Here is a 72,089-nt window from a genome sequence, read left to right on the forward strand (position 1 = left end):
ACTCCGGAAGAGGTGCTAACTGCCCTTGAGTGCTTTTTGATCTCGATGTGAAGAGCTCACACGCCTCTGAGTCACCTTCAAGTCTCTGTTTGCGGAGTGAATCACAAAGAAGGACTTTTACCAGAGCTGCAACCGCCTCACTTCCCCACTCGCTCTCCCCTTTTACATTTTCCTGCTCGTCAGTGATTTAAAGAAAACCAAATGGATGCGATGTCATTCTGTAGCCTCTCTGTCGATTCCTCCGTTTCAGTTCCAACATGGCTTAGATCTCGGGGCGCACCTTAATATTAGCGGCGCTATGAAAGCACAAGTTCAAAGGTTCCTCTGAGAGTGTAAATTATTTCATTGCTGTTGCTGATTGAATGAGCCACTAACGTGCGAACTGCCCCAAAATATGATTCAGGAATCTGGTACCAACTCTCGCGCGTTGAATAACGACAGACAGCTTCCAAATGAGGCCTTTCAGAGACGACTTTGGGGTACATTTGACAGACAGACAAGTTCAGGAATCCGTGGTGCGCTGTGACACCAGCGCAGCAGCTTCTTCCCTGCCTTTGAACCGGGCCGCCTGCGCAAGGAATGCAAATGCGGTACTGCTTTTCGTGGAAGGATCAGAACGCGGCAAGGACACTCTCAAACAGAATGGCATATGATCAGAACCAGGTTGGAGAAAAACTTTATAATGCTTTACACAGTAATTAAATGGAGTTGCCTTACATTTCACTACGAGAGCAGATTCTTTCAAGCAAATTCGAAGGCAGGTTTGCAGATGGGAAAGCAAGCAAGAAAGCTCCGTTGTTGTCCATGTAAAAGGCTGCAGTTGACGAACAAAGCAGTTTCTGCCCAGTTTCGAACTAGGGACCTTTCGCGTGTTAGGCGAACGTGATGACCACTACACTACCGAAACCAGCCGCGGCCGCCGTGAGATTGATGACAATATATAGACAATGATTTCGTCAATGTTTGGACCGGAGGGCGAGGTGGAATAAGCTGGGACGACTTTCCCTGCAGCGTAACGGCTGCGATATGATCTTATGGAAGGGTTGTAAACTGAGTATTTCTGTGTTTTACCCAAATTGGGGTGAGTTGAAAACTCGAGAGCATAGGTTTAAGGTGAGTGGGCTGAAATTGACAAACGACCTGAGGCACATTTCCCACACAGAAGGTTGTGCGTGTATGGAATGAGCTCCCAGAGGAAGTGGAGGAGGCTATTACACTCAGACAATTGCAAAGGTAATCGGATGAGTTTCTGGACAGGATGGGTTTAGAGGGATTGGGGCCAAATGCTGGGGAACGGGACTTGTTTAATTTTGGTTATGTGGTGAGCATGGATGAGATACACCTAAATATCTGTTTCCACGCCGTGTACCCCCATAACGTCTTGTTGCTAACACTGGCTTTAAAGGATTACTTTTTAGCGGAGTTTTCCATCGCAGTCTGTGGCACAATCGTTCAGTCTGTTCGACTGCTCACGGGGAAGGTAGTATTGTGAAACACTGCAGAAACGAACGACTTCCTTAATTTTGCCCCGACTGACCATACTCCGTGAAATTTTCCCAGACCTCAATTGAGGAGTTTTGCTGCTCGAAGTTACCTCAGAAACCCCGTTAACTCGTAATGTGCTGAGCGAATCGCAAAACAGAAAGCATTTTTCACGGAACACAAACAAAACTGGCATGCCGAATGCATTTTCAGACAGAGAGATGCATGAATGCTAAATGTGTCACAGTCCGAGGGCATGAGTCATAAAGTAATCTCACAACTAACAACAGGGCAATTTCAAACATACTGCAGCGTTAGTGCACCACCACTTTCCAGACAATGCTGAAAAGAGAGATAGAAAGAACATCATAAGAACGGGCCATAAAAAGTGAATTTCACCAATCACAGTCTCGATTAGATTACCTTTTCCTTCTGATGTCTCCAGGACGGAAATGAAGGAAATGGGAGAAATTCAATAACATATGACACCGAAATTCATTGGAACGATTTTCCCATTGGACAGAAAACCAAATAACGACGAGTCGAGTCACCGCAGGACTTTGTTTCACAACAGCGATGAAATAATAGTCTCCATTCGGTTCCAGTAAAAGCACAAATCGCTTTGGAACAGCAGAGCTGTTTGCGATTTTCCGCGCGGGAGGCGAACGCGATCATGACAGCAGAGACACTTGGACACTTCGGTCAAATAACCATGAGCTGCTAGACATTACTACAATTTCGATTCTTGCTTTGCTAAATGATTTCACACATTGCTCGAAACAGGACGACTTTCACGTTTACACGGAACACGAAACACACCTGACTACAGGGAAAATGCACAAAGCTGAGCAGGCCGTGTTCCACATCAAACCGTGCAGCATTTATTCAGTCACTGTGTCTGTTTTGCAGAAGAAGGGTCCCAAAGAATGTTCTCCACCCTAAAACCGGAGGTCGCATTACAATCCGAGAACGACAGATCACATTGTGAGCATGCTCTGACCTCGGGGCCGGTTCGAGATGCCACTTTCCGTGCCTTTTACTTTAACCGTGCAATTTGCTGCAGAGATGTTCACTCCTGGACATGAGCCACGTGGATACCAACTGAGTCGGAAGCCTGTGCGGGAATCGACGAGAAGCGATTCAATAAATTTTGCTAACTTCCATGGTGCTTATTGGAAATGCAGTTTCTGTTCAAGTCAATCGAAAAGGCAGTTTCTGAACATAGTAACAGAAGTCAAAAGGTAATTACCTCACCCCACCCCCACTCCGGAAGAGGTGCTAACTGCCCTTGAGTGCTTTTTGATCTCGATGTGAAGAGCTCACACGCCTCTGAGTCACCTTCAAGTCTCTGTTTGCGGAGTGAATCACAAAGAAGGACTTTTACCAGAGCTGCAACCGCCTCACTTCCCCACTCGCTCTCCCCTTTTACATTTTCCTGCTCGTCAGTGATTTAAAGAAAACCAAATGGATGCGATGTCATTCTGTAGCCTCTCTGTCGATTCCTCCGTTTCAGTTCCAACATGGCTTAGATCTCGGGGCGCACCTTAATATTAGCGGCGCTATGAAAGCACAAGTTCAAAGGTTCCTCTGAGAGTGTAAATTATTTCATTGCTGTTGCTGATTGAATGAGCCACTAACGTGCGAACTGCCCCAAAATATGATTCAGGAATCTGGTACCAACTCTCGCGCGTTGAATAACGACAGACAGCTTCCAAATGAGGCCTTTCAGAGACGACTTTGGGGTACATTTGACAGACAGACAAGTTCAGGAATCCGTGGTGCGCTGTGACACCAGCGCAGCAGCTTCTTCCCTGCCTTTGAACCGGGCCGCCTGCGCAAGGAATGCAAATGCGGTACTGCTTTTCGTGGAAGGATCAGAAGGGGGTAACTACACTCTCAAACAAAATGGCATATGATCAGAACCAGTTTGGATAAAAACTTTATAATGCTTTACACAGTAATTAAATGGAGTTGCCTTACATTTCCCTACGAGAGCAGATTCTTTCAAGCAAATTCGAAGGCAGGTTTGCAGGTGGGAAAGCAAGCAAGAAAGCTCCGTTCTTGTCCATGTAAAAGGCTGCAGTTGACGAACAAAGCAGTTTCTGCCCAGTTTCGAACTGGGGACCTTTCGCGTGTTAGGCGAACGCGATGACCACTAAGCTACAGAAACCAGCCGATGTCACCGGCCTGCGGCGCAGTGGCATCCAGCACTGAAAGTTGAAGCCATTCTCTGTTTCACCTTTCTGTTTCCAATCGCTCGTTGTTGTCCAGCGTAATTGACATCTTGAAAACGATATAAAAAAGACACGTGAAATTGATGACAATATATAGACAATGATTTCGTCAATGTTTGGACCGTAGGGCGAGGTGGAATAAGCTGGGACGACTTTCCCTGCAGCGTAACGGCTGCGATATGATCTTATGGAAGGGATGTAAACTGAGTATTTCTGTGTTTTACCCAAATTGGGGTGAGTTGAAAACTCGAGAGCATAGGTTTAAGGTGAGTGGGCTGAAATTGACAAACGACCTGAGGCACATTTCCCACACAGAAGGTTGTGCGTGTATGGAATGAGCTCCCAGAGGAAGTGGAGAAGGCTATTACACTCAGAAAATTGCAAAGGTAATCGGATAGTTTCTGGACAGGATGGGTTTAGAGGGATTGGGGCCAAATGCTGGGGAACGGGACTTGTTTAATTTTGGTTATGTGGTGAGCATGGATGAGATACACCTAAATATCTGTTTCCACGCCGTGTACCCCCATAACGTCTTGTTGCTAACACTGGCTGTAAAGGATTACTTTTTAGCGGAGTTTTCCATCGCAGTCTGTGGCACAATCGTTTAGTCTGTTCGACTGCTCACGGGAAAGGTAGTATTGTGAAACACTGCAGATACGAACAACTTCCTTAATTTTGCCCCGACTGACCATACTCCGTGAAATTTTCCCAGACCTCAATTGAGGAGTTTTGCTGCTCGAAGTTACCTCAGAAACCCCGTTAACTCGTAATGTGCTGAGCGAATCGCAAAACAGAAAGCATTTTTCACGGAACACAAACAAAACTGGCATGCCGAATGCATTTTCAGACAGAGAGATGCATGAATGCTAAATGTGTCACAGTCCGAGGGCATGAGTCATAAAGTAATCTCACAACTCCCAACAGGGCAATTTCAAACTACTCTTTCAAACATACTGCAGCGTTAGTGCACCACCACTTTCCAGACAATGCTGAAAAGAGAGATAGAAAGAACATCATAAGAACGGGCCATAAAAAGTGAATTTCACCATTCACAGTCTCGATTAGATTACCTTTTCCTTCTGATGACTCCAGGACGGAAATGAAGGAAATGGGAGAAATTCAATAACATATGACACCGAAATTCATTGGAACGATTTTCCCATTGGACAGAAAACCAAATAACGACGAGTCGAGTCACCGCAGGACTTTGTTTCACAACAGCGATGAAATAATAGTCTCCATTCGGTTCCAGTAAAAGCACAAATCGCTTTGGAACAGCAGAGCTGTTTGCGATTTTCCGCGCGGGAGGCGAACGCGATCATGACAGCAGAGACACTTGGACACTTCGGTCAAATAACCATGAGCTGCTAGACATTACTACAATTTCGATTCTTGCTTTGCTAAATGATTTCACACATTGCTCGAAACAGGACGACTTTCACGTTTACACGGAACACGAAACACACCTGACTACAGGGAAAATGCACAAAGCTGAGCAGGCCGTGTTCCACATCAAACCGTGCAGCATTTATTCAGTCACTGTGTCTGTTTTGCAGAAGAAGGGTCCCAAAGAATGTTCTCCACCCTAAAACCGGAGGTCGCATTACAATCCGAGAACGACAGATCACATTGTGAGCATGCTCTGACCTCGGGGCCGGTTCGAGATGCCACTTTCCGTGCCTTTTACTTTAACCGTGCAATTTGCTGCAGAGATGTTCACTCCTGGACATGAGCCACGTGGATACCAACTGAGTCGGAAACCTGTGCGGGAATCGACGAGAAGCGATTCAATAAATTTGGCTAACTTCCATGGTGCTTATTGGAAATGCAGTTTCTGTTCAAGTCAATCGAAAAGGCAGTTTCTGAACATAGTAACAGAAGTCAAAAGGTAATTACCTCACCCCACCCCCACTCCGGAAGAGGTGCTAACTGCCCTTGAGTGCTTTTTGATCTCGATGTGAAGAGCTCACACGCCTCTGAGTCACCTTCAAGTCTCTGTTTGCGGAGTGAATCACAAAGAAGGACTTTTACCAGAGCTGCAACCGCCTCACTTCCCCACTCGCTCTCCCCTTTTACATTTTCCTGCTCGTCAGTGATTTAAAGAAAACCAAATGGATGCGATGTCATTCTGTAGCCTCTCTGTCGATTCCTCCGTTTCAGTTCCAACATGGCTTAGATCTCGGGGCGCACCTTAATATTAGCGGCGCTATGAAAGCACAAGTTCAAAGGTTCCTCTGAGAGTGTAAATTATTTCATTGCTGTTGCTGATTGAATGAGCCACTAACGTGCGAACTGCCCCAAAATATGATTCAGGAATCTGGTACCAACTCTCGCGCGTTGAATAACGACAGACAGCTTCCAAATGAGGCCTTTCAGAGACGACTCTGGGGTACATTTGACAGACAGACAAGTTCAGGAATCCGTGGTGCGCTGTGACACCAGCGCAGCAGCTTCTTCCCTGCCTTTGAACCGGGCCGCCTGCGCAAGGAATGCAAATGCGGTACTGCTTTTCGTGGAAGGATCAGAACGCGGCAAGGACACTCTCAAACAGAATGGCATATGCATCAGAACCAGGTTGGAGAAAAACTTTATAATGCTTTACACAGTAATTAAATGGAGTTGCCTTACATTTCACTACGAGAGCAGATTCTTTCAAGCAAATTCGAAGGCAGGTTTGCAGATGGGAAAGCAAGCAAGAAAGCTCCGTTCTTGTCCATGTAAAAGGCTGCAGTTGACGAACAAAGCAGTTTCTGCCCAGTTTCGAACTGGGGACCTTTCGCGTGTTAGGCGAACGTGATTACCACTACACTACAGAAACCAGCCGATGTCGCCGTGAGATTGATGACAATATATAGACAATGATTTCGTCAATGTTTGGACCGTAGGGCGAGGTGGCATAAGCTGGGACGACTTTCCCTGCAGCGTAACGGCTGCGATATGATCTTATGGAAGGGTTGTAAACTGAGTATTTCTGTGTTTTACCCAAATTGGGGTGAGTTGAAAACTCGAGAGCATAGGTTTAAGGTGAGTGGGCTGAAATTGACAAACGACCTGAGGCACATTTCCCACACAGAAGGTTGTGCGTGAATGGAATGAGCTCCCAGAGGAAGTGGAGGAGGCTATTACACTCAGAAAATTGCAAAGGTAATCGGATGAGTTTCGGGACAGGATGGGTTTAGAGGGATTGGGGCCAAATGCTGGGGAACGGGACTTGTTTAATTTTGGTTATGTGGTGAGCATGGATGAGATACACCTAAATATCTGTTTCCACGCCGTGTACCCCCATAACGTCTTGTTGCTAACACTGGCTGTAAAGGATTACTTTTTAGCGGAGTTTTCCATCGCAGTCTGTGGCACAATCGTTTAGTCTGTTCGACTGCTCACGGGAAAGGTAGTATTGTGAAACACTGCAGATACGAACAACTTCCTTAATTTTGCCCCGACTGACCATACTCCGTGAAATTTTCCCAGACCTCAATTGAGGAGTTTTGCTGCTCGAAGTTACCTCAGAAACCCTGTTAACTCGTAATGTGCTGAGCGAATCGCAAAACAGAAAGCATTTTTCACGGAACACAAACAAAACTGGCATGCCGAATGCATTTTCAGACAGAGAGATGCATGAATGCTAAATGTGTCACAGTCCGAGGGCATGAGTCATAAAGTAATCTCACAACTAAAAACAGGGCAATTCCAAACTACTCTTTCAAACATACTGCAGCGTTAGTGCACCACCACTTTCCAGACAATGCTGAAAAGAGAGATTGAAAGAACATCATAAGAACGGGCCATAAAAAGTGAATTTCACCAATCACAGTCTCGATTAGATTACCTTTTCCTTCTGATGACTCCAGGACGGAAATGAAGGAAATGGGAGAAATTCAATAACATATGACACCGAAATTCATTGGAACGATTTTCCCATTGGACAGAAAACCAAATAACGACGAGTCGAGTCACCGCAGGACTTTGTTTCACAACAGCGATGAAATAATAGTCTCCATTCGGTTCCAGTAAAAGCACAAATCGCTTTGGAACAGCAGAGCTGTTTGCGATTTTCCGCGCGGGAGGCGAACGCGATCATGACAGCAGAGACACTTGGACACTTCGGTCAAATAACCATGAGCTGCTAGACATTACTACAATTTCGATTCTTGCTTTGCTAAATGATTTCACACATTGCTCGAAACAGGACGACTTTCACGTTTACACGGAACACGAAACACACCTGACTACAGGGAAAATGCACAAAGCTGAGCAGGCCGTGTTCCACATCAAACCGTGCAGCATTTATTCAGTCACTGTGTCTGTTTTGCAGAAGAAGGGTCCCAAAGAATGTTCTCCACCCTAAAACCGGAGGTCGCATTACAATCCGAGAACGACAGATCACATTGTGAGCATGCTCTGACCTCGGGGCCGGTTCGAGATGCCACTTTCCGTGCCTTTTACTTTAACCGTGCAATTTGCTGCAGAGATGTTCACTCCTGGACATGAGCCACGTGGATACCAACTGAGTCGGAAACCTGTGCGGGAATCGACGAGAAGGGATTCAATAAATTTTGCTAACTTCCATGGTGCTTATTGGAAATGCAGTTTCTGTTCAAGTCAATCGAAAAGGCAGTTTCTGAACATAGTAACAGAAGTCAAAAGGTAATTACCTCACCCCACCCCCACTCCGGAAGAGGTGCTAACTGCCCTTGAGTGCTTTTTGATCTCGATGTGAAGAGCTCACACGCCTCTGAGTCACCTTCAAGTCTCTGTTTGCGGAGTGAATCACAAAGAAGGACTTTTACCAGAGCTGCAACCGCCTCACTTCCCCACTCGCTCTCCCCTTTTACATTTTCCTGCTCGTCAGTGATTTAAAGAAAACCAAATGGATGCGATGTCATTCTGTAGCCTCTCTGTCGATTCCTCCGTTTCAGTTCCAACATGGCTTAGATCTCGGGGCGCACCTTAATATTAGCGGCGCTATGAAAGCACAAGTTCAAAGGTTCCTCTGAGAGTGTAAATTATTTCATTGCTGTTGCTGATTGAATGAGCCACTAACGTGCGAACTGCCCCAAAATATGATTCAGGAATCTGGTACCAACTCTCGCGCGTTGAATAACGACAGACAGCTTCCAAATGAGGCCTTTCAGAGACGACTTTGGGGTACATTTGACAGACAGACAAGTTCAGGAATCCGTGGTGCGCTGTGACACCAGCGCAGCAGCTTCTTCCCTGCCTTTGAACCGGGCCGCCTGCGCAAGGAATGCAAATGCGGTACTGCTTTTCGTGGAAGGATCAGAACGCGGCAAGGACACTCTCAAACAGAATGGCATATGATCAGAACCAGGTTGGAGAAAAACTTTATAATGCTTTACACAGTAATTAAATGGAGTTGCCTTACATTTCCCTACGAGAGCAGATTCTTTCAAGCAAATTCGAAGGCAGGTTTGCAGATGGGAAAGCAAGCAAGAAAGCTCCGTTCTTGTCCATGTAAAAGGCTGCAGTTGACGAACAAAGCAGTTTCTGCCCAGTTTCGAACTAGGGACCTTTCGCGTGTTAGGCGAACGTGATGACCACTACACTACCGAAACCAGCCGCGGCCGCCGTGAGATTGATGACAATATATAGACAATGATTTCGTCAATGTTTGGACCGGAGGGCGAGGTGGCATAAGCTGGGACGACTTTCCCTGCAGCGTAACGGCTGCGATATGATCTTATGGAAGGGTTGTAAACTGAGTATTTCTGTGTTTTACCCAAATTGGGGTGAGTTGAAAACTCGAGAGCATAGGTTTAAGGTGAGTGGGCTGAAATTGACAAACGACCTGAGGCACATTTCCCACACAGAAGGTTGTGCGTGAATGGAATGAGCTCCCAGAGGAAGTGGAGGAGGCTATTACACTCAGAAAATTGCAAACGTAATCGGATGAGTTTCTGGACAGGATGGGTTTAGAGGGATTGGGGCCAAATGCTGGGGAACGGGACTTGTTTAATTTTGGTTATGTGGTGAGCATGGATGAGATACACCTAAATATCTGTTTCCACGCCGTGTACCCCCATAACGTCTTGTTGCTAACACTGGCTGTAAAGGATTACTTTTTAGCGGAGTTTTCCATCGCAGTCTGTGGCACAATCGTTTAGTCTGTTCGACTGCTCACGGGAAAGGTAGTATTGTGAAACACTGCAGATACGAACAACTTCCTTAATTTTGCCCCGACTGACCATACTCCGTGAAATTTTCCCAGACCTCAATTGAGGAGTTTTGCTGCTCGAAGTTACCTCAGAAACCCTGTTAACTCGTAATGTGCTGAGCGAATCGCAAAACAGAAAGCATTTTTCACGGAACACAAACAAAACTGGCATGCCGAATGCATTTTCAGACAGAGAGATGCATGAATGCTAAATGTGTCACAGTCCGAGGGCATGAGTCATAAAGTAATCTCACAACTAAAAACAGGGCAATTCCAAACTACTCTTTCAAACATACTGCAGCGTTAGTGCACCACCACTTTCCAGACAATGCTGAAAAGAGAGATAGAAAGAACATCATAAGAACGGGCCATAAAAAGTGAATTTCACCAATCACAGTCTCGGTTAGATTACCTTTTCCTTCTGATGACTCCAGGACGGAAATGAAGGAAATGGGAGAAATTCAATAACATATGACACCGAAATTCATTGGAACGATTTTCCCATTGGACAGAAAACCAAATAACGACGAGTCGAGTCACCGCAGGACTTTGTTTCACAACAGCGATGAAATAATAGTCTCCATTCGGTTCCAGTAAAAGCACAAATCGCTTTGGAACAGCAGAGCTGTTTGCGATTTTCCGCGCGGGAGGCGAACGCGATCATGACAGCAGAGACACTTGGACACTTCGGTCAAATAACCATGAGCTGCTAGACATTACTACAATTTCGATTCTTGCTTTGCTAAATGATTTCACACATTGCTCGAAACAGGACGACTTTCACGTTTACACGGAACACGAAACACACCTGACTACAGGGAAAATGCACAAAGCTGAGCAGGCCGTGTTCCACATCAAACCGTGCAGCATTTATTCAGTCACTGTGTCTGTTTTGCAGAAGAAGGGTCCCAAAGAATGTTCTCCACCCTAAAACCGGAGGTCGCATTACAATCCGAGAACGACAGATCACATTGTGAGCATGCTCTGACCTCGGGGCCGGTTCGAGATGCCACTTTCCGTGCCTTTTACTTTAACCGTGCAATTTGCTGCAGAGATGTTCACTCCTGGACATGAGCCACGTGGATACCAACTGAGTCGGAAACCTGTGCGGGAATCGACGAGAAGGGATTCAATAAATTTTGCTAACTTCCATGGTGCTTATTGGAAATGCAGTTTCTGTTCAAGTCAATCGAAAAGGCAGTTTCTGAACATAGTAACAGAAGTCAAAAGGTAATGACCTCACCCCACCCCCACTCCGGAAGAGGTGCTAACTGCCCTTGAGTGCTTTTTGATCTCGATGTGAAGAGCTCACACGCCTCTGAGTCACCTTCAAGTCTCTGTTTGCGGAGTGAATCACAAAGAAGGACTTTTACCAGAGCTGCAACCGCCTCACTTCCCCACTCGCTCTCCCCTTTTACATTTTCCTGCTCGTCAGTGATTTAAAGAAAACCAAATGGATGCGATGTCATTCTGTAGCCTCTCTGTCGATTCCTCCGTTTCAGTTCCAACATGGCTTAGATCTCGGGGCGCACCTTAATATTAGCGGCGCTATGAAAGCACAAGTTCAAAGGTTCCTCTGAGAGTGTAAATTATTTCATTGCTGTTGCTGATTGAATGAGCCACTAACGTGCGAACTGCCCCAAAATATGATTCAGGAATCTGGTACCAACTCTCGCGCGTTGAATAACGACAGACAGCTTCCAAATGAGGCCTTTCAGAGACGACTTTGGGGTACATTTGACAGACAGACAAGTTCAGGAATCCGTGGTGCGCTGTGACACCAGCGCAGCAGCTTCTTCCCTGCCTTTGAACCGGGCCGCCTGCGCAAGGAATGCAAATGCGGTACTGCTTTTCGTAGAAGGATCAGAACGCGGCAAGGACACTCTCAAACAGAATGGCATATGCATCAGAACCAGGTTGGAGAAAAACTTTATAATGCTTTACACAGTAATTAAATGGAGTTGCCTTACATTTCACTACGAGAGCAGATTCTTTCAAGCAAATTCGAAGGCAGGTTTGCAGGTGGGAAAGCAAGCAAGAAAGCTCCGTTCTTGTCCATGTAAAAGGCTGCAGTTGACGAACAAAGCAGTTTCTGCCCAGTTTCGAACTGGGGACCTTTCGCGTGTTAGGCGAACGCGATGACCACTAAGCTACAGAAACCAGCCGATGTCACCGCCCTGTGGCGCAGTGGCATCCAGCACTGAAAGTTGAAGCCATTCTCTGTTTCACCTTTCTGTTTCCAATCGCTCGTTGTTGTCCAGCGTAATTGACATCTTGAAAACGATAAAAAAAAGACACGTGAAATTGATGACAATATATAGACAATGATTTCGTCAATGTTTGGACCGGAGGGCGAGGTGGAATAAGCTGGGACGACTTTCCCTGCAGCGTAACGGCTGCGATATGATCTTATGGAAGGGTTGTAAACTGAGTATTTCTGTGTTTTACCCAAATTGGGGTGAGTTGAAAACTCGAGAGCATAGGTTTAAGGTGAGTGGGCTGAAATTGACAAACGACCTGAGGCACATTTCCCACACAGAAGGTTGTGCGTGTATGGAATGAGCTCCCAGAGGAAGTGGAGGAGGCTATTACACTCAGACAATTGCAAAGGTAATCGGATGAGTTTCTGGACAGGATGGGTTTAGAGGGATTGGGGCCAAATGCTGGGGAACGGGACTTGTTTAATTTTGGTTATGTGGTGAGCATTGATGAGATACACCTAAATATCTGTTTCCACGCCGTGTACCCCCATAACGTCTTGTTGCTAACACTGGCTTTAAAGGATTACTTTTTAGCGGAGTTTTCCATCGCAGTCTGTGGCACAATCGTTCAGTCTGTTCGACTGCTCACGGGGAAGGTAGTATTGTGAAACACTGCAGAAACGAACGACTTCCTTAATTTTGCCCCGACTGACCATACTCCGTGAAATTTTCCCAGACCTCAATTGAGGAGTTTTGCTGCTCGAAGTTACCTCAGAAACCCCGTTAACTCGTAATGTGCTGAGCGAATCGCAAAACAGAAAGCATTTTTCACGGAACACAAACAAAACTGGCATGCCGAATGCATTTTCAGACAGAGAGATGCATGAATGCTAAATGTGTCACAGTCCGAGGGCATGAGTCATAAAGTAATCTCACAACTAACAACAGGGCAATTTCAAACATACTGCAGCGTTAGTGCACCACCACTTTCCAGACAATGCTGAAAAGAGAGATAGAAAGAACATCATAAGAACGGGCCATAAAAAGTGAATTTCACCAATCACAGTCTCGATTAGATTACCTTTTCCTTCTGATGTCTCCAGGACGGAAATGAAGGAAATGGGAGAAATTCAATAACATATGACACCGAAATTCATTGGAACGATTTTCCCATTGGACAGAAAACCAAATAACGACGAGTCGAGTCACCGCAGGACTTTGTTTCACAACAGCGATGAAATAATAGTCTCCATTCGGTTCCAGTAAAAGCACAAATCGCTTTGGAACAGCAGAGCTGTTTGCGATTTTCCGCGCGGGAGGCGAACGCGATCATGACAGCAGAGACACTTGGACACTTCGGTCAAATAACCATGAGCTGCTAGACATTACTACAATTTCGATTCTTGCTTTGCTAAATGATTTCACACATTGCTCGAAACAGGACGACTTTCACGTTTACACGGAACACGAAACACACCTGACTACAGGGAAAATGCACAAAGCTGAGCAGGCCGTGTTCCACATCAAACCGTGCAGCATTTATTCAGTCACTGTGTCTGTTTTGCAGAAGAAGGGTCCCAAAGAATGTTCTCCACCCTAAAACCGGAGGTCGCATTACAATCCGAGAACGACAGATCACATTGTGAGCATGCTCTGACCTCGGGGCCGGTTCGAGATGCCACTTTCCGTGCCTTTTACTTTAACCGTGCAATTTGCTGCAGAGATGTTCACTCCTGGACATGAGCCACGTGGATACCAACTGAGTCGGAAGCCTGTGCGGGAATCGACGAGAAGCGATTCAATAAATTTTGCTAACTTCCATGGTGCTTATTGGAAATGCAGTTTCTGTTCAAGTCAATCGAAAAGGCAGTTTCTGAACATAGTAACAGAAGTCAAAAGGTAATTACCTCACCCCACCCCCACTCCGGAAGAGGTGCTAACTGCCCTTGAGTGCTTTTTGATCTCGATGTGAAGAGCTCACACGCCTCTGAGTCACCTTCAAGTCTCTGTTTGCGGAGTGAATCACAAAGAAGGACTTTTACCAGAGCTGCAACCGCCTCACTTCCCCACTCGCTCTCCCCTTTTACATTTTCCTGCTCGTCAGTGATTTAAAGAAAACCAAATGGATGCGATGTCATTCTGTAGCCTCTCTGTCGATTCCTCCGTTTCAGTTCCAACATGGCTTAGATCTCGGGGCGCACCTTAATATTAGCGGCGCTATGAAAGCACAAGTTCAAAGGTTCCTCTGAGAGTGTAAATTATTTCATTGCTGTTGCTGATTGAATGAGCCACTAACGTGCGAACTGCCCCAAAATATGATTCAGGAATCTGGTACCAACTCTCGCGCGTTGAATAACGACAGACAGCTTCCAAATGAGGCCTTTCAGAGACGACTTTGGGGTACATTTGACAGACAGACAAGTTCAGGAATCCGTGGTGCGCTGTGACACCAGCGCAGCAGCTTCTTCCCTGCCTTTGAACCGGGCCGCCTGCGCAAGGAATGCAAATGCGGTACTGCTTTTCGTGGAAGGATCAGAAGGGGGTAACTACACTCTCAAACAAAATGGCATATGATCAGAACCAGTTTGGATAAAAACTTTATAATGCTTTACACAGTAATTAAATGGAGTTGCCTTACATTTCCCTACGAGAGCAGATTCTTTCAAGCAAATTCGAAGGCAGGTTTGCAGGTGGGAAAGCAAGCAAGAAAGCTCCGTTCTTGTCCATGTAAAAGGCTGCAGTTGACGAACAAAGCAGTTTCTGCCCAGTTTCGAACTGGGGACTTTTCGCGTGTTAGGCGAACGCGATGACCACTAAGCTACAGAAACCAGCCGATGTCACCGCCCTGCGGCGCAGTGGCATCCAGCACTGAAAGTTGAAGCCATTCTCTGTTTCACCTTTCTGTTTCCAATCGCTCGTTGTTGTCCAGCGTAATTGACATCTTGAAAACGATATAAAAAAGACACGTGAAATTGATGACAATATATAGACAATGATTTCGTCAATGTTTGGACCGTAGGGCGAGGTGGAATAAGCTGGGACGACTTTCCCTGCAGCGTAACGGCTGCGATATGATCTTATGGAAGGGATGTAAACTGAGTATTTCTGTGTTTTACCCAAATTGGGGTGAGTTGAAAACTCGAGAGCATAGGTTTAAGGTGAGTGGGCTGAAATTGACAAACGACCTGAGGCACATTTCCCACACAGAAGGTTGTGCGTGTATGGAATGAGCTCCCAGAGGAAGTGGAGAAGGCTATTACACTCAGAAAATTGCAAAGGTAATCGGATAGTTTCTGGACAGGATGGGTTTAGAGGGATTGGGGCCAAATGCTGGGGAACGGGACTTGTTTAATTTTGGTTATGTGGTGAGCATGGATGAGATACACCTAAATATCTGTTTCCACGCCGTGTACCCCCATAACGTCTTGTTGCTAACACTGGCTGTAAAGGATTACTTTTTAGCGGAGTTTTCCATCGCAGTCTGTGGCACAATCGTTTAGTCTGTTCGACTGCTCACGGGAAAGGTAGTATTGTGAAACACTGCAGATGCGAACAACTTCCTTAATTTTGCCCCGACTGACCATACTCCGTGAAATTTTCCCAGACCTCAATTGAGGAGTTTTGCTGCTCGAAGTTACCTCAGAAACCCCGTTAACTCGTAATGTGCTGAGCGAATCGCAAAACAGAAAGCATTTTTCACGGAACACAAACAAAACTGGCATGCCGAATGCATTTTCAGACAGAGAGATGCATGAATGCTAAATGTGTCACAGTCCGAGGGCATGAGTCATAAAGTAATCTCACAACTCCCAACAGGGCAATTTCAAACTACTCTTTCAAACATACTGCAGCGTTAGTGCACCACCACTTTCCAGACAATGCTGAAAAGAGAGATAGAAAGAACATCATAAGAACGGGCCATAAAAAGTGAATTTCACCATTCACAGTCTCGATTAGATTACCTTTTCCTTCTGATGACTCCAGGACGGAAATGAAGGAAATGGGAGAAATTCAATAACATATGACACCGAAATTCATTGGAACGATTTTCCCATTGGACAGAAAACCAAATAACGACGAGTCGAGTCACCGCAGGACTTTGTTTCACAACAGCGATGAAATAATAGTCTCCATTCGGTTCCAGTAAAAGCACAAATCGCTTTGGAACAGCAGAGCTGTTTGCGATTTTCCGCGCGGGAGGCGAACGCGATCATGACAGCAGAGACACTTGGACACTTCGGTCAAATAACCATGAGCTGCTAGACATTACTACAATTTCGATTCTTGCTTTGCTAAATGATTTCACACATTGCTCGAAACAGGACGACTTTCACGTTTACACGGAACACGAAACACACCTGACTACAGGGAAAATGCACAAAGCTGAGCAGGCCGTGTTCCACATCAAACCGTGCAGCATTTATTCAGTCACTGTGTCTGTTTTGCAGAAGAAGGGTCCCAAAGAATGTTCTCCACCCTAAAACCGGAGGTCGCATTACAATCCGAGAACGACAGATCACATTGTGAGCATGCTCTGACCTCGGGGCCGGTTCGAGATGCCACTTTCCGTGCCTTTTACTTTAACCGTGCAATTTGCTGCAGAGATGTTCACTCCTGGACATGAGCCACGTGGATACCAACTGAGTCGGAAACCTGTGCGGGAATCGACGAGAAGCGATTCAATAAATTTGGCTAACTTCCATGGTGCTTATTGGAAATGCAGTTTCTGTTCAAGTCAATCGAAAAGGCAGTTTCTGAACATAGTAACAGAAGTCAAAAGGTAATGACCTCACCCCACCCCCACTCCGGAAGAGGTGCTAACTGCCCTTGAGTGCTTTTTGATCTCGATGTGAAGAGCTCACACGCCTCTGAGTCACCTTCAAGTCTCTGTTTGCGGAGTGAATCACAAAGAAGGACTTTTACCAGAGCTGCAACCGCCTCACTTCCCCACTCGCTCTCCCCTTTTACATTTTCCTGCTCGTCAGTGATTTAAAGAAAACCAAATGGATGCGATGTCATTCTGTAGCCTCTCTGTCGATTCCTCCGTTTCAGTTCCAACATGGCTTAGATCTCGGGGCGCACCTTAATATTAGCGGCGCTATGAAAGCACAAGTTCAAAGGTTCCTCTGAGAGTGTAAATTATTTCATTGCTGTTGCTGATTGAATGAGCCACTAACGTGCGAACTGCCCCAAAATATGATTCAGGAATCTGGTACCAACTCTCGCGCGTTGAATAACGACAGACAGCTTCCAAATGAGGCCTTTCAGAGACGACTCTGGGGTACATTTGACAGACAGACAAGTTCAGGAATCCGTGGTGCGCTGTGACACCAGCGCAGCAGCTTCTTCCCTGCCTTTGAACCGGGCCGCCTGCGCAAGGAATGCAAATGCGGTACTGCTTTTCGTGGAAGGATCAGAACGCGGCAAGGACACTCTCAAACAGAATGGCATATGCATCAGAACCAGGTTGGAGAAAAACTTTATAATGCTTTACACAGTAATTAAATGGAGTTGCCTTACATTTCACTACGAGAGCAGATTCTTTCAAGCAAATTCGAAGGCAGGTTTGCAGATGGGAAAGCAAGCAAGAAAGCTCCGTTCTTGTCCATGTAAAAGGCTGCAGTTGACGAACAAAGCAGTTTCTGCCCAGTTTCGAACTGGGGACCTTTCGCGTGTTAGGCGAACGTGATGACCACTACACTACAGAAACCAGCCGATGTCGCCGTGAGATTGATGACAATATATAGACAATGATTTCGTCAATGTTTGGACCGTAGGGCGAGGTGGCATAAGCTGGGACGACTTTCCCTGCAGCGTAACGGCTGCGATATGATCTTATGGAAGGGTTGTAAACTGAGTATTTCTGTGTTTTACCCAAATTGGGGTGAGTTGAAAACTCGAGAGCATAGGTTTAAGGTGAGTGGGCTGAAATTGACAAACGACCTGAGGCACATTTCCCACACAGAAGGTTGTGCGTGAATGGAATGAGCTCCCAGAGGAAGTGGAGGAGGCTATTACACTCAGAAAATTGCAAAGGTAATCGGATGAGTTTCTGGACAGGATGGGTTTAGAGGGATTGGGGCCAAATGCTGGGGAACGGGACTTGTTTAATTTTGGTTATGTGGTGAGCATGGATGAGATACACCTAAATATCTGTTTCCACGCCGTGTACCCCCATAACGTCTTGTTGCTAACACTGGCTGTAAAGGATTACTTTTTAGCGGAGTTTTCCATCGCAGTCTGTGGCACAATCGTTTAGTCTGTTCGACTGCTCACGGGAAAGGTAGTATTGTGAAACACTGCAGATACGAACAACTTCCTTAATTTTGCCCCGACTGACCATACTCCGTGAAATTTTCCCAGACCTCAATTGAGGAGTTTTGCTGCTCGAAGTTACCTCAGAAACCCTGTTAACTCGTAATGTGCTGAGCGAATCGCAAAACAGAAAGCATTTTTCACGGAACACAAACAAAACTGGCATGCCGAATGCATTTTCAGACAGAGAGATGCATGAATGCTAAATGTGTCACAGTCCGAGGGCATGAGTCATAAAGTAATCTCACAACTAAAAACAGGGCAATTCCAAACTACTCTTTCAAACATACTGCAGCGTTAGTGCACCACCACTTTCCAGACAATGCTGAAAAGAGAGATAGAAAGAACATCATAAGAACGGGCCATAAAAAGTGAATTTCACCAATCACAGTCTCGGTTAGATTACCTTTTCCTTCTGATGACTCCAGGACGGAAATGAAGGAAATGGGAGAAATTCAATAACATATGACACCGAAATTCATTGGAACGATTTTCCCATTGGACAGAAAACCAAATAACGACGAGTCGAGTCACCGCAGGACTTTGTTTCACAACAGCGATGAAATAATAGTCTCCATTCGGTTCCAGTAAAAGCACAAATCGCTTTGGAACAGCAGAGCTGTTTGCGATTTTCCGCGCGGGAGGCGAACGCGATCATGACAGCAGAGACACTTGGACACTTCGGTCAAATAACCATGAGCTGCTAGACATTACTACAATTTCGATTCTTGCTTTGCTAAATGATTTCACACATTGCTCGAAACAGGACGACTTTCACGTTTACACGGAACACGAAACACACCTGACTACAGGGAAAATGCACAAAGCTGAGCAGGCCGTGTTCCACATCAAACCGTGCAGCATTTATTCAGTCACTGTGTCTGTTTTGCAGAAGAAGGGTCCCAAAGAATGTTCTCCACCCTAAAACCGGAGGTCGCATTACAATCCGAGAACGACAGATCACATTGTGAGCATGCTCTGACCTCGGGGCCGGTTCGAGATGCCACTTTCCGTGCCTTTTACTTTAACCGTGCAATTTGCTGCAGAGATGTTCACTCCTGGACATGAGCCACGTGGATACCAACTGAGTCGGAAACCTGTGCGGGAATCGACGAGAAGGGATTCAATAAATTTTGCTAACTTCCATGGTGCTTATTGGAAATGCAGCTTCTGTTCAAGTCAATCGAAAAGGCAGTTTCTGAACATAGTAACAGAAGTCAAAAGGTAATGACCTCACCCCACCCCCACTCCGGAAGAGGTGCTAACTGCCCTTGAGTGCTTTTTGATCTCGATGTGAAGAGCTCACACGCCTCTGAGTCACCTTCAAGTCTCTGTTTGCGGAGTGAATCACAAAGAAGGACTTTTACCAGAGCTGCAACCGCCTCACTTCCCCACTCGCTCTCCCCTTTTACATTTTCCTGCTCGTCAGTGATTTAAAGAAAACCAAATGGATGCGATGTCATTCTGTAGCCTCTCTGTCGATTCCTCCGTTTCAGTTCCAACATGGCTTAGATCTCGGGGCGCACCTTAATATTAGCGGCGCTATGAAAGCACAAGTTCAAAGGTTCCTCTGAGAGTGTAAATTATTTCATTGCTGTTGCTGATTGAATGAGCCACTAACGTGCGAACTGCCCCAAAATATGATTCAGGAATCTGGTACCAACTCTCGCGCGTTGAATAACGACAGACAGCTTCCAAATGAGGCCTTTCAGAGACGACTTTGGGGTACATTTGACAGACAGACAAGTTCAGGAATCCGTGGTGCGCTGTGACACCAGCGCAGCAGCTTCTTCCCTGCCTTTGAACCGGGCCGCCTGCGCAAGGAATGCAAATGCGGTACTGCTTTTCGTAGAAGGATCAGAACGCGGCAAGGACACTCTCAAACAGAATGGCATATGCATCAGAACCAGGTTGGAGAAAAACTTTATAATGCTTTACACAGTAATTAAATGGAGTTGCCTTACATTTCACTACGAGAGCAGATTCTTTCAAGCAAATTCGAAGGCAGGTTTGCAGGTGGGAAAGCAAGCAAGAAAGCTCCGTTCTTGTCCATGTAAAAGGCTGCAGTTGACGAACAAAGCAGTTTCTGCCCAGTTTCGAACTGGGGACCTTTCGCGTGTTAGGCGAACGCGATGACCACTAAGCTACAGAAACCAGCCGATGTCACCGCCCTGTGGCGCAGTGGCATCCAGCACTGAAAGTTGAAGCCATTCTCTGTTTCACCTTTCTGTTTCCAATCGCTCGTTGTTGTCCAGCGTAATTGACATCTTGAAAACGATAAAAAAAAGACACGTGAAATTGATGACAATATATAGACAATGATTTCGTCAATGTTTGGACCGGAGGGCGAGGTGGAATAAGCTGGGACGACTTTCCCTGCAGCGTAACGGCTGCGATATGATCTTATGGAAGGGTTGTAAACTGAGTATTTCTGTGTTTTACCCAAATTGGGGTGAGTTGAAAACTCGAGAGCATAGGTTTAAGGTGAGTGGGCTGAAATTGACAAACGACCTGAGGCACATTTCCCACACAGAAGGTTGTGCGTGTATGGAATGAGCTCCCAGAGGAAGTGGAGGAGGCTATTACACTCAGACAATTGCAAAGGTAATCGGATGAGTTTCTGGACAGGATGGGTTTAGAGGGATTGGGGCCAAATGCTGGGGAACGGGACTTGTTTAATTTTGGTTATGTGGTGAGCATGGATGAGATACACCTAAATATCTGTTTCCACGCCGTGTACCCCCATAACGTCTTGTTGCTAACACTGGCTTTAAAGGATTACTTTTTAGCGGAGTTTTCCATCGCAGTCTGTGGCACAATCGTTCAGTCTGTTCGACTGCTCACGGGGAAGGTAGTATTGTGAAACACTGCAGAAACGAACGACTTCCTTAATTTTGCCCCGACTGACCATACTCCGTGAAATTTTCCCAGACCTCAATTGAGGAGTTTTGCTGCTCGAAGTTACCTCAGAAACCCCGTTAACTCGTAATGTGCTGAGCGAATCGCAAAACAGAAAGCATTTTTCACAGGAAAACAAACAAAACTGGCATGCCGAATGCATTTTCAGACAGAGAGATGCATGAATGCTAAATGTGTCACAGTCCGAGGGCATGAGTCATAAAGTAATCTCACAACTAACAACAGGGCAATTTCAAACGTACTGCAGCGTTAGTGCACCACCACTTTCCAGACAATGCTGAAAAGAGAGATAGAAAGAACATCATAAGAACGGGCCATAAAAAGTGAATTTCACCAATCACAGTCTCGATTAGATTACCTTTACCTTCTGATGTCTCCAGGACGGAAATGAAGGAAATGGGAGAAATTCAATAACATATGACACCGAAATTCATTGGAACGATTTTCCCATTGGACAGAAAACCAAATAACGACGAGTCGAGTCACCGCAGGACTTTGTTTCACAACAGCGATGAAATAATAGTCTCCATTCGGTTCCAGTAAAAGCACAAATCGCTTTGGAACAGCAGAGCTGTTTGCGATTTTCCGCGCGGGAGGCGAACGCGATCATGACAGCAGAGACACTTGGACACTTCGGTCAAATAACCATGAGCTGCTAGACATTACTCCAATTTCGATTCTTGCTTTGCTAAATGATTTCACACATTGCTCGAAACAGGACGACTTTCACGTTTACACGGAACACGAAACACACCTGACTACAGGGAAAATGCACAAAGCTGAGCAGGCCGTGTTCCACATCAAACCGTGCAGCATTTATTCAGTCACTGTGTCTGTTTTGCAGAAAAAGGGTCCCAAAGAATGTTCTCCACCCTAAAACCGGAGGTCGCATTACAATCCGAGAACGACAGATCACATTGTGAGCATGCTCTGACCTCGGGGCCGGTTCGAGATGCCACTTTCCGTGCCTTTTACTTTAACCGTGCAATTTGCTGCAGAGATGTTCACTCCTGGACATGAGCCACGTGGATACCAACTGAGTCGGAAACCTGTGCGGGAATCGACGAGAAGGGATTCAATAAATTTTGCTAACTTCCATGGTGCTTATTGGAAATGCAGTTTCTGTTCAAGTCAATCGAAAAGGCAGTTTCTGAACATAGTAACAGAAGTCAAAAGGTAATTACCTCACCCCACCCCCACTCCGGAAGAGGTGCTAACTGCCCTTGAGTGCTTTTTGATCTCGATGTGAAGAGCTCACACGCCTCTGAGTCACCTTCAAGTCTCTGTTTGCGGAGTGAATCACAAAGAAGGACTTTTACCAGAGCTGCAACCGCCTCACTTCCCCACTCGCTCTCCCCTTTTACATTTTCCTGCTCGTCAGTGATTTAAAGAAAACCAAATGGATGCGATGTCATTCTGTAGCCTCTCTGTCGATTCCTCCGTTTCAGTTCCAACATGGCTTAGATCTCGGGGCGCACCTTAATATTAGCGGCGCTATGAAAGCACAAGTTCAAAGGTTCCTCTGAGAGTGTAAATTATTTCATTGCTGTTGCTGATTGAATGAGCCACTAACGTGCGAACTGCCCCAAAATATGATTCAGGAATCTGGTACCAACTCTCGCGCGTTGAATAACGACAGACAGCTTCCAAATGAGGCCTTTCAGAGACGACTTTGGGGTACATTTGACAGACAGACAAGTTCAGGAATCCGTGGTGCGCTGTGACACCAGCGCAGCAGCTTCTTCCCTGCCTTTGAACCGGGCCGCCTGCGCAAGGAATGCAAATGCGGTACTGCTTTTCGTGGAAGGATCAGAAGGGGGTAACTACACTCTCAAACAAAATGGCATATGATCAGAACCAGTTTGGATAAAAACTTTATAATGCTTTACACAGTAATTAAATGGAGTTGCCTTACATTTCCCTACGAGAGCAGATTCTTTCAAGCAAATTCGAAGGCAGGTTTGCAGGTGGGAAAGCAAGCAAGAAAGCTCCGTTCTTGTCCATGTAAAAGGCTGCAGTTGACGAACAAAGCAGTTTCTGCCCAGTTTCGAACTGGGGACCTTTCGCGTGCTAGGCGAACGCGATGACCACTAAGCTACAGAAACCAGCCGATGTCACCGCCCTGCGGCGCAGTGGCATCCAGCACTGAAAGTTGAAGCCATTCTCTGTTTCACCTTTCTGTTTCCAATCGCTCGTTGTTGTCCAGCGTAATTGACATCTTGAAAACGATATAAAAAAGACACGTGAAATTGATGACAATATATAGACAATGATTTCGTCAATGTTTGGACCGTAGGGCGAGGTGGAATAAGCTGGGACGACTTTCCCTGCAGCGTAACGGCTGCGATATGATCTTATGGAAGGGTTGTAAACTGAGTATTTCTGTGTTTTACCCAAATTGGGGTGAGTTGAAAACTCGAGAGCATAGGTTTAAGGTGAGTGGGCTGAAATTGACAAACGACCTGAGGCACATTTCCCACACAGAAGGTTGTGCGTGTATGGAATGAGCTCCCAGAGGAAGTGGAGGAGGCTATTACACTCAGACAATTGCAAAGGTAATCGGATGAGTTTCTGGACAGGATGGGTTTAGAGGGATTGGGGCCAAATGCTGGGGAACGGGACTTGTTTAATTTTGGTTATGTGGTGAGCATGGATTAGATACACCTAAATATCTGTTTCCACGCCGTGTACCCCCATAACGTCTTGTTGCTTACACTGGCTTTAAAGAATTACTTTTTAGCGGAGTTTTCCATCGCAGTCTGTGGCACAATCGTTCAGTCTGTTCGACTGCTCACGGGAAAGGTAGTATTGTGAAACACTGCAGATACGAACGACTTCCTTAATTTTGCCCCGACTGACCATACTCCGTGAAATTTTCCCAGACCTCAATTGAGGAGTTTTGCTGCTCGAAGTTACCTCAGAAACCCCGTTAACTCGTAATGTGCTGAGCGAATCGCAAAACAGAAAGCATTTTTCACGGAACACAAACAAAACTGGCATGCCGAATGCATTTTCAGACAGAGAGATGCATGAATGCTAAATGTGTCACAGTCCGAGGGCATGAGTCATAAAGTAATCTCACAACTAACAACAGGGCAATTCCAAACTACTCTTTCAAACATACTGCAGCGTTAGTGCACCACCACTTTCCAGACAATGCTGAAAAGAGAGATAGAAAGAACATCATAAGAACGGGCCATAAAAAGTGAATTTCACCAATCACAGTCTCGGTTAGATTACCTTTTCCTTCTGATGTCTCCAGGACGGAAATGATGGAAATGGGAGAAATTCAATAACATATGACACCGAAATTCATTGGAACGATTTTCCCATTGGACAGAAAACCAAATAACGACGAGTCGAGTCACCGCAGGACTTTGTTTCACAACAGCGATGAAATAATAGTCTCCATTCGGTTCCAGTAAAAGCACAAATCGCTTTGGAACAGCAGAGCTGTTTGCGATTTTCCGCGCGGGAGGCGAACGCGATCATGACAGCAGAGACACTTGGACACTTCGGTCAAATAACCATGAGCTGCTAGACATTACTACAATTTCGATTCTTGCTTTGCTAAATGATTTCACACATTGCTCGAAACAGGACGACTTTCACGTTTACACGGAACACGAAACACACCTGACTACAGGGAAAATGCACAAAGCTGAGCAGGCCGTGTTCCACATCAAACCGTGCAGCATTTATTCAGTCACTGTGTCTGTTTTGCAGAAGAAGGGTCCCAAAGAATGTTCTCCACCCTAAAACCGGAGGTCGCATTACAATCCGAGAACGACAGATCACATTGTGAGCATGCTCTGACCTCGGGGCCGGTTCGAGATGCCACTTTCCGTGCCTTTTACTTTAACCGTGCAATTTGCTGCAGAGATGTTCACTCCTGGACATGAGCCACGTGGATACCAACTGAGTCGGAAACCTGTGCGGGAATCGACGAGAAGCGATTCAATAAATTTGGCTAACTTCCATGGTGCTTATTGGAAATGCAGTTTCTGTTCAAGTCAATCGAAAAGGCAGTTTCTGAACATAGTAACAGAAGTCAAAAGGTAATTACCTCACCCCACCCCCACTCCGGAAGAGGTGCTAACTGCCCTTGAGTGCTTTTTGATCTCGATGTGAAGAGCTCACACGCCTCTGAGTCACCTTCAAGTCTCTGTTTGCGGAGTGAATCACAAAGAAGGACTTTTACCAGAGCTGCAACCGCCTCACTTCCCCACTCGCTCTCCCCTTTTACATTTTCCTGCTCGTCAGTGATTTAAAGAAAACCAAATGGATGCGATGTCATTCTGTAGCCTCTCTGTCGATTCCTCCGTTTCAGTTCCAACATGGCTTAGATCTCGGGGCGCACCTTAATATTAGCGGCGCTATGAAAGCACAAGTTCAAAGGTTCCTCTGAGAGTGTAAATTATTTCATTGCTGTTGCTGATTGAATGAGCCACTAACGTGCGAACTGCCCCAAAATATGATTCAGGAATCTGGTACCAACTCTCGCGCGTTGAATAACGACAGACAGCTTCCAAATGAGGCCTTTCAGAGACGACTTTGGGGTACATTTGACAGACAGACAAGTTCAGGAATCCGTGGTGCGCTGTGACACCAGCGCAGCAGCTTCTTCCCTGCCTTTGAACCGGGCCACCTGCGCAAGGAATGCAAATGCGGTACTGCTTTTCGTGGAAGGATCAGAACGCGGCAAGGACACTCTCAAACAGAATGGCATATGCATCAGAACCAGGTTGGAGAAAAACTTTATAATGCTTTACACAGTAATTAAATGGAGTTGCCTTACATTTCACTACGAGAGCAGATTCTTTCAAGCAAATTCGAAGGCAGGTTTGCAGATGGGAAAGCAAGCAAGAAAGCTCCGTTCTTGTCCATGTAAAAGGCTGCAGTTGACGAACAAAGCAGTTTCTGCCCAGTTTCGAACTGGGGACCTTTCGCGTGTTAGGCGAACGTGATGACCACTACACTACAGAAACCAGCCGATGTCGCCGTGAGATTGATGACAATATATAGACAATGATTTCGTCAATGTTTGGACCGTAGGGCGAGGTGGCATAAGCTGGGACGACTTTCCCTGCAGCGTAACGGCTGCGATATGATCTTATGGAAGGGTTGTAAACTGAGTATTTCTGTGTTTTACCCAAATTGGGGTGAGTTGAAAACTCGAGAGCATAGGTTTAAGGTGAGTGGGCTGAAATTGACAAACGACCTGAGGCACATTTCCCACACAGAAGGTTGTGCGTGAATGGAATGAGCTCCCAGAGGAAGTGGAGGAGGCTATTACACTCAGAAAATTGCAAAGGTAATCGGATGAGTTTCTGGACAGGATGGGTTTAGAGGGATTGGGGCCAAATGCTGGGGAACGGGACTTGTTTAATTTTGGTTATGTGGTGAGCATGGATGAGATACACCTAAATATCTGTTTCCACGCCGTGTACCCCCATAACGTCTTGTTGCTAACACTGGCTGTAAAGGATTACTTTTTAGCGGAGTTTTCCATCGCAGTCTGTGGCACAATCGTTTAGTCTGTTCGACTGCTCACGGGAAAGGTAGTATTGTGAAACACTGCAGATACGAACAACTTCCTTAATTTTGCCCCGACTGACCATACTCCGTGAAATTTTCCCAGACCTCAATTGAGGAGTTTTGCTGCTCGAAGTTACCTCAGAAACCCTGTTAACTCGTAATGTGCTGAGCGAATCGCAAAACAGAAAGCATTTTTCACGGAACACAAACAAAACTGGCATGCCGAATGCATTTTCAGACAGAGAGATGCATGAATGCTAAATGTGTCACAGTCCGAGGGCATGAGTCATAAAGTAATCTCACAACTAAAAACAGGGCAATTCCAAACTACTCTTTCAAACATACTGCAGCGTTAGTGCACCACCACTTTCCAGACAATGCTGAAAAGAGAGATAGAAAGAACATCATAAGAACGGGCCATAAAAAGTGAATTTCACCAATCACAGTCTCGATTAGATTACCTTTTCCTTCTGATGACTCCAGGACGGAAATGAAGGAAATGGGAGAAATTCAATAACATATGACACCGAAATTCATTGGAACGATTTTCCCATTGGACAGAAAACCAAATAACGACGAGTCGAGTCACCGCAGGACTTTGTTTCACAACAGCGATGAAATAATAGTCTCCATTCGGTTCCAGTAAAAGCACAAATCGCTTTGGAACAGCAGAGCTGTTTGCGATTTTCCGCGCGGGAGGCGAACGCGATCATGACAGCAGAGACACTTGGACACTTCGGTCAAATAACCATGAGCTGCTAGACATTACTACAATTTCGATTCTTGCTTTGCTAAATGATTTCACACATTGCTCGAAACAGGACGACTTTCACGTTTACACGGAACACGAAACACACCTGACTACAGGGAAAATGCACAAAGCTGAGCAGGCCGTGTTCCACATCAAACCGTGCAGCATTTATTCAGTCACTGTGTCTGTTTTGCAGAAAAAGGGTCCCAAAGAATGTTCTCCACCCTAAAACCGGAGGTCGCATTACAATCCGAGAACGACAGATCACATTGTGAGCATGCTCTGACCTCGGGGCCGGTTCGAGATGCCACTTTCCGTGCCTTTTACTTTAACCGTGCAATTTGCTGCAGAGATGTTCACTCCTGGACATGAGCCACGTGGATACCAACTGAGTCGGAAACCTGTGCGGGAATCGACGAGAAGGGATTCAATAAATTTTGCTAACTTCCATGGTGCTTATTGGAAATGCAGTTTCTGTTCAAGTCAATCGAAAAGGCAGTTTCTGAACATAGTAACAGAAGTCAAAAGGTAATTACCTCACCCCACCCCCACTCCGCAAGAGGTGCTAACTGCCCTTGAGTGCTTTTTGATCTCGATGTGAAGAGCTCACACGCCTCTGAGTCACCTTCAAGTCTCTGTTTGCGGAGTGAATCACAAAGAAGGACTTTTACCAGAGCTGCAACCGCCTCACTTCCCCACTCGCTCTCCCCTTTTACATTTTCCTGCTCGTCAGTGATTTAAAGAAAACCAAATGGATGCGATGTCATTCTGTAGCCTCTCTGTCGATTCCTCCGTTTCAGTTCCAACATGGCTTAGATCTCGGGGCGCACCTTAATATTAGCGGCGCTATGAAAGCACAAGTTCAAAGGTTCCTCTGAGAGTGTAAATTATTTCATTGCTGTTGCTGATTGAATGAGCCACTAACGTGCGAACTGCCCCAAAATATGATTCAGGAATCTGGTACCAACTCTCGCGCGTTGAATAACGACAGACAGCTTCCAAATGAGGCCTTTCAGAGACGACTTTGGGGTACATTTGACAGACAGACAAGTTCAGGAATCCGTGGTGCGCTGTGACACCAGCGCAGCAGCTTCTTCCCTGCCTTTGAACCGGGCCGCCTGCGCAAGGAATGCAAATGCGGTACTGCTTTTCGTGGAAGGATCAGAAGGGGGTAACTACACTCTCAAACAAAATGGCATATGATCAGAACCAGTTTGGATAAAAACTTTATAATGCTTTACACAGTAATTAAATGGAGTTGCCTTACATTTCCCTACGAGAGCAGATTCTTTCAAGCAAATTCGAAGGCAGGTTTGCAGGTGGGAAAGCAAGCAAGAAAGCTCCGTTCTTGTCCATGTAAAAGGCTGCAGTTGACGAACAAAGCAGTTTCTGCCCAGTTTCGAACTGGGGACCTTTCGCGTGTTAGGCGAACGCGATGACCACTAAGCTACAGAAACCAGCCGATGTCACCGCCCTGCGGCGCAGTGGCATCCAGCACTGAAAGTTGAAGCCATTCTCTGTTTCACCTTTCTGTTTCCAATCGCTCGTTGTTGTCCAGCGTAATTGACATCTTGAAAACGATATAAAAAAGACACGTGAAATTGATGACAATATATAGACAATGATTTCGTCAATGTTTGGACCGTAGGGCGAGGTGGAATAAGCTGGGACGACTTTCCCTGCAGCGTAACGGCTGCGATATGATCTTATGGAAGGGTTGTAAACTGAGTATTTCTGTGTTTTACCCAAATTGGGGTGAGTTGAAAACTCGAGAGCATAGGTTTAAGGTGAGTGGGCTGAAATTGACAAACGACCTGAGGCACATTTCCCACACAGAAGGTTGTGCGTGTATGGAATGAGCTCCCAGAGGAAGTGGAGGAGGCTATTACACTCAGACAATTGCAAAGGTAATCGGATGAGTTTCTGGACAGGATGGGTTTAGAGGGATTGGGGCCAAATGCTGGGGAACGGGACTTGTTTAATTTTGGTTATGTGGTGAGCATGGATTAGATACACCTAAATATCTGTTTCCACGCCGTGTACCCCCATAACGTCTTGTTGCTTACACTGGCTTTAAAGAATTACTTTTTAGCGGAGTTTTCCATCGCAGTCTGTGGCACAATCGTTCAGTCTGTTCGACTGCTCACGGGAAAGGTAGTATTGTGAAACACTGCAGATACGAACGACTTCCTTAATTTTGCCCCGACTGACCATACTCCGTGAAATTTTCCCAGACCTCAATTGAGGAGTTTTGCTGCTCGAAGTTACCTCAGAAACCCCGTTAACTCGTAATGTGCTGAGCGAATCGCAAAACAGAAAGCATTTTTCACGGAACACAAACAAAACTGGCATGCCGAATGCATTTTCAGACAGAGAGATGCATGAATGCTAAATGTGTCACAGTCCGAGGGCATGAGTCATAAAGTAATCTCACAACTAACAACAGGGCAATTCCAAACTACTCTTTCAAACATACTGCAGCGTTAGTGCACCACCACTTTCCAGACAATGCTGAAAAGAGAGATAGAAAGAACATCATAAGAACGGGCCATAAAAAGTGATTACCTTTTCCTTCTGATGTCTCCAGGACGGAAATGATGGAAATGGGAGAAATTCAATAACATATGACACCGAAATTCATTGGAACGATTTTCCCATTGGACAGAAAACCAAATAACGACGAGTCGAGTCACCGCAGGACTTTGTTTCACAACAGCGATGAAATAATAGTCTCCATTCGGTTCCAGTAAAAGCACAAATCGCTTTGGAACAGCAGAGCTGTTTGCGATTTTCCGCGCGGGAGGCGAACGCGATCATGACAGCAGAGACACTTGGACACTTCGGTCAAATAACCATGAGCTGCTAGACATTACTACAATTTCGATTCTTGCTTTGCTAAATGATTTCACACATTGCTCGAAACAGGACGACTTTCACGTTTACACGGAACACGAAACACACCTGACTACAGGGAAAATGCAGAAAGCTGAGCAGGCCGTGTTCCACATCAAACCGTGCAGCATTTATTCAGTCACTGTGTCTGTTTTGCAGAAGAAGGGTCCCAAAGAATGTTCTCCACCCTAAAACCGGAGGTCGCATTACAATCCGAGAACGACAGATCACATTGTGAGCATGCTCTGACCTCGGGGCCGGTTCGAGATGCCACTTTCCGTGCCTTTTACTTTAACCGTGCAATTTGCTGCAGAGATGTTCACTCCTGGACATGAGCCACGTGGATACCAACTGAGTCGGAAACCTGTGCGGGAATCGACGAGAAGCGATTCAATAAATTTGGCTAACTTCCATGGTGCTTATTGGAAATGCAGTTTCTGTTCAAGTCAATCGAAAAGGCAGTTTCTGAACATAGTAACAGAAGTCAAAAGGTAATTACCTCACCCCACCCCCACTCCGGAAGAGGTGCTAACTGCCCTTGAGTGCTTTTTGATCTCGATGTGAAGAGCTCACACGCCTCTGAGTCACCTTCAAGTCTCTGTTTGCGGAGTGAATCACAAAGAAGGACTTTTACCAGAGCTGCAACCGCCTCACTTCCCCACTCGCTCTCCCCGTTTACATTTTCCTGCTCGTCAGTGATTTAAAGAAAACCAAATGGATGCGATGTCATTCTGTAGCCTCTCTGTCGATTCCTCCGTTTCAGTTCCAACATGGCTTAGATCTCGGGGCGCACCTTAATATTAGCGGCGCTATGAAAGCACAAGTTCAAAGGTTCCTCTGAGAGTGTAAATTATTTCATTGCTGTTGCTGATTGAATGAGCCACTAACGTGCGAACTGCCCCAAAATATGATTCAGGAATCTGGTACCAACTCTCGCGCGTTGAATAACGACAGACAGCTTCCAAATGAGGCCTTTCAGAGACGACTTTGGGGTACATTTGACAGACAGACAAGTTCAGGAATCCGTGGTGCGCTGTGACACCAGCGCAGCAGCTTCTTCCCTGCCTTTGAACCGGGCCGCCTGCGCAAGGAATGCAAATGCGGTACTGCTTTTCGTGGAAGGATCAGAACGCGGCAAGGACACTCTCAAACAGAATGGCATATGCATCAGAACCAGGTTGGAGAAAAACTTTATAATGCTTTACACAGTAATTAAATGGAGTTGCCTTACATTTCACTACGAGAGCAGATTCTTTCAAGCAAATTCGAAGGCAGGTTTGCAGATGGGAAAGCAAGCAAGAAAGCTCCGTTCTTGTCCATGTAAAAGGCTGCAGTTGACGAACAAAGCAGTTTCTGCCCAGTTTCGAACTGGGGACCTTTCGCGTGTTAGGCGAACGTGATGACCACTACACTACAGAAACCAGCCGATGTCGCCGTGAGATTGATGACAATATATAGACAATGATTTCGTCAATGTTTGGACCGTAGGACGAGGTGGCATAAGCTGGGACGACTTTCCCTGCAGCGTAACGGCTGCGATATGATCTTATGGAAGGGTTGTAAACTGAGTATTTCTGTGTTTTACCCAAATTGGGGTGAGTTGAAAACTCGAGAGCATAGGTTTAAGGTGAGTGGGCTGAAATTGACAAACGACCTGAGGCACATTTCCCACACAGAAGGTTGTGCGTGAATGGAATGAGCTCCCAGAGGAAGTGGAGGAGGCTATTACACTCAGAAAATTGCAAAGGTAATCGGATGAGTTTCTGGACAGGATGGGTTTAGAGGGATTGGGGCCAAATGCTGGGGAACGGGACTTGTTTAATTTTGGTTATGTGGTGAGCATGGATGAGATACACCTAAATATCTGTTTCCACGCCGTGTACCCCCATAACGTCTTGTTGCTAACACTGGCTGTAAAGGATTACTTTTTAGCGGAGTTTTCCATCGCAGTCTGTGGCACAATCGTTTAGTCTGTTCGACTGCTCACGGGAAAGGTAGTATTGTGAAACACTGCAGATACGAATAACTTCCTTAATTTTGCCCCGACTGACCATACTCCGTGAAATTTTCCCAGACCTCAATTGAGGAGTTTTGCTGCTCGAAGTTACCTCAGAAACCCTGTTAACTCGTAATGTGCTGAGCGAATCGCAAAACAGAAAGCATTTTTCACGGAACACAAACAAAACTGGCATGCCGAATGCATTTTCAGACAGAGAGATGCATGAATGCTAAATGTGTCACAGTCCGAGGGCATGAGTCATAAAGTAATCTCACAACTAAAAACAGGGCAATTCCAAACTACTCTTTCAAACATACTGCAGCGTTAGTGCACCACCACTTTCCAGACAATGCTGAAAAGAGAGATAGAAAGAACATCATAAGAACGGGCCATAAAAAGTGAATTTCACCAATCACAGTCTCGATTAGATTACCTTTTCCTTCTGATGACTCCAGGACGGAAATGAAGGAAATGGGAGAAATTCAATAACATATGACACCGAAATTCATTGGAACGATTTTCCCATTGGACAGAAAACCAAATAACGACGAGTCGAGTCACCGCAGGACTTTGTTTCACAACAGCGATGAAATAATAGTCTCCATTCGGTTCCAGTAAAAGCACAAATCGCTTTGGAACAGCAGAGCTGTTTGCGATTTTCCGCGCGGGAGGCGAACGCGATCATGACAGCAGAGACACTTGGACACTTCGGTCAAATAACCATGAGCTGCTAGACATTACTACAATTTCGATTCTTGCTTTGCTAAATGATTTCACACATTGCTCGAAACAGGACGACTTTCACGTTTACACGGAACACGAAACACACCTGACTACAGGGAAAATGCACAAAGCTGAGCAGGCCGTGTTCCACATCAAACCGTGCAGCATTTATTCAGTCACTGTGTCTGTTTTGCAGAAGAAGGGTCCCAAAGAATGTTCTCCACCCTAAAACCGGAGGTCGCATTACAATCCGAGAACGACAGATCACATTGTGAGCATGCTCTGACCTCGGGGCCGGTTCGAGATGCCACTTTCCGTGCCTTTTACTTTAACCGTGCAATTTGCTGCAGAGATGTTCACTCCTGGACATGAGCCACGTGGATACCAACTGAGTCGGAAACCTGTGCGGGAATCGACGAGAAGGGATTCAATAAATTTTGCTAACTTCCATGGTGCTTATTGGAAATGCAGTTTCTGTTCAAGTCAATCGAAAAGGCAGTTTCTGAACATAGTAACAGAAGTCAAAAGGTAATGACCTCACCCCACCCCCACTCCGGAAGAGGTGCTAACTGCCCTTGAGTGCTTTTTGATCTCGATGTGAAGAGCTCACACGCCTCTGAGTCACCTTCAAGTCTCTGTTTGCGGAGTGAATCACAAAGAAGGACTTTTACCAGAGCTGCAACCGCCTCACTTCCCCACTCGCTCTCCCCTTTTACATTTTCCTGCTCGTCAGTGATTTAAAGAAAACCAAATGGATGCGATGTCATTCTGTAGCCTCTCTGTCGATTCCTCCGTTTCAGTTCCAACATGGCTTAGATCTCGGGGCGCACCTTAATATTAGCGGCGCTATGAAAGCACAAGTTCAAAGGTTCCTCTGAGAGTGTAAATTATTTCATTGCTGTTGCTGATTGAATGAGCCACTAACGTGCGACTGCCCCAAAATATGATTCAGGAATCTGGTACCAACTCTCGCGCGTTGAATAACGACAGACAGCTTCCAAATGAGGCCTTTCAGAGACGACTTTGGGGTACATTTGACAGACAGACAAGTTCAGGAATCCGTGGTGCGCTGTGACACCAGCGCAGCAGCTTCTTCCCTGCCTTTGAACCGGGCCCCCTGCGCAAGGAATGCAAATGCGGTACTGCTTTTCGTGGAAGGATCAGAACGCGGCAAGGACACTCTCAAACAGAAAGGCATATGCATCAGAACCAGGTTGGAGAAAAACTTTATAATGCTTTACACAGTAATTAAATGGAGTTGCCTTACATTTCACTACGAGAGCAGATTCTTTCAAGCAAATTCGAAGGCAGGTTTGCAGATGGGAAAGCAAGCAAGAAAGCTCCGTTCTTGTCCATGTAAAAGGCTGCAGTTGACGAACAAAGCAGTTTCTGGCCAGTTTCGAACTAGGGACCTTTCGCGTGTTAGGCGAACGTGATGACCACTAAGCTACAGAAACCAGCCGATGTCGCCGTGAAATTGATGACAATATATAGACAATGATTTCGTCAATGTTTGGACCGTAGGGCGAGGTGGAATAAGCTGGGACGACTTTCCCTGCAGCGTAACGGCTGCGATATGATCTTATGGAAGGGATGTAAACTGAGTATTTCTGTGTTTTACCCAAATTGGGGTGAGTTGAAAACTCGAGAGCATAGGTTTAAGGTGAGTGGGCTGAAATTGACAAACGACCTGAGGCACATTTCCCACACAGAAGGTTGTGCGTGTATGGAATGAGCTCCCAGAGGAAGTGGAGAAGGCTATTACACTCAGAAAATTGCAAAGGTAATCGGATAGTTTCTGGACAGGATGGGTTTAGAGGGATTGGGGCCAAATGCTGGGGAACGGGACTTGTTTAATTTTGCTTATGTGGTGAGCATGGATGAGATACACCTAAATATCTGTTTCCACGCCGTGTACCCCCATAACGTCTTGTTGCTAACACTGGCTGTAAAGGATTACTTTTTAGCGGAGTTTTCCATCGCAGTCTGTGGCACAATCGTTTAGTCTGTTCGACTGCTCACTGGAAAGGTAGTATTGTGAAACACTGCAGATACGAACAACTTCCTTAATTTTGCCCCGACTGACCATACTCCGTGAAATTTTCCCAGACCTCAATTGAGGAGTTTTGCTGCTCGAAGTTACCTCAGAAACCCCGTTAACTCGTAATGTGCTGAGCGAATCGCAAAACAGAAAGCATTTTTCACGTAACACAAACAAAACTGGCATGCCGAATGCATTTTCAGACAGAGAGATGCATGAATGCTAAATGTGTCACAGTCCGAGGGCATGAGTCATAAAGTAATCTCACAACTAAAAACAGGGCAATTCCAAACTACTCTTTCAAACATACTGCAGCGTTAGTGCACCACCACTTTCCAGACAATGCTGAAAAGAGAGATAGAAAGAACATCATAAGAACGGGCCATAAAAAGTGAATTTCACCAATCACAGTCTCGATTAGATTACCTTTTCCTTCTGATGACTCCAGGACGGAAATGAAGGAAATGGGAGAAATTCAATAACATATGACACCGAAATTCATTGGAACGATTTTCCCATTGGACAGAAAACCAAATAACGACGAGTCGAGTCACCGCAGGACTTTGTTTCACAACAGCGATGAAATAATAGTCTCCATTCGGTTCCAGTAAAAGCACAAATCGCTTTGGAACAGCAGAGCTGTTTGCGATTTTCCGCGCGGGAGGCGAACGCGATCATGACAGCAGAGACACTTGGACACTTCGGTCAAATAACCATGAGCTGCTAGACATTACTACAATTTCGATTCTTGCTTTGCTAAATGATTTCACACATTGCTCGAAACAGGACGACTTTCACGTTTACACGGAACACGAAACACACCTGACTACAGGGAAAATGCACAAAGCTGAGCAGGCCGTGTTCCACATCAAACCGTGCAGCATTTATTCAGTCACTGTGTCTGTTTTGCAGAAGAAGGGTCCCAAAGAATGTTCTCCACCCTAAAACCGGAGGTCGCATTACAATCCGAGAACGACAGATCACATTGTGAGCATGCTCTGACCTCGGGGCCGGTTCGAGATGCCACTTTCCGTGCCTTTTACTTTAACCGTGCAATTTGCTGCAGAGATGTTCACTCCTGGACATGAGCCACGTGGATACCAACTGAGTCGGAAACCTGTGCGGGAATCGACGAGAAGCGATTCAATAAATTTGGCTAACTTCCATGGTGCTTATTGGAAATGCAGTTTCTGTTCAAGTCAATCGAAAAGGCAGTTTCTGAACATAGTAACAGAAGTCAAAAGGTAATTACCTCACCCCACCCCCACTCCGGAAGAGGTGCTAACTGCCCTTGAGTGCTTTTTGATCTCGATGTGAAGAGCTCACACGCCTCTGAGTCACCTTCAAGTCTCTGTTTGCGGAGTGAATCACAAAGAAGGACTTTTACCAGAGCTGCAACCGCCTCACTTCCCCACTCGCTCTCCCCTTTTACATTTTCCTGCTCGTCAGTGATTTAAAGAAAACCAAATGGATGCGATGTCATTCTGTAGCCTCTCTGTCGATTCCTCCGTTTCAGTTCCAACATGGCTTAGATCTCGGGGCGCACCTTAATATTAGCGGCGCTATGAAAGCACAAGTTCAAAGGTTCCTCTGAGAGTGTAAATTATTTCATTGCTGTTGCTGATTGAATGAGCCACTAACGTGCGAACTGCCCCAAAATATGATTCAGGAATCTGGTACCAACTCTCGCGCGTTGAATAACGACAGACAGCTTCCAAATGAGGCCTTTCAGAGACGACTTTGGGGTACATTTGACAGACAGACAAGTTCAGGAATCCGTGGTGCGCTGTGACACCAGCGCAGCAGCTTCTTCCCTGCCTTTGAACCGGGCCGCCTGCGCAAGGAATGCAAATGCGGTACTGCTTTTCGTGGAAGGATCAGAACGCGGCAAGGACACTCTCAAACAGAATGGCATATGCATCAGAACCAGGTTGGAGAAAAACTTTATAATGCTTTACACAGTAATTAAATGGAGTTGCCTTACATTTCACTACGAGAGCAGATTCTTTCAAGCAAATTCGAAGGCAGGTTTGCAGATGGGAAAGCAAGCAAGAAAGCTCCGTTCTTGTCCATGTAAAAGGCTGCAGTTGACGAACAAAGCAGTTTCTGCCCAGTTTCGAACTGGGGACCTTTCGCGTGTTAGGCGAACGTGATGACCACTACACTACAGAAACCAGCCGATGTCGCCGTGAGATTGATGACAATATATAGACAATGATTTCGTCAATGTTTGGACCGTAGGGCGAGGTGGCATAAGCTGGGACGACTTTCCCTGCAGCGTAACGGCTGCGATATGATCTTATGGAAGGGTTGTAAACTGAGTATTTCTGTGTTTTACCCAAATTGGGGTGAGTTGAAAACTCGAGAGCATAGGTTTAAGGTGAGTGGGCTGAAATTGACAAACGACCTGAGGCACATTTCCCACACAGAAGGTTGTGCGTGAATGGAATGAGCTCCCAGAGGAAGTGGAGGAGGCTATTACACTCAGAAAATTGCAAAGGTAATCGGATGAGTTTCTGGACAGGATGGGTTTAGAGGGATTGGGGCCAAATGCTGGGGAACGGGACTTGTTTAATTTTGGTTATGTGGTGAGCATGGATGAGATACACCTAAATATCTGTTTCCACGCCGTGTACCCCCATAACGTCTTGTTGCTAACACTGGCTGTAAAGGATTACTTTTTAGCGGAGTTTTCCATCGCAGTCTGTGGCACAATCGTTTAGTCTGTTCGACTGCTCACGGGAAAGGTAGTATTGTGAAACACTGCAGATACGAACAACTTCCTTAATTTTGCCCCGACTGACCATACTCCGTGAAATTTTCCCAGACCTCAATTGAGGAGTTTTGCTGCTCGAAGTTACCTCAGAAACCCTGTTAACTCGTAATGTGCTGAGCGAATCGCAAAACAGAAAGCATTTTTCACGGAACACAAACAAAACTGGCATGCCGAATGCATTTTCAGACAGAGAGATGCATGAATGCTAAATGTGTCACAGTCCGAGGGCATGAGTCATAAAGTAATCTCACAACTAAAAACAGGGCAATTCCAAACTACTCTTTCAAACATACTGCAGCGTTAGTGCACCACCACTTTCCAGACAATGCTGAAAAGAGAGATAGAAAGAACATCATAAGAACGGGCCATAAAAAGTGAATTTCACCAATCACAGTCTCGGTTAGATTACCTTTTCCTTCTGATGTCTCCAGGACGGAAATGATGGAAATGGGAGAAATTCAATAACATATGACACCGAAATTCATTGGAACGATTTTCCCATTGGACAGAAAACCAAATAACGACGAGTCGAGTCACCGCAGGACTTTGTTTCACAACAGCGATGAAATAATAGTCTCCATTCGGTTCCAGTAAAAGCACAAATCGCTTTGGAACAGCAGAGCTGTTTGCGATTTTCCGCGCGGGAGGCGAACGCGATCATGACAGCAGAGACACTTGGACACTTCGGTCAAATAACCATGAGCTGCTAGACATTACTACAATTTCGATTCTTGCTTTGCTAAATGATTTCACACATTGCTCGAAACAGGACGACTTTCACGTTTACACGGAACACGAAACACACCTGACTACAGGGAAAATGCACAAAGCTGAGCAGGCCGTGTTCCACATCAAACCGTGCAGCATTTATTCAGTCACTGTGTCTGTTTTGCAGAAGAAGGGTCCCAAAGAATGTTCTCCACCCTAAAACCGGAGGTCGCATTACAATCCGAGAACGACAGATCACATTGTGAGCATGCTCTGACCTCGGGGCCGGTTCGAGATGCCACTTTCCGTGCCTTTTACTTTAACCGTGCAATTTGCTGCAGAGATGTTCACTCCTGGACATGAGCCACGTGGATACCAACTGAGTCGGAAACCTGTGCGGGAATCGACGAGAAGGGATTCAATAAATTTTGCTAACTTCCATGGTGCTTATTGGAAATGCAGTTTCTGTTCAAGTCAATCGAAAAGGCAGTTTCTGAACATAGTAACAGAAGTCAAAAGGTAATGACCTCACCCCACCCCCACTCCGGAAGAGGTGCTAACTGCCCTTGAGTGCTTTTTGATCTCGATGTGAAGAGCTCACACGCCTCTGAGTCACCTTCAAGTCTCTGTTTGCGGAGTGAATCACAAAGAAGGACTTTTACCAGAGCTGCAACCGCCTCACTTCCCCACTCGCTCTCCCCTTTTACATTTTCCTGCTCGTCAGTGATTTAAAGAAAACCAAATGGATGCGATGTCATTCTGTAGCCTCTCTGTCGATTCCTCCGTTTCAGTTCCAACATGGCTTAGATCTCGGGGCGCACCTTAATATTAGCGGCGCTATGAAAGCACAAGTTCAAAGGTTCCTCTGAGAGTGTAAATTATTTCATTGCTGTTGCTGATTGAATGAGCCACTAACGTGCGACTGCCCCAAAATATGATTCAGGAATCTGGTACCAACTCTCGCGCGTTGAATAACGACAGACAGCTTCCAAATGAGGCCTTTCAGAGACGACTTTGGGGTACATTTGACAGACAGACAAGTTCAGGAATCCGTGGTGCGCTGTGACACCAGCGCAGCAGCTTCTTCCCTGCCTTTGAACCGGGCCGCCTGCGCAAGGAATGCAAATGCGGTACTGCTTTTCGTGGAAGGATCAGAACGCGGCAAGGACACTCTCAAACAGAATGGCATATGCATCAGAACCAGGTTGGAGAAAAACTTTATAATGCTTTACACAGTAATTAAATGGAGTTGCCTTACATTTCACTACGAGAGCAGATTCTTTCAAGCAAATTCGAAGGCAGGTTTGCAGATGGGAAAGCAAGCAAGAAAGCTCCGTTCTTGTCCATGTAAAAGGCTGCAGTTGACGAACAAAGCAGTTTCTGGCCAGTTTCGAACTAGGGACCTTTCGCGTGTTAGGCGAACGTGATGACCACTAAGCTACAGAAACCAGCCGATGTCGCCGTGAAATTGATGACAATATATAGACAATGATTTCGTCAATGTTTGGACCGTAGGGCGAGGTGGAATAAGCTGGGACGACTTTCCCTGCAGCGTAACGGCTGCGATATGATCTTATGGAAGGGATGTAAACTGAGTATTTCTGTGTTTTACCCAAATTGGGGTGAGTTGAAAACTCGAGAGCATAGGTTTAAGGTGAGTGGGCTGAAATTGACAAACGACCTGAGGCACATTTCCCACACAGAAGGTTGTGCGTGTATGGAATGAGCTCCCAGAGGAAGTGGAGAAGGCTATTACACTCAGAAAATTGCAAAGGTAATCGGATAGTTTCTGGACAGGATGGGTTTAGAGGGATTGGGGCCAAATGCTGGGGAACGGGACTTGTTTAATTTTGGTTATGTGGTGAGCATGGATGAGATACACCTAAATATCTGTTTCCACGCCGTGTACCCCCATAACGTCTTGTTGCTAACACTGGCTGTAAAGGATTACTTTTTAGCGGAGTTTTCCATCGCAGTCTGTGGCACAATCGTTTAGTCTGTTCGACTGCTCACTGGAAAGGTAGTATTGTGAAACACTGCAGATACGAACAACTTCCTTAATTTTGCCCCGACTGACCATACTCCGTGAAATTTTCCCAGACCTCAATTGAGGAGTTTTGCTGCTCGAAGTTACCTCAGAAACCCTGTTAACTCGTAATGTGCTGAGCGAATCGCAAAACAGAAAGCATTTTTCACGTAACACAAACAAAACTGGCATGCCGAATGCATTTTCAGACAGAGAGATGCATGAATGCTAAATGTGTCACAGTCCGAGGGCATGAGTCATAAAGTAATCTCACAACTCCCAACAGGGCAATTTCAAACTACTCTTTCAAACATACTGCAGCGTTAGTGCACCACCACTTTCCAGACAATGCTGAAAAGAGAGATAGAAAGAACATCATAAGAACGGGCCATAAAAAGTGAATTTCACCATTCACAGTCTCGATTAGATTACCTTTTCCTTCTGATGACTCCAGGACGGAAATGAAGGAAATGGGAGAAATTCAATAACATATGACACCGAAATTCATTGGAACGATTTTCCCATTGGACAGAAAACCAAATAACGACGAGTCGAGTCACCGCAGGACTTTGTTTCACAACAGCGATGAAATAATAGTCTCCATTCGGTTCCAGTAAAAGCACAAATCGCTTTGGAACAGCAGAGCTGTTTGCGATTTTCCGCGCGGGAGGCGAACGCGATCATGACAGCAGAGACACTTGGACACTTCGGTCAAATAACCATGAGCTGCTAGACATTACTACAATTTCGATTCTTGCTTTGCTAAATGATTTCACACATTGCTCGAAACAGGACGACTTTCACGTTTACACGGAACACGAAACACACCTGACTACAGGGAAAATGCACAAAGCTGAGCAGGCCGTGTTCCACATCAAACCGTGCAGCATTTATTCAGTCACTGTGTCTGTTTTGCAGAAGAAGGGTCCCAAAGAATGTTCTCCACCCTAAAACCGGAGGTCGCATTACAATCCGAGAACGACAGATCACATTGTGAGCATGCTCTGACCTCGGGGCCGGTTCGAGATGCCACTTTCCGTGCCTTTTACTTTAACCGTGCAATTTGCTGCAGAGATGTTCACTCCTGGACATGAGCCACGTGGATACCAACTGAGTCGGAAACCTGTGCGGGAATCGACGAGAAGCGATTCAATAAATTTGGCTAACTTCCATGGTGCTTATTGGAAATGCAGTTTCTGTTCAAGTCAATCGAAAAGGCAGTTTCTGAACATAGTAACAGAAGTCAAAAGGTAATTACCTCACCCCACCCCCACTCCGGAAGAGGTGCTAACTGCCCTTGAGTGCTTTTTGATCTCGATGTGAAGAGCTCACACGCCTCTGAGTCACCTTCAAGTCTCTGTTTGCGGAGTGAATCACAAAGAAGGACTTTTACCAGAGCTGCAACCGCCTCACTTCCCCACTCGCTCTCCCCTTTTACATTTTCCTGCTCGTCAGTGATTTAAAGAAAACCAAATGGATGCGATGTCATTCTGTAGCCTCTCTGTCGATTCCTCCGTTTCAGTTCCAACATGGCTTAGATCTCGGGGCGCACCTTAATATTAGCGGCGCTATGAAAGCACAAGTTCAAAGGTTCCTCTGAGAGTGTAAATTATTTCATTGCTGTTGCTGATTGAATGAGCCACTAACGTGCGAACTGCCCCAAAATATGATTCAGGAATCTGGTACCAACTCTCGCGCGTTGAATAACGACAGACAGCTTCCAAATGAGGCCTTTCAGAGACGACTTTGGGGTACATTTGACAGACAGACAAGTTCAGGAATCCGTGGTGCGCTGTGACACCAGCGCAGCAGCTTCTTCCCTGCCTTTGAACCGGGCCGCCTGCGCAAGGAATGCAAATGCGGTACTGCTTTTCGTGGAAGGATCAGAACGCGGCAAGGACACTCTCAAACAGAATGGCATATGCATCAGAACCAGGTTGGAGAAAAACTTTATAATGCTTTACACAGTAATTAAATGGAGTTGCCTTACATTTCACTACGAGAGCAGATTCTTTCAAGCAAATTCGAAGGCAGGTTTGCAGATGGGAAAGCAAGCAAGAAAGCTCCGTTCTTGTCCATGTAAAAGGCTGCAGTTGACGAACAAAGCAGTTTCTGCCCAGTTTCGAACTGGGGACCTTTCGCGTGTTAGGCGAACGTGATGACCACTACACTACAGAAACCAGCCGATGTCGCCGTGAGATTGATGACAATATATAGACAATGATTTCGTCAATGTTTGGACCGTAGGGCGAGGTGGCATAAGCTGGGACGACTTTCCCTGCAGCGTAACGGCTGCGATATGATCTTATGGAAGGGTTGTAAACTGAGTATTTCTGTGTTTTACCCAAATTGGGGTGAGTTGAAAACTCGAGAGCATAGGTTTAAGGTGAGTGGGCTGAAATTGACAAACGACCTGAGGCACATTTCCCACACAGAAGGTTGTGCGTGAATGGAATGAGCTCCCAGAGGAAGTGGAGGAGGCTATTACACTCAGAAAATTGCAAAGGTAATCGGATGAGTTTCTGGACAGGATGGGTTTAGAGGGATTGGGGCCAAATGCTGGGGAACGGGACTTGTTTAATTTTGGTTATGTGGTGAGCATGGATGAGATACACCTAAATATCTGTTTCCACGCCGTGTACCCCCATAACGTCTTGTTGCTAACACTGGCTGTAAAGGATTACTTTTTAGCGGAGTTTTCCATCGCAGTCTGTGGCACAATCGTTTAGTCTGTTCGACTGCTCACGGGAAAGGTAGTATTGTGAAACACTGCAGATACGAACAACTTCCTTAATTTTGCCCCGACTGACCATACTCCGTGAAATTTTCCCAGACCTCAATTGAGGAGTTTTGCTGCTCGAAGTTACCTCAGAAACCCTGTTAACTCGTAATGTGCTGAGCGAATCGCAAAACAGAAAGCATTTTTCACGGAACACAAACAAAACTGGCATGCCGAATGCATTTTCAGACAGAGAGATGCATGAATGCTAAATGTGTCACAGTCCGAGGGCATGAGTCATAAAGTAATCTCACAACTAAAAACAGGGCAATTCCAAACTACTCTTTCAAACATACTGCAGCGTTAGTGCACCACCACTTTCCAGACAATGCTGAAAAGAGAGATAGAAAGAACATCATAAGAACGGGCCATAAAAAGTGAATTTCACCAATCACAGTCTCGGTTAGATTACCTTTTCCTTCTGATGACTCCAGGACGGAAATGAAGGAAATGGGAGAAATTCAATAACATATGACACCGAAATTCATTGGAACGATTTTCCCATTGGACAGAAAACCAAATAACGACGAGTCGAGTCACCGCAGGACTTTGTTTCACAACAGCGATGAAATAATAGTCTCCATTCGGTTCCAGTAAAAGCACAAATCGCTTTGGAACAGCAGAGCTGTTTGCGATTTTCCGCGCGGGAGGCGAACGCGATCATGACAGCAGAGACACTTGGACACTTCGGTCAAATAACCATGAGCTGCTAGACATTACTACAATTTCGATTCTTGCTTTGCTAAATGATTTCACACATTGCTCGAAACAGGACGACTTTCACGTTTACACGGAACACGAAACACACCTGACTACAGGGAAAATGCACAAAGCTGAGCAGGCCGTGTTCCACATCAAACCGTGCAGCATTTATTCAGTCACTGTGTCTGTTTTGCAGAAGAAGGGTCCCAAAGAATGTTCTCCACCCTAAAACCGGAGGTCGCATTACAATCCGAGAACGACAGATCACATTGTGAGCATGCTCTGACCTCGGGGCCGGTTCGAGATGCCACTTTCCGTGCCTTTTACTTTAACCGTGCAATTTGCTGCAGAGATGTTCACTCCTGGACATGAGCCACGTGGATACCAACTGAGTCGGAAACCTGTGCGGGAATCGACGAGAAGCGATTCAATAAATTTGGCTAACTTCCATGGTGCTTATTGGAAATGCAGTTTCTGTTCAAGTCAATCGAAAAGGCAGTTTCTGAACATAGTAACAGAAGTCAAAAGGTAATTACCTCACCCCACCCCCACTCCGGAAGAGGTGCTAACTGCCCTTGAGTGCTTTTTGATCTCGATGTGAAGAGCTCACACGCCTCTGAGTCACCTTCAAGTCTCTGTTTGCGGAGTGAATCACAAAGAAGGACTTTTACCAGAGCTGCAACCGCCTCACTTCCCCACTCGCTCTCCCCTTTTACATTTTCCTGCTCGTCAGTGATTTAAAGAAAACCAAATGGATGCGATGTCATTCTGTAGCCTCTCTGTCGATTCCTCCGTTTCAGTTCCAACATGGCTTAGATCTCGGGGCGCACCTTAATATTAGCGGCGCTATGAAAGCACAAGTTCAAAGGTTCCTCTGAGAGTGTAAATTATTTCATTGCTGTTGCTGATTGAATGAGCCACTAACGTGCGAACTGCCCCAAAATATGATTCAGGAATCTGGTACCAACTCTCGCGCGTTGAATAACGACAGACAGCTTCCAAATGAGGCCTTTCAGAGACGACTTTGGGGTACATTTGACAGACAGACAAGTTCAGGAATCCGTGGTGCGCTGTGACACCAGCGCAGCAGCTTCTTCCCTGCCTTTGAACCGGGCCGCCTGCGCAAGGAATGCAAATGCGGTACTGCTTTTCGTGGAAGGATCAGAACGCGGCAAGGACACTCTCAAACAGAATGGCATATGCATCAGAACCAGGTTGGAGAAAAACTTTATAATGCTTTACACAGTAATTAAATGGAGTTGCCTTACATTTCACTACGAGAGCAGATTCTTTCAAGCAAATTCGAAGGCAGGTTTGCAGATGGGAAAGCAAGCAAGAAAGCTCCGTTCTTGTCCATGTAAAAGGCTGCAGTTGACGAACAAAGCAGTTTCTGCCCAGTTTCGAACTGGGGACCTTTCGCGTGTTAGGCGAACGTGATGACCACTACACTACAGAAACCAGCCGATGTCGCCGTGAGATTGATGACAATATATAGACAATGATTTCGTCAATGTTTGGACCGTAGGGCGAGGTGGCATAAGCTGGGACGACTTTCCCTGCAGCGTAACGGCTGCGATATGATCTTATGGAAGGGTTGTAAACTGAGTATTTCTGTGTTTTACCCAAATTGGGGTGAGTTGAAAACTCGAGAGCATAGGTTTAAGGTGAGTGGGCTGAAATTGACAAACGACCTGAGGCACATTTCCCACACAGAAGGTTGTGCGTGAATGGAATGAGCTCCCAGAGGAAGTGGAGGAGGCTATTACACTCAGAAAATTGCAAAGGTAATCGGATGAGTTTCTGGACAGGATGGGTTTAGAGGGATTGGGGCCAAATGCTGGGGAACGGGACTTGTTTAATTTTGGTTATGTGGTGAGCATGGATGAGATACACCTAAATATCTGTTTCCACGCCGTGTACCCCCATAACGTCTTGTTGCTAACACTGGCTGTAAAGGATTACTTTTTAGCGGAGTTTTCCATCGCAGTCTGTGGCACAATCGTTTAGTCTGTTCGACTGCTCACGGGAAAGGTAGTATTGTGAAACACTGCAGATACGAACAACTTCCTTAATTTTGCCCCGACTGACCATACTCCGTGAAATTTTCCCAGACCTCAATTGAGGAGTTTTGCTGCTCGAAGTTACCTCAGAAACCCTGTTAACTCGTAATGTGCTGAGCGAATCGCAAAACAGAAAGCATTTTTCACGGAACACAAACAAAACTGGCATGCCGAATGCATTTTCAGACAGAGAGATGCATGAATGCTAAATGTGTCACAGTCCGAGGGCATGAGTCATAAAGTAATCTCACAACTAAAAACAGGGCAATTCCAAACTACTCTTTCAAACATACTGCAGCGTTAGTGCACCACCACTTTCCAGACAATGCTGAAAAGAGAGATAGAAAGAACATCATAAGAACGGGCCATAAAAAGTGAATTTCACCAATCACAGTCTCGGTTAGATTACCTTTTCCTTCTGATGACTCCAGGACGGAAATGAAGGAAATGGGAGAAATTCAATAACATATGACACCGAAATTCATTGGAACGATTTTCCCATTGGACAGAAAACCAAATAACGACGAGTCGAGTCACCGCAGGACTTTGTTTCACAACAGCGATGAAATAATAGTCTCCATTCGGTTCCAGTAAAAGCACAAATCGCTTTGGAACAGCAGAGCTGTTTGCGATTTTCCGCGCGGGAGGCGAACGCGATCATGACAGCAGAGACACTTGGACACTTCGGTCAAATAACCATGAGCTGCTAGACATTACTACAATTTCGATTCTTGCTTTGCTAAATGATTTCACACATTGCTCGAAACAGGACGACTTTCACGTTTACACGGAACACGAAACACACCTGACTACAGGGAAAATGCACAAAGCTGAGCAGGCCGTGTTCCACATCAAACCGTGCAGCATTTATTCAGTCACTGTGTCTGTTTTGCAGAAGAAGGGTCCCAAAGAATGTTCTCCACCCTAAAACCGGAGGTCGCATTACAATCCGAGAACGACAGATCACATTGTGAGCATGCTCTGACCTCGGGGCCGGTTCGAGATGCCACTTTCCGTGCCTTTTACTTTAACCGTGCAATTTGCTGCAGAGATGTTCACTCCTGGACATGAGCCACGTGGATACCAACTGAGTCGGAAACCTGTGCGGGAATCGACGAGAAGCGATTCAATAAATTTGGCTAACTTCCATGGTGCTTATTGGAAATGCAGTTTCTGTTCAAGTCAATCGAAAAGGCAGTTTCTGAACATAGTAACAGAAGTCAAAAGGTAATTACCTCACCCCACCCCCACTCCGGAAGAGGTGCTAACTGCCCTTGAGTGCTTTTTGATCTCGATGTGAAGAGCTCACACGCCTCTGAGTCACCTTCAAGTCTCTGTTTGCGGAGTGAATCACAAAGAAGGACTTTTACCAGAGCTGCAACCGCCTCACTTCCCCACTCGCTCTCCCCGTTTACATTTTCCTGCTCGTCAGTGATTTAAAGAAAACCAAATGGATGCGATGTCATTCTGTAGCCTCTCTGTCGATTCCTCCGTTTCAGTTCCAACATGGCTTAGATCTCGGGGCGCACCTTAATATTAGCGGCGCTATGAAAGCACAAGTTCAAAGGTTCCTCTGAGAGTGTAAATTATTTCATTGCTGTTGCTGATTGAATGAGCCACTAACGTGCGAACTGCCCCAAAATATGATTCAGGAATCTGGTACCAACTCTCGCGCGTTGAATAACGACAGACAGCTTCCAAATGAGGCCTTTCAGAGACGACTTTGGGGTACATTTGACAGACAGACAAGTTCAGGAATCCGTGGTGCGCTGTGACACCAGCGCAGCAGCTTCTTCCCTGCCTTTGAACCGGGCCGCCTGCGCAAGGAATGCAAATGCGGTACTGCTTTTCGTGGAAGGATCAGAACGCGGCAAGGACACTCTCAAACAGAATGGCATATGCATCAGAACCAGGTTGGAGAAAAACTTTATAATGCTTTACACAGTAATTAAATGGAGTTGCCTTACATTTCACTACGAGAGCAGATTCTTTCAAGCAAATTCGAAGGCAGGTTTGCAGATGGGAAAGCAAGCAAGAAAGCTCCGTTCTTGTCCATGTAAAAGGCTGCAGTTGACGAACAAAGCAGTTTCTGCCCAGTTTCGAACTGGGGACCTTTCGCGTGTTAGGCGAACGTGATGACCACTACACTACAGAAACCAGCCGATGTCGCCGTGAGATTGATGACAATATATAGACAATGATTTCGTCAATGTTTGGACCGTAGGGCGAGGTGGCATAAGCTGGGACGACTTTCCCTGCAGCGTAACGGCTGCGATATGATCTTATGGAAGGGTTGTAAACTGAGTATTTCTGTGTTTTACCCAAATTGGGGTGAGTTGAAAACTCGAGAGCATAGGTTTAAGGTGAGTGGGCTGAAATTGACAAACGACCTGAGGCACATTTCCCACACAGAAGGTTGTGCGTGAATGGAATGAGCTCCCAGAGGAAGTGGAGGAGGCTATTACACTCAGAAAATTGCAAAGGTAATCGGATGAGTTTCTGGACAGGATGGGTTTAGAGGGATTGGGGCCAAATGCTGGGGAACGGGACTTGTTTAATTTTGGTTATGTGGTGAGCATGGATGAGATACACCTAAATATCTGTTTCCACGCCGTGTACCCCCATAACGTCTTGTTGCTAACACTGGCTGTAAAGGATTACTTTTTAGCGGAGTTTTCCATCGCAGTCTGTGGCACAATCGTTTAGTCTGTTCGACTGCTCACGGGAAAGGTAGTATTGTGAAACACTGCAGATACGAACAACTTCCTTAATTTTGCCCCGACTGACCATACTCCGTGAAATTTTCCCAGACCTCAATTGAGGAGTTTTGCTGCTCGAAGTTACCTCAGAAACCCTGTTAACTCGTAATGTGCTGAGCGAATCGCAAAACAGAAAGCATTTTTCACGGAACACAAACAAAACTGGCATGCCGAATGCATTTTCAGACAGAGAGATGCATGAATGCTAAATGTGTCACAGTCCGAGGGCATGAGTCATAAAGTAATCTCACAACTAAAAACAGGGCAATTCCAAACTACTCTTTCAAACATACTGCAGCGTTAGTGCACCACCACTTTCCAGACAATGCTGAAAAGAGAGATAGAAAGAACATCATAAGAACGGGCCATAAAAAGTGAATTTCACCAATCACAGTCTCGGTTAGATTACCTTTTCCTTCTGATGACTCCAGGACGGAAATGAAGGAAATGGGAGAAATTCAATAACATATGACACCGAAATTCATTGGAACGATTTTCCCATTGGACAGAAAACCAAATAACGACGAGTCGAGTCACCGCAGGACTTTGTTTCACAACAGCGATGAAATAATAGTCTCCATTCGGTTCCAGTAAAAGCACAAATCGCTTTGGAACAGCAGAGCTGTTTGCGATTTTCCGCGCGGGAGGCGAACGCGATCATGACAGCAGAGACACTTGGACACTTCGGTCAAATAACCATGAGCTGCTAGACATTACTACAATTTCGATTCTTGCTTTGCTAAATGATTTCACACATTGCTCGAAACAGGACGACTTTCACGTTTACACGGAACACGAAACACACCTGACTACAGGGAAAATGCACAAAGCTGAGCAGGCCGTGTTCCACATCAAACCGTGCAGCATTTATTCAGTCACTGTGTCTGTTTTGCAGAAGAAGGGTCCCAAAGAATGTTCTCCACCCTAAAACCGGAGGTCGCATTACAATCCGAGAACGACAGATCACATTGTGAGCATGCTCTGACCTCGGGGCCGGTTCGAGATGCCACTTTCCGTGCCTTTTACTTTAACCGTGCAATTTGCTGCAGAGATGTTCACTCCTGGACATGAGCCACGTGGATACCAACTGAGTCGGAAACCTGTGCGGGAATCGACGAGAAGGGATTCAATAAATTTTGCTAACTTCCATGGTGCTTATTGGAAATGCAGTTTCTGTTCAAGTCAATCGAAAAGGCAGTTTCTGAACATAGTAACAGAAGTCAAAAGGTAATGACCTCACCCCACCCCCACTCCGGAAGAGGTGCTAACTGCCCTTGAGTGCTTTTTGATCTCGATGTGAAGAGCTCACACGCCTCTGAGTCACCTTCAAGTCTCTGTTTGCGGAGTGAATCACAAAGAAGGACTTTTACCAGAGCTGCAACCGCCTCACTTCCCCACTCGCTCTCCCCTTTTACATTTTCCTGCTCGTCAGTGATTTAAAGAAAACCAAATGGATGCGATGTCATTCTGTAGCCTCTCTGTCGATTCCTCCGTTTCAGTTCCAACATGGCTTAGATCTCGGGGCGCACCTTAATATTAGCGGCGCTATGAAAGCACAAGTTCAAAGGTTCCTCTGAGAGTGTAAATTATTTCATTGCTGTTGCTGATTGAATGAGCCACTAACGTGCGAACTGCCCCAAAATATGATTCAGGAATCTGGTACCAACTCTCGCGCGTTGAATAACGACAGACAGCTTCCAAATGAGGCCTTTCAGAGACGACTTTGGGGTACATTTGACAGACAGACAAGTTCAGGAATCCGTGGTGCGCTGTGACACCAGCGCAGCAGCTTCTTCCCTGCCTTTGAACCGGGCCGCCTGCGCAAGGAATGCAAATGCGGTACTGCTTTTCGTGGAAGGATCAGAAGGGGGTAACTACACTCTCAAACAAAATGGCATATGATCAGAACCAGTTTGGATAAAAACTTTATAATGCTTTACACAGTAATTAAATGGAGTTGCCTTACATTTCCCTACGAGAGCAGATTCTTTCAAGCAAATTCGAAGGCAGGTTTGCAGGTGGGAAAGCAAGCAAGAAAGCTCCGTTCTTGTCCATGTAAAAGGCTGCAGTTGACGAACAAAGCAGTTTCTGCCCAGTTTCGAACTGGGGACCTTTCGCGTGTTAGGCGAACGCGATGACCACTAAGCTACAGAAACCAGCCGATGCCACCGCCCTGCGGCGCAGTGGCATCCAGCACTGAAAGTTGAAGCCATTCTCTGTTTCACCTTTCTGTTTCCAATCGCTCGTTGTTGTCCAGCGTAATTGACATCTTGAAAACGATATAAAAAAGACACGTGAAATTGATGACAATATATAGACAATGATTTCGTCAATGTTTGGACCGTAGGGCGAGGTGGAATAAGCTGGGACGACTTTCCCTGCAGCGTAACGGCTGCGATATGATCTTATGGAAGGGTTGTAAACTGAGTATTTCTGTGTTTTACCCAAATTGGGGTGAGTTGAAAACTCGAGAGCATAGGTTTAAGGTGAGTGGGCTGAAATTGACAAACGACCTGAGGCACATTTCCCACACAGAAGGTTGTGCGTGTATGGAATGAGCTCCCAGAGGAAGTGGAGGAGGCTATTACACTCAGACAATTGCAAAGGTAATCGGATGAGTTTCTGGACAGGATGGGTTTAGAGGGATTGGGGCCAAATGCTGGGGAACGGGACTTGTTTAATTTTGGTTATGTGGTGAGCATGGATTAGATACACCTAAATATCTGTTTCCACGCCGTGTACCCCCATAACGTCTTGTTGCTTACACTGGCTTTAAAGAATTACTTTTTAGCGGAGTTTTCCATCGCAGTCTGTGGCACAATCGTTCAGTCTGTTCGACTGCTCACGGGAAAGGTAGTATTGTGAAACACTGCAGATACGAACGACTTCCTTAATTTTGCCCCGACTGACCATACTCCGTGAAATTTTCCCAGACCTCAATTGAGGAGTTTTGCTGCTCGAAGTTACCTCAGAAACCCCGTTAACTCGTAATGTGCTGAGCGAATCGCAAAACAGAAAGCATTTTTCACGGAACACAAACAAAACTGGCATGCCGAATGCATTTTCAGACAGAGAGATGCATGAATGCTAAATGTGTCACAGTCCGAGGGCATGAGTCATAAAGTAATCTCACAACTAACAACAGGGCAATTCCAAACTACTCTTTCAAACATACTGCAGCGTTAGTGCACCACCACTTTCCAGACAATGCTGAAAAGAGAGATAGAAAGAACATCATAAGAACGGGCCATAAAAAGTGAATTTCACCAATCACAGTCTCGGTTAGATTACCTTTTCCTTCTGATGTCTCCAGGACGGAAATGATGGAAATGGGAGAAATTCAATAACATATGACACCGAAATTCATTGGAACGATTTTCCCATTGGACAGAAAACCAAATAACGACGAGTCGAGTCACCGCAGGACTTTGTTTCACAACAGCGATGAAATAATAGTCTCCATTCGGTTCCAGTAAAAGCACAAATCGCTTTGGAACAGCAGAGCTGTTTGCGATTTTCCGCGCGGGAGGCGAACGCGATCATGACAGCAGAGACACTTGGACACTTCGGTCAAATAACCATGAGCTGCTAGACATTACTACAATTTCGATTCTTGCTTTGCTAAATGATTTCACACATTGCTCGAAACAGGACGACTTTCACGTTTACACGGAACACGAAACACACCTGACTACAGGGAAAATGCACAAAGCTGAGCAGGCCGTGTTCCACATCAAACCGTGCAGCATTTATTCAGTCACTGTGTCTGTTTTGCAGAAGAAGGGTCCCAAAGAATGTTCTCCACCCTAAAACCGGAGGTCGCATTACAATCCGAGAACGACAGATCACATTGTGAGCATGCTCTGACCTCGGGGCCGGTTCGAGATGCCACTTTCCGTGCCTTTTACTTTAACCGTGCAATTTGCTGCAGAGATGTTCACTCCTGGACATGAGCCACGTGGATACCAACTGAGTCGGAAACCTGTGCGGGAATCGACGAGAAGCGATTCAATAAATTTGGCTAACTTCCATGGTGCTTATTGGAAATGCAGTTTCTGTTCAAGTCAATCGAAAAGGCAGTTTCTGAACATAGTAACAGAAGTCAAAAGGTAATTACCTCACCCCACCCCCACTCCGGAAGAGGTGCTAACTGCCCTTGAGTGCTTTTTGATCTCGATGTGAAGAGCTCACACGCCTCTGAGTCACCTTCAAGTCTCTGTTTGCGGAGTGAATCACAAAGAAGGACTTTTACCAGAGCTGCAACCGCCTCACTTCCCCACTCGCTCTCCCCTTTTACATTTTCCTGCTCGTCAGTGATTTAAAGAAAACCAAATGGATGCGATGTCATTCTGTAGCCTCTCTGTCGATTCCTCCGTTTCAGTTCCAACATGGCTTAGATCTCGGGGCGCACCTTAATATTAGCGGCGCTATGAAAGCACAAGTTCAAAGGTTCCTCTGAGAGTGTAAATTATTTCATTGCTGTTGCTGATTGAATGAGCCACTAACGTGCGAACTGCCCCAAAATATGATTCAGGAATCTGGTACCAACTCTCGCGCGTTGAATAACGACAGACAGCTTCCAAATGAGGCCTTTCAGAGACGACTTTGGGGTACATTTGACAGACAGACAAGTTCAGGAATCCGTGGTGCGCTGTGACACCAGCGCAGCAGCTTCTTCCCTGCCTTTGAACCGGGCCGCCTGCGCAAGGAATGCAAATGCGGTACTGCTTTTCGTGGAAGGATCAGAACGCGGCAAGGACACTCTCAAACAGAATGGCATATGCATCAGAACCAGGTTGGAGAAAAACTTTATAATGCTTTACACAGTAATTAAATGGAGTTGCCTTACATTTCACTACGAGAGCAGATTCTTTCAAGCAAATTCGAAGGCAGGTTTGCAGATGGGAAAGCAAGCAAGAAAGCTCCGTTCTTGTCCATGTAAAAGGCTGCAGTTGACGAACAAAGCAGTTTCTGCCCAGTTTCGAACTGGGGACCTTTCGCGTGTTAGGCGAACGTGATGACCACTACACTACAGAAACCAGCCGATGTCGCCGTGAGATTGATGACAATATATAGACAATGATTTCGTCAATGTTTGGACCGTAGGGCGAGGTGGCATAAGCTGGGACGACTTTCCCTGCAGCGTAACGGCTGCGATATGATCTTATGGAAGGGTTGTAAACTGAGTATTTCTGTGTTTTACCCAAATTGGGGTGAGTTGAAAACTCGAGAGCATAGGTTTAAGGTGAGTGGGCTGAAATTGACAAACGACCTGAGGCACATTTCCCACACAGAAGGTTGTGCGTGAATGGAATGAGCTCCCAGAGGAAGTGGAGGAGGCTATTACACTCAGAAAATTGCAAAGGTAATCGGATGAGTTTCTGGACAGGATGGGTTTAGAGGGATTGGGGCCAAATGCTGGGGAACGGGACTTGTTTAATTTTGGTTATGTGGTGAGCATGGATGAGATACACCTAAATATCTGTTTCCACGCCGTGTACCCCCATAACGTCTTGTTGCTAACACTGGCTGTAAAGGATTACTTTTTAGCGGAGTTTTCCATCGCAGTCTGTGGCACAATCGTTTAGTCTGTTCGACTGCTCACGGGAAAGGTAGTATTGTGAAACACTGCAGATACGAACAACTTCCTTAATTTTGCCCCGACTGACCATACTCCGTGAAATTTTCCCAGACCTCAATTGAGGAGTTTTGCTGCTCGAAGTTACCTCAGAAACCCTGTTAACTCGTAATGTGCTGAGCGAATCGCAAAACAGAAAGCATTTTTCACGGAACACAAACAAAACTGGCATGCCGAATGCATTTTCAGACAGAGAGATGCATGAATGCTAAATGTGTCACAGTCCGAGGGCATGAGTCATAAAGTAATCTCACAACTAAAAACAGGGCAATTCCAAACTACTCTTTCAAACATACTGCAGCGTTAGTGCACCACCACTTTCCAGACAATGCTGAAAAGAGAGATAGAAAGAACATCATAAGAACGGGCCATAAAAAGTGAATTTCACCAATCACAGTCTCGATTAGATTACCTTTTCCTTCTGATGACTCCAGGACGGAAATGAAGGAAATGGGAGAAATTCAATAACATATGACACCGAAATTCATTGGAACGATTTTCCCATTGGACAGAAAACCAAATAACGACGAGTCGAGTCACCGCAGGACTTTGTTTCACAACAGCGATGAAATAATAGTCTCCATTCGGTTCCAGTAAAAGCACAAATCGCTTTGGAACAGCAGAGCTGTTTGCGATTTTCCGCGCGGGAGGCGAACGCGATCATGACAGCAGAGACACTTGGACACTTCGGTCAAATAACCATGAGCTGCTAGACATTACTACAATTTCGATTCTTGCTTTGCTAAATGATTTCACACATTGCTCGAAACAGGACGACTTTCACGTTTACACGGAACACGAAACACACCTGACTACAGGGAAAATGCACAAAGCTGAGCAGGCCGTGTTCCACATCAAACCGTGCAGCATTTATTCAGTCACTGTGTCTGTTTTGCAGAAGAAGGGTCCCAAAGAATGTTCTCCACCCTAAAACCGGAGGTCGCATTACAATCCGAGAACGACAGATCACATTGTGAGCATGCTCTGACCTCGGGGCCGGTTCGAGATGCCACTTTCCGTGCCTTTTACTTTAACCGTGCAATTTGCTGCAGAGATGTTCACTCCTGGACATGAGCCACGTGGATACCAACTGAGTCGGAAACCTGTGCGGGAATCGACGAGAAGGGATTCAATAAATTTTGCTAACTTCCATGGTGCTTATTGGAAATGCAGTTTCTGTTCAAGTCAATCGAAAAGGCAGTTTCTGAACATAGTAACAGAAGTCAAAAGGTAATGACCTCACCCCACCCCCACTCCGGAAGAGGTGCTAACTGCCCTTGAGTGCTTTTTGATCTCGATGTGAAGAGCTCACACGCCTCTGAGTCACCTTCAAGTCTCTGTTTGCGGAGTGAATCACAAAGAAGGACTTTTACCAGAGCTGCAACCGCCTCACTTCCCCACTCGCTCTCCCCTTTTACATTTTCCTGCTCGTCAGTGATTTAAAGAAAACCAAATGGATGCGATGTCATTCTGTAGCCTCTCTGTCGATTCCTCCGTTTCAGTTCCAACATGGCTTAGATCTCGGGGCGCACCTTAATATTAGCGGCGCTATGAAAGCACAAGTTCAAAGGTTCCTCTGAGAGTGTAAATTATTTCATTGCTGTTGCTGATTGAATGAGCCACTAACGTGCGACTGCCCCAAAATATGATTCAGGAATCTGGTACCAACTCTCGCGCGTTGAATAACGACAGACAGCTTCCAAATGAGGCCTTTCAGAGACGACTTTGGGGTACATTTGACAGACAGACAAGTTCAGGAATCCGTGGTGCGCTGTGACACCAGCGCAGCAGCTTCTTCCCTGCCTTTGAACCGGGCCGCCTGCGCAAGGAATGCAAATGCGGTACTGCTTTTCGTGGAAGGATCAGAACGCGGCAAGGACACTCTCAAACAGAAAGGCATATGCATCAGAACCAGGTTGGAGAAAAACTTTATAATGCTTTACACAGTAATTAAATGGAGTTGCCTTACATTTCACTACGAGAGCAGATTCTTTCAAGCAAATTCGAAGGCAGGTTTGCAGATGGGAAAGCAAGCAAGAAAGCTCCGTTCTTGTCCATGTAAAAGGCTGCAGTTGACGAACAAAGCAGTTTCTGGCCAGTTTCGAACTAGGGACCTTTCGCGTGTTAGGCGAACGTGATGACCACTAAGCTACAGAAACCAGCCGATGTCGCCGTGAAATTGATGACAATATATAGACAATGATTTCGTCCATGTTTGGACCGTAGGGCGAGGTGGAATAAGCTGGGACGACTTTCCCTGCAGCGTAACGGCTGCGATATGATCTTATGGAAGGGATGTAAACTGAGTATTTCTGTGTTTTACCCAAATTGGGGTGAGTTGAAAACTCGAGAGCATAGGTTTAAGGTGAGTGGGCTGAAATTGACAAACGACCTGAGGCACATTTCCCACACAGAAGGTTGTGCGTGTATGGAATGAGCTCCCAGAGGAAGTGGAGAAGGCTATTACACTCAGAAAATTGCAAAGGTAATCGGATAGTTTCTGGACAGGATGGGTTTAGAGGGATTGGGGCCAAATGCTGGGGAACGGGACTTGTTTAATTTTGGTTATGTGGTGAGCATGGATGAGATACACCTAAATATCTGTTTCCACGCCGTGTACCCCCATAACGTCTTGTTGCTAACACTGGCTGTAAAGGATTACTTTTTAGCGGAGTTTTCCATCGCAGTCTGTGGCACAATCGTTTAGTCTGTTCGACTGCTCACTGGAAAGGTAGTATTGTGAAACACTGCAGATACGAACAACTTCCTTAATTTTGCCCCGACTGACCATACTCCGTGAAATTTTCCCAGACCTCAATTGAGGAGTTTTGCTGCTCGAAGTTACCTCAGAAACCCCGTTAACTCGTAATGTGCTGAGCGAATCGCAAAACAGAAAGCATTTTTCACGTAACACAAACAAAACTGGCATGCCGAATGCATTTTCAGACAGAGAGATGCATGAATGCTAAATGTGTCACAGTCCGAGGGCATGAGTCATAAAGTAATCTCACAACTCCCAACAGGGCAATTTCAAACTACTCTTTCAAACATACTGCAGCGTTAGTGCACCACCACTTTCCAGACAATGCTGAAAAGAGAGATAGAAAGAACATCATAAGAACGGGCCATAAAAAGTGAATTTCACCATTCACAGTCTCGATTAGATTACCTTTTCCTTCTGATGACTCCAGGACGGAAATGAAGGAAATGGGAGAAATTCAATAACATATGACACCGAAATTCATTGGAACGATTTTCCCATTGGACAGAAAACCAAATAACGACGAGTCGAGTCACCGCAGGACTTTGTTTCACAACAGCGATGAAATAATAGTCTCCATTCGGTTCCAGTAAAAGCACAAATCGCTTTGGAACAGCAGAGCTGTTTGCGATTTTCCGCGCGGGAGGCGAACGCGATCATGACAGCAGAGACACTTGGACACTTCGGTCAAATAACCATGAGCTGCTAGACATTACTACAATTTCGATTCTTGCTTTGCTAAATGATTTCACACATTGCTCGAAACAGGACGACTTTCACGTTTACACGGAACACGAAACACACCTGACTACAGGGAAAATGCACAAAGCTGAGCAGGCCGTGTTCCACATCAAACCGTGCAGCATTTATTCAGTCACTGTGTCTGTTTTGCAGAAGAAGGGTCCCAAAGAATGTTCTCCACCCTAAAACCGGAGGTCGCATTACAATCCGAGAACGACAGATCACATTGTGAGCATGCTCTGACCTCGGGGCCGGTTCGAGATGCCACTTTCCGTGCCTTTTACTTTAACCGTGCAATTTGCTGCAGAGATGTTCACTCCTGGACATGAGCCACGTGGATACCAACTGAGTCGGAAACCTGTGCGGGAATCGACGAGAAGCGATTCAATAAATTTGGCTAACTTCCATGGTGCTTATTGGAAATGCAGTTTCTGTTCAAGTCAATCGAAAAGGCAGTTTCTGAACATAGTAACAGAAGTCAAAAGGTAATGACCTCACCCCACCCCCACTCCGGAAGAGGTGCTAACTGCCCTTGAGTGCTTTTTGATCTCGATGTGAAGAGCTCACACGCCTCTGAGTCACCTTCAAGTCTCTGTTTGCGGAGTGAATCACAAAGAAGGACTTTTACCAGAGCTGCAACCGCCTCACTTCCCCACTCGCTCTCCCCTTTTACATTTTCCTGCTCGTCAGTGATTTAAAGAAAACCAAATGGATGCGATGTCATTCTGTAGCCTCTCTGTCGATTCCTCCGTTTCAGTTCCAACATGGCTTAGATCTCGGGGCGCACCTTAATATTAGCGGCGCTATGAAAGCACAAGTTCAAAGGTTCCTCTGAGAGTGTAAATTATTTCATTGCTGTTGCTGATTGAATGAGCCACTAACGTGCGAACTGCCCCAAAATATGATTCAGGAATCTGGTACCAACTCTCGCGCGTTGAATAACGACAGACAGCTTCCAAATGAGGCCTTTCAGAGACGACTTTGGGGTACATTTGACAGACAGACAAGTTCAGGAATCCGTGGTGCGCTGTGACACCAGCGCAGCAGCTTCTTCCCTGCCTTTGAACCGGGCCGCCTGCGCAAGGAATGCAAATGCGGTACTGCTTTTCGTGGAAGGATCAGAACGCGGCAAGGACACTCTCAAACAGAATGGCATATGCATCAGAACCAGGTTGGAGAAAAACTTTATAATGCTTTACACAGTAATTAAATGGAGTTGCCTTACATTTCACTACGAGAGCAGATTCTTTCAAGCAAATTCGAAGGCAGGTTTGCAGATGGGAAAGCAAGCAAGAAAGCTCCGTTCTTGTCCATGTAAAAGGCTGCAGTTGACGAACAAAGCAGTTTCTGCCCAGTTTCGAACTGGGGACCTTTCGCGTGTTAGGCGAACGTGATGACCACTACACTACAGAAACCAGCCGATGTCGCCGTGAGATTGATGACAATATATAGACAATGATTTCGTCAATGTTTGGACCGTAGGGCGAGGTGGCATAAGCTGGGACGACTTTCCCTGCAGCGTAACGGCTGCGATATGATCTTATGGAAGGGTTGTAAACTGAGTATTTCTGTGTTTTACCCAAATTGGGGTGAGTTGAAAACTCGAGAGCATAGGTTTAAGGTGAGTGGGCTGAAATTGACAAACGACCTGAGGCACATTTCCCACACAGAAGGTTGTGCGTGAATGGAATGAGCTCCCAGAGGAAGTGGAGGAGGCTATTACACTCAGAAAATTGCAAAGGTAATCGGATGAGTTTCTGGACAGGATGGGTTTAGAGGGATTGGGGCCAAATGCTGGGGAACGGGACTTGTTTAATTTTGGTTATGTGGTGAGCATGGATGAGATACACCTAAATATCTGTTTCCACGCCGTGTACCCCCATAACGTCTTGTTGCTAACACTGGCTGTAAAGGATTACTTTTTAGCGGAGTTTTCCATCGCAGTCTGTGGCACAATCGTTTAGTCTGTTCGACTGCTCACGGGAAAGGTAGTATTGTGAAACACTGCAGATACGAACAACTTCCTTAATTTTGCCCCGACTGACCATACTCCGTGAAATTTTCCCAGACCTCAATTGAGGAGTTTTGCTGCTCGAAGTTACCTCAGAAACCCCGTTAACTCGTAATGTGCTGAGCGAATCGCAAAACAGAAAGCATTTTTCACAGGAAAACAAACAAAACTGGCATGCCGAATGCATTTTCAGACAGAGAGATGCATGAATGCTAAATGTGTCACAGTCCGAGGGCATGAGTCATAAAGTAATCTCACAACTAACAACAGGGCAATTTCAAACGTACTGCAGCGTTAGTGCACCACCACTTTCCAGACAATGCTGAAAAGAGAGATAGAAAGAACATCATAAGAACGGGCCATAAAAAGTGAATTTCACCAATCACAGTCTCGATTAGATTACCTTTACCTTCTGATGTCTCCAGGACGGAAATGAAGGAAATGGGAGAAATTCAATAACATATGACACCGAAATTCATTGGAACGATTTTCCCATTGGACAGAAAACCAAATAACGACGAGTCGAGTCACCGCAGGACTTTGTTTCACAACAGCGATGAAATAATAGTCTCCATTCGGTTCCAGTAAAAGCACAAATCGCTTTGGAACAGCAGAGCTGTTTGCGATTTTCCGCGCGGGAGGCGAACGCGATCATGACAGCAGAGACACTTGGACACTTCGGTCAAATAACCATGAGCTGCTAGACATTACTCCAATTTCGATTCTTGCTTTGCTAAATGATTTCACACATTGCTCGAAACAGGACGACTTTCACGTTTACACGGAACACGAAACACACCTGACTACAGGGAAAATGCACAAAGCTGAGCAGGCCGTGTTCCACATCAAACCGTGCAGCATTTATTCAGTCACTGTGTCTGTTTTGCAGAAAAAGGGTCCCAAAGAATGTTCTCCACCCTAAAACCGGAGGTCGCATTACAATCCGAGAACGACAGATCACATTGTGAGCATGCTCTGACCTCGGGGCCGGTTCGAGATGCCACTTTCCGTGCCTTTTACTTTAACCGTGCAATTTGCTGCAGAGATGTTCACTCCTGGACATGAGCCACGTGGATACCAACTGAGTCGGAAACCTGTGCGGGAATCGACGAGAAGGGATTCAATAAATTTTGCTAACTTCCATGGTGCTTATTGGAAATGCAGTTTCTGTTCAAGTCAATCGAAAAGGCAGTTTCTGAACATAGTAACAGAAGTCAAAAGGTAATGACCTCACCCCACCCCCACTCCGGAAGAGGTGCTAACTGCCCTTGAGTGCTTTTTGATCTCGATGTGAAGAGCTCACACGCCTCTGAGTCACCTTCAAGTCTCTGTTTGCGGAGTGAATCACAAAGAAGGACTTTTACCAGAGCTGCAACCGCCTCACTTCCCCACTCGCTCTCCCCTTTTACATTTTCCTGCTCGTCAGTGATTTAAAGAAAACCAAATGGATGCGATGTCATTCTGTAGCCTCTCTGTCGATTCCTCCGTTTCAGTTCCAACATGGCTTAGATCTCGGGGCGCACCTTAATATTAGCGGCGCTATGAAAGCACAAGTTCAAAGGTTCCTCTGAGAGTGTAAATTATTTCATTGCTGTTGCTGATTGAATGAGCCACTAACGTGCGAACTGCCCCAAAATATGATTCAGGAATCTGGTACCAACTCTCGCGCGTTGAATAACGACAGACAGCTTCCAAATGAGGCCTTTCAGAGACGACTTTGGGGTACATTTGACAGACAGACAAGTTCAGGAATCCGTGGTGCGCTGTGACACCAGCGCAGCAGCTTCTTCCCTGCCTTTGAACCGGGCCGCCTGCGCAAGGAATGCAAATGCGGTACTGCTTTTCGTAGAAGGATCAGAACGCGGCAAGGACACTCTCAAACAGAATGGCATATGCATCAGAACCAGGTTGGAGAAAAACTTTATAATGCTTTACACAGTAATTAAATGGAGTTGCCTTACATTTCACTACGAGAGCAGATTCTTTCAAGCAAATTCGAAGGCAGGTTTGCAGATGGGAAAGCAAGCAAGAAAGCTCCGTTCTTGTCCATGTAAAAGGCTGCAGTTGACGAACAAAGCAGTTTCTGCCCAGTTTCGAACTAGGGACCTTTCGCGTGTTAGGCGAACGTGATGACCACTACACTACCGAAACCAGCCGCGGCCGCCGTGAGATTGATGACAATATATAGACAATGATTTCGTCAATGTTTGGACCGGAGGGCGAGGTGGCATAAGCTGGGACGACTTTCCCTGCAGCGTAACGGCTGCGATATGATCTTATGGAAGGGTTGTAAACTGAGTATTTCTGTGTTTTACCCAAATTGGGGTGAGTTGAAAACTCGAGAGCATAGGTTTAAGGTGAGTGGGCTGAAATTGACAAACGACCTGAGGCACATTTCCCACACAGAAGGTTGTGCGTGAATGGAATGAGCTCCCAGAGGAAGTGGAGGAGGCTATTACACTCAGAAAATTGCAAAGGTAATCGGATGAGTTTCTGGACAGGATGGGTTTAGAGGGATTGGGGCCAAATGCTGGGGAACGGGACTTGTTTAATTTTGGTTATGTGGTGAGCATGGATGAGATACACCTAAATATCTGTTTCCACGCCGTGTACCCCCATAACGTCTTGTTGCTAACACTGGCTGTAAAGGATTACTTTTTAGCGGAGTTTTCCATCGCAGTCTGTGGCACAATCGTTTAGTCTGTTCGACTGCTCACGGGAAAGGTAGTATTGTGAAACACTGCAGATACGAACAACTTCCTTAATTTTGCCCCGACTGACCATACTCCGTGAAATTTTCCCAGACCTCAATTGAGGAGTTTTGCTGCTCGAAGTTACCTCAGAAACCCTGTTAACTCGTAATGTGCTGAGCGAATCGCAAAACAGAAAGCATTTTTCACGGAACACAAACAAAACTGGCATGCCGAATGCATTTTCAGACAGAGAGATGCATGAATGCTAAATGTGTCACAGTCCGAGGGCATGAGTCATAAAGTAATCTCACAACTAAAAACAGGGCAATTCCAAACTACTCTTTCAAACATACTGCAGCGTTAGTGCACCACCACTTTCCAGACAATGCTGAAAAGAGAGATAGAAAGAACATCATAAGAACGGGCCATAAAAAGTGAATTTCACCAATCACAGTCTCGGTTAGATTACCTTTTCCTTCTGATGACTCCAGGACGGAAATGAAGGAAATGGGAGAAATTCAATAACATATGACACCGAAATTCATTGGAACGATTTTCCCATTGGACAGAAAACCAAATAACGACGAGTCGAGTCACCGCAGGACTTTGTTTCACAACAGCGATGAAATAATAGTCTCCATTCGGTTCCAGTAAAAGCACAAATCGCTTTGGAACAGCAGAGCTGTTTGCGATTTTCCGCGCGGGAGGCGAACGCGATCATGACAGCAGAGACACTTGGACACTTCGGTCAAATAACCATGAGCTGCTAGACATTACTACAATTTCGATTCTTGCTTTGCTAAATGATTTCACACATTGCTCGAAACAGGACGACTTTCACGTTTACACGGAACACGAAACACACCTGACTACAGGGAAAATGCACAAAGCTGAGCAGGCCGTGTTCCACATCAAACCGTGCAGCATTTATTCAGTCACTGTGTCTGTTTTGCAGAAGAAGGGTCCCAAAGAATGTTCTCCACCCTAAAACCGGAGGTCGCATTACAATCCGAGAACGACAGATCACATTGTGAGCATGCTCTGACCTCGGGGCCGGTTCGAGATGCCACTTTCCGTGCCTTTTACTTTAACCGTGCAATTTGCTGCAGAGATGTTCACTCCTGGACATGAGCCACGTGGATACCAACTGAGTCGGAAACCTGTGCGGGAATCGACGAGAAGGGATTCAATAAATTTTGCTAACTTCCATGGTGCTTATTGGAAATGCAGTTTCTGTTCAAGTCAATCGAAAAGGCAGTTTCTGAACATAGTAACAGAAGTCAAAAGGTAATGACCTCACCCCACCCCCACTCCGGAAGAGGTGCTAACTGCCCTTGAGTGCTTTTTGATCTCGATGTGAAGAGCTCACACGCCTCTGAGTCACCTTCAAGTCTCTGTTTGCGGAGTGAATCACAAAGAAGGACTTTTACCAGAGCTGCAACCGCCTCACTTCCCCACTCGCTCTCCCCTTTTACATTTTCCTGCTCGTCAGTGATTTAAAGAAAACCAAATGGATGCGATGTCATTCTGTAGCCTCTCTGTCGATTCCTCCGTTTCAGTTCCAACATGGCTTAGATCTCGGGGCGCACCTTAATATTAGCGGCGCTATGAAAGCACAAGTTCAAAGGTTCCTCTGAGAGTGTAAATTATTTCATTGCTGTTGCTGATTGAATGAGCCACTAACGTGCGAACTGCCCCAAAATATGATTCAGGAATCTGGTACCAACTCTCGCGCGTTGAATAACGACAGACAGCTTCCAAATGAGGCCTTTCAGAGACGACTTTGGGGTACATTTGACAGACAGACAAGTTCAGGAATCCGTGGTGCGCTGTGACACCAGCGCAGCAGCTTCTTCCCTGCCTTTGAACCGGGCCGCCTGCGCAAGGAATGCAAATGCGGTACTGCTTTTCGTAGAAGGATCAGAACGCGGCAAGGACACTCTCAAACAGAATGGCATATGCATCAGAACCAGGTTGGAGAAAAACTTTATAATGCTTTACACAGTAATTAAATGGAGTTGCCTTACATTTCACTACGAGAGCAGATTCTTTCAAGCAAATTCGAAGGCAGGTTTGCAGGTGGGAAAGCAAGCAAGAAAGCTCCGTTCTTGTCCATGTAAAAGGCTGCAGTTGACGAACAAAGCAGTTTCTGCCCAGTTTCGAACTGGGGACCTTTCGCGTGTTAGGCGAACGCGATGACCACTAAGCTACAGAAACCAGCCGATGTCACCGCCCTGCGGCGCAGTGGCATCCAGCACTGAAAGTTGAAGCCATTCTCTGTTTCACCTTTCTGTTTCCAATCGCTCGTTGTTGTCCAGCGTAATTGACATCTTGAAAACGATAAAAAAAAGACACGTGAAATTGATGACAATATATAGACAATGATTTCGTCAATGTTTGGACCGTAGGGCGAGGTGGAATAAGCTGGGACGACTTTCCCTGCAGCGTAACGGCTGCGATATGATCTTATGGAAGGGTTGTAAACTGAGTATTTCTGTGTTTTACCCAAATTGGGGTGAGTTGAAAACTCGAGAGCATAGGTTTAAGGTGAGTGGGCTGAAATTGACAAACGACCTGAGGCACATTTCCCACACAGAAGGTTGTGCGTGTATGGAATGAGCTCCCAGAGGAAGTGGAGGAGGCTATTACACTCAGACAATTGCAAAGGTAATCGGATGAGTTTCTGGACAGGATGGGTTTAGAGGGATTGGGGCCAAATGCTGGGGAACGGGACTTGTTTAATTTTGGTTATGTGGTGAGCATGGATGAGATACACCTAAATATCTGTTTCCACGCCGTGTACCCCCATAACGTCTTGTTGCTAACACTGGCTTTAAAGGATTACTTTTTAGCGGAGTTTTCCATCGCAGTCTGTGGCACAATCGTTCAGTCTGTTCGACTGCTCACGGGGAAGGTAGTATTGTGAAACACTGCAGAAACGAACGACTTCCTTAATTTTGCCCCGACTGACCATACTCCGTGAAATTTTCCCAGACCTCAATTGAGGAGTTTTGCTGCTCGAAGTTACCTCAGAAACCCCGTTAACTCGTAATGTGCTGAGCGAATCGCAAAACAGAAAGCATTTTTCACGGAACACAAACAAAACTGACATGCCGAATGCATTTTCAGACAGAGAGATGCATGAATGCTAAATGTGTCACAGTCCGAGGGCATGAGTCATAAAGTAATCTCACAACTAACAACAGGGCAATTTCAAACATACTGCAGCGTTAGTGCACCACCACTTTCCAGACAATGCTGAAAAGAGAGATAGAAAGAACATCATAAGAACGGGCCATAAAAAGTGAATTTCACCAATCACAGTCTCGATTAGATTACCTTTTCCTTCTGATGTCTCCAGGACGGAAATGAAGGAAATGGGAGAAATTCAATAACATATGACACCGAAATTCATTGGAACGATTTTCCCATTGGACAGAAAACCAAATAACGACGAGTCGAGTCACCGCAGGACTTTGTTTCACAACAGCGATGAAATAATAGTCTCCATTCGGTTCCAGTAAAAGCACAAATCGCTTTGGAACAGCAGAGCTGTTTGCGATTTTCCGCGCGGGAGGCGAACGCGATCATGACAGCAGAGACACTTGGACACTTCGGTCAAATAACCATGAGCTGCTAGACATTACTCCAATTTCGATTCTTGCTTTGCTAAATGATTTCACACATTGCTCGAAACAGGACGACTTTCACGTTTACACGGAACACGAAACACACCTGACTACAGGGAAAATGCACAAAGCTGAGCAGGCCGTGTTCCACATCAAACCGTGCAGCATTTATTCAGTCACTGTGTCTGTTTTGCAGAAAAAGGGTCCCAAAGAATGTTCTCCACCCTAAAACCGGAGGTCGCATTACAATCCGAGAACGACAGATCACATTGTGAGCATGCTCTGACCTCGGGGCCGGTTCGAGATGCCACTTTCCGTGCCTTTTACTTTAACCGTGCAATTTGCTGCAGAGATGTTCACTCCTGGACATGAGCCACGTGGATACCAACTGAGTCGGAAGCCTGTGCGGGAATCGACGAGAAGCGATTCAATAAATTTTGCTAACTTCCATGGTGCTTATTGGAAATGCAGTTTCTGTTCAAGTCAATCGAAAAGGCAGTTTCTGAACATAGTAACAGAAGTCAAAAGGTAATTACCTCACCCCACCCCCACTCCGGAAGAGGTGCTAACTGCCCTTGAGTGCTTTTTGATCTCGATGTGAAGAGCTCACACGCCTCTGAGTCACCTTCAAGTCTCTGTTTGCGGAGTGAATCACAAAGAAGGACTTTTACCAGAGCTGCAACCGCCTCACTTCCCCACTCGCTCTCCCCTTTTACATTTTCCTGCTCGTCAGTGATTTAAAGAAAACCAAATGGATGCGATGTCATTCTGTAGCCTCTCTGTCGATTCCTCCGTTTCAGTTCCAACATGGCTTAGATCTCGGGGCGCACCTTAATATTAGCGGCGCTATGAAAGCACAAGTTCAAAGGTTCCTCTGAGAGTGTAAATTATTTCATTGCTGTTGCTGATTGAATGAGCCACTAACGTGCGAACTGCCCCAAAATATGATTCAGGAATCTGGTACCAACTCTCGCGCGTTGAATAACGACAGACAGCTTCCAAATGAGGCCTTTCAGAGACGACTTTGGGGTACATTTGACAGACAGACAAGTTCAGGAATCCGTGGTGCGCTGTGACACCAGCGCAGCAGCTTCTTCCCTGCCTTTGAACCGGGCCGCCTGCGCAAGGAATGCAAATGCGGTACTGCTTTTCGTGGAAGGATCAGAAGGGGGTAACTACACTCTCAAACAAAATGGCATATGATCAGAACCAGTTTGGATAAAAACTTTATAATGCTTTACACAGTAATTAAATGGAGTTGCCTTACATTTCCCTACGAGAGCAGATTCTTTCAAGCAAATTCGAAGGCAGGTTTGCAGGTGGGAAAGCAAGCAAGAAAGCTCCGTTCTTGTCCATGTAAAAGGCTGCAGTTGACGAACAAAGCAGTTTCTGCCCAGTTTCGAACTGGGGACCTTTCGCGTGTTAGGCGAACGCGATGACCACTAAGCTACAGAAACCAGCCGATGTCACCGCCCTGCGGCGCAGTGGCATCCAGCACTGAAAGTTGAAGCCATTCTCTGTTTCACCTTTCTGTTTCCAATCGCTCGTTGTTGTCCAGCGTAATTGACATCTTGAAAACGATATAAAAAAGACACGTGAAATTGATGACAATATATAGACAATGATTTCGTCAATGTTTGGACCGTAGGGCGAGGTGGAATAAGCTGGGACGACTTTCCCTGCAGCGTAACGGCTGCGATATGATCTTATGGAAGGGTTGTAAACTGAGTATTTCTGTGTTTTACCCAAATTGGGGTGAGTTGAAAACTCGAGAGCATAGGTTTAAGGTGAGTGGGCTGAAATTGACAAACGACCTGAGGCACATTTCCCACACAGAAGGTTGTGCGTGTATGGAATGAGCTCCCAGAGGAAGTGGAGGAGGCTATTACACTCAGACAATTGCAAAGGTAATCGGATGAGTTTCTGGACAGGATGGGTTTAGAGGGATTGGGGCCAAATGCTGGGGAACGGGACTTGTTTAATTTTGGTTATGTGGTGAGCATGGATTAGATACACCTAAATATCTGTTTCCACGCCGTGTACCCCCATAACGTCTTGTTGCTTACACTGGCTTTAAAGGATTACTTTTTAGCGGAGTTTTCCATCGCAGTCTGTGGCACAATCGTTCAGTCTGTTCGACTGCTCACGGGAAAGGTAGTATTGTGAAACACTGCAGATACGAACGACTTCCTTAATTTTGCCCCGACTGACCATACTCCGTGAAATTTTCCCAGACCTCAATTGAGGAGTTTTGCTGCTCGAAGTTACCTCAGAAACCCCGTTAACTCGTAATGTGCTGAGCGAATCGCAAAACAGAAAGCATTTTTCACGGAACACAAACAAAACTGGCATGCCGAATGCATTTTCAGACAGAGAGATGCATGAATGCTAAATGTGTCACAGTCCGAGGGCATGAGTCATAAAGTAATCTCACAACTAACAACAGGGCAATTCCAAACTACTCTTTCAAACATACTGCAGCGTTAGTGCACCACCACTTTCCAGACAATGCTGAAAAGAGAGATAGAAAGAACATCATAAGAACGGGCCATAAAAAGTGAATTTCACCAATCACAGTCTCGGTTAGATTACCTTTTCCTTCTGATGTCTCCAGGACGGAAATGATGGAAATGGGAGAAATTCAATAACATATGACACCGAAATTCATTGGAACGATTTTCCCATTGGACAGAAAACCAAATAACGACGAGTCGAGTCACCGCAGGACTTTGTTTCACAACAGCGATGAAATAATAGTCTCCATTCGGTTCCAGTAAAAGCACAAATCGCTTTGGAACAGCAGAGCTGTTTGCGATTTTCCGCGCGGGAGGCGAACGCGATCATGACAGCAGAGACACTTGGACACTTCGGTCAAATAACCATGAGCTGCTAGACATTACTACAATTTCGATTCTTGCTTTGCTAAATGATTTCACACATTGCTCGAAACAGGACGACTTTCACGTTTACACGGAACACGAAACACACCTGACTACAGGGAAAATGCACAAAGCTGAGCAGGCCGTGTTCCACATCAAACCGTGCAGCATTTATTCAGTCACTGTGTCTGTTTTGCAGAAGAAGGGTCCCAAAGAATGTTCTCCACCCTAAAACCGGAGGTCGCATTACAATCCGAGAACGACACATCACATTGTGAGCATGCTCTGACCTCGGGGCCGGTTCGAGATGCCACTTTCCGTGCCTTTTACTTTAACCGTGCAATTTGCTGCAGAGATGTTCACTCCTGGACATGAGACACGTGGATACCAACTGAGTCGGAAGCCTGTGCGGGAATCGACGAGAAGCGATTCAATAAATTTTGCTAACTTCCATGGTGCTTATTGGAAATGCAGTTTCTGTTCAAGTCAATCGAAAAGGCAGTTTCTGAACATAGTAACAGAAGTCAAAAGGTAATTACCTCACCCCACCCCCACTCCGGAAGAGGTGCTAACTGCCCTTGAGTGCTTTTTGATCTCGATGTGAAGAGCTCACACGCCTCTGAGTCACCTTCAAGTCTCTGTTTGCGGAGTGAATCACAAAGAAGGACTTTTACCAGAGCTGCAACCGCCTCACTTCCCCACTCGCTCTCCCCGTTTACATTTTCCTGCTCGTCAGTGATTTAAAGAAAACCAAATGGATGCGATGTCATTCTGTAGCCTCTCTGTCGATTCCTCCGTTTCAGTTCCAACATGGCTTAGATCTCGGGGCGCACCTTAATATTAGCGGCGCTATGAAAGCACAAGTTCAAAGGTTCCTCTGAGAGTGTAAATTATTTCATTGCTGTTGCTGATTGAATGAGCCACTAACGTGCGAACTGCCCCAAAATATGATTCAGGAATCTGGTACCAACTCTCGCGCGTTGAATAACGACAGACAGCTTCCAAATGAGGCCTTTCAGAGACGACTTTGGGGTACATTTGACAGACAGACAAGTTCAGGAATCCGTGGTGCGCTGTGACACCAGCGCAGCAGCTTCTTCCCTGCCTTTGAACCGGGCCGCCTGCGCAAGGAATGCAAATGCGGTACTGCTTTTCGTAGAAGAATCAGAACGCGGCAAGGACACTCTCAAACAGAATGGCATATGCATCAGAACCAGGTTGGAGAAAAACTTTATAATGCTTTACACAGTAATTAAATGGAGTTGCCTTGCATTTCACTACGAGAGCAGATTCTTTCAAGCAAATTCGAAGGCAGGTTTGCAGGTGGGAAAGCAAGCAAGAAAGCTCCGTTCTTGTCCATGTAAAAGGCTGCAGTTGACGAACAAAGCAGTTTCTGCCCAGTTTCGAACTGGGGACCTTTCGCGTGTTAGGCGAACGCGATGACCACTAAGCTACAGAAACCAGCCGATGTCGCCGCCCTGCGGCGCAGTGGCATCCAGCACTGAAAGTTGAAGCCATTCTCTGTTTCACCTTTCTGTTTCCAATCGCTCGTTGTTGTCCAGCGTAATTGACATCTTGAAAACGATAAAAAAAAGACACGTGAAATTGATGACAATATATAGACAATGATTTCGTCAATGTTTGGACCGTAGGGCGAGGTGGAATAAGCTGGGACGACTTTCCCTGCAGCGTAACGGCTGCGATATGATCTTATGGAAGGGTTGTAAACTGAGTATTTCTGTGTTTTACCCAAATTGGGGTGAGTTGAAAACTCGAGAGCATAGGTTTAAGGTGAGTGGGCTGAAATTGACAAACGACCTGAGGCACATTTCCCACACAGAAGGTTGTGCGTGTATGGAATGAGCTCCCAGAGGAAGTGGAGGAGGCTATTACACTCAGACAATTGCAAAGGTAATCGGATGAGTTTCTGGACAGGATGGGTTTAGAGGGATTGGGGCCAAATGCTGGGGAACGGGACTTGTTTAATTTTGGTTATGTGGTGAGCATGGATGAGATACACCTAAATATCTGTTTCCACGCCGTGTACCCCCATAACGTCTTGTTGCTAACACTGGCTTTAAAGGATTACTTTTTAGCGGAGTTTTCCATCGCAGTCTGTGGCACAATCGTTCAGTCTGTTCGACTGCTCACGGGAAAGGTAGTATTGTGAAACACTGCAGATACGAACGACTTCCTTAATTTTGCCCCGACTGACCATACTCCGTGAAATTTTCCCAGACCTCAATTGAGGAGTTTTGCTGCTCGAAGTTACCTCAGAAACCCCGTTAACTCGTAATGTGCTGAGCGAATCGCAAAACAGAAAGCATTTTTCACGGAACACAAACAAAACTGGCATGCCGAATGCATTTTCAGACAGAGAGATGCATGAATGCTAAATGTGTCACAGTCCGAGGGCATGAGTCATAAAGTAATCTCACAACTAACAACAGGGCAATTCCAAACTACTCTTTCAAACATACTGCAGCGTTAGTGCACCACCACTTTCCAGACAATGCTGAAAAGAGAGATAGAAAGAACATCATAAGAACGGGCCATAAAAAGTGAATTTCACCAATCACAGTCTCGATTAGATTACCTTTTCCTTCTGATGACTCCAGGACGGAAATGAAGGAAATGGGAGAAATTCAATAACATAT

At 45.8% G+C, this 72,089-nt stretch overlaps 11 non-coding genes across 11 annotated transcripts; all 11 read right to left on the minus strand.

Annotated features, from left to right (window-relative positions):
- Positions 1–6,461: 6,461 nt before the first annotated feature.
- On the minus strand, positions 6,462–6,534 carry trnav-aac (transfer RNA valine (anticodon AAC)). The gene has a single exon. It is a non-coding gene; the product is annotated as a tRNA-Val (tRNA).
- An 11,195-nt stretch (positions 6,535–17,729) lies between these two features.
- On the minus strand, positions 17,730–17,802 carry trnav-aac (transfer RNA valine (anticodon AAC)). The gene has a single exon. It is a non-coding gene; the product is annotated as a tRNA-Val (tRNA).
- A 5,556-nt stretch (positions 17,803–23,358) lies between these two features.
- trnaa-agc (transfer RNA alanine (anticodon AGC)) lies at positions 23,359–23,431 on the minus strand. The gene has a single exon. It is a non-coding gene; the product is annotated as a tRNA-Ala (tRNA).
- Positions 23,432–26,241: 2,810 nt separating this feature from the next.
- trnav-aac (transfer RNA valine (anticodon AAC)) lies at positions 26,242–26,314 on the minus strand. Its single transcript has one exon. It is a non-coding gene; the product is annotated as a tRNA-Val (tRNA).
- Positions 26,315–31,855: 5,541 nt separating this feature from the next.
- Positions 31,856–31,928, minus strand: trnav-aac (transfer RNA valine (anticodon AAC)). The gene has a single exon. It is a non-coding gene; the product is annotated as a tRNA-Val (tRNA).
- Positions 31,929–37,371: 5,443 nt separating this feature from the next.
- trnav-aac (transfer RNA valine (anticodon AAC)) lies at positions 37,372–37,444 on the minus strand. The gene has a single exon. It is a non-coding gene; the product is annotated as a tRNA-Val (tRNA).
- A 5,443-nt stretch (positions 37,445–42,887) lies between these two features.
- Positions 42,888–42,960, minus strand: trnav-aac (transfer RNA valine (anticodon AAC)). The gene has a single exon. It is a non-coding gene; the product is annotated as a tRNA-Val (tRNA).
- Positions 42,961–45,646: 2,686 nt separating this feature from the next.
- Positions 45,647–45,719, minus strand: trnav-aac (transfer RNA valine (anticodon AAC)). Its single transcript has one exon. It is a non-coding gene; the product is annotated as a tRNA-Val (tRNA).
- A 2,686-nt stretch (positions 45,720–48,405) lies between these two features.
- trnav-aac (transfer RNA valine (anticodon AAC)) lies at positions 48,406–48,478 on the minus strand. Its single transcript has one exon. It is a non-coding gene; the product is annotated as a tRNA-Val (tRNA).
- A 5,568-nt stretch (positions 48,479–54,046) lies between these two features.
- On the minus strand, positions 54,047–54,119 carry trnav-aac (transfer RNA valine (anticodon AAC)). The gene has a single exon. It is a non-coding gene; the product is annotated as a tRNA-Val (tRNA).
- Positions 54,120–59,562: 5,443 nt separating this feature from the next.
- trnav-aac (transfer RNA valine (anticodon AAC)) lies at positions 59,563–59,635 on the minus strand. Its single transcript has one exon. It is a non-coding gene; the product is annotated as a tRNA-Val (tRNA).
- Positions 59,636–72,089: the final 12,454 nt, after the last annotated feature.

Source organism: Chiloscyllium punctatum, chromosome 12 (genome assembly GCF_047496795.1).
Source record: "Chiloscyllium punctatum isolate Juve2018m chromosome 12, sChiPun1.3, whole genome shotgun sequence".
In the NCBI taxonomy this organism is placed as follows: domain Eukaryota; kingdom Metazoa; phylum Chordata; class Chondrichthyes; order Orectolobiformes; family Hemiscylliidae; genus Chiloscyllium; species Chiloscyllium punctatum.